General features: G+C 48.5%; 3 protein-coding genes across 3 annotated transcripts; 1 reads left to right on the top strand and 2 right to left on the bottom strand.

Moving 5' to 3' along the window:
• Positions 1 to 5,863: 5,863 nt before the first annotated feature.
• On the top strand, positions 5,864 to 33,732 carry SAMHD1 (SAM and HD domain containing deoxynucleoside triphosphate triphosphohydrolase 1). Its single transcript, XM_027740418.2, has 16 exons — positions 5,864 to 6,150; positions 6,241 to 6,307; positions 11,422 to 11,494; positions 12,765 to 12,925; positions 16,777 to 16,892; positions 18,468 to 18,538; positions 19,462 to 19,617; positions 22,352 to 22,452; positions 22,555 to 22,663; positions 23,193 to 23,284; positions 24,631 to 24,746; positions 27,801 to 27,940; positions 28,764 to 28,853; positions 30,038 to 30,142; positions 30,500 to 30,637; positions 31,740 to 33,732. Exons 1-16 carry the CDS (start codon positions 5,889 to 5,891, stop codon positions 31,860 to 31,862), a joined length of 1,920 nt encoding a protein of 639 aa, XP_027596219.1. The 5' UTR covers positions 5,864 to 5,888; the 3' UTR covers positions 31,863 to 33,732.
• A 3,662-nt stretch (positions 33,733 to 37,394) lies between these two features.
• On the bottom strand, positions 37,395 to 40,376 carry TLDC2 (TBC/LysM-associated domain containing 2). Its single transcript, XM_027740419.1, has 6 exons — positions 40,344 to 40,376; positions 39,400 to 39,582; positions 38,816 to 38,968; positions 38,547 to 38,642; positions 37,888 to 37,961; positions 37,395 to 37,530 (listed from the first exon to the last, which is right to left on the bottom strand). Exons 1-6 carry the CDS (start codon positions 40,374 to 40,376, stop codon positions 37,395 to 37,397), a joined length of 675 nt encoding a protein of 224 aa, XP_027596220.1.
• Positions 40,377 to 41,943: 1,567 nt separating this feature from the next.
• PIGU (phosphatidylinositol glycan anchor biosynthesis class U) lies at positions 41,944 to 63,341 on the bottom strand. Its single transcript, XM_027740460.2, has 12 exons — positions 63,191 to 63,341; positions 61,557 to 61,621; positions 60,218 to 60,277; positions 59,236 to 59,298; positions 57,852 to 57,961; positions 56,107 to 56,207; positions 54,347 to 54,444; positions 52,274 to 52,428; positions 51,669 to 51,812; positions 50,751 to 50,875; positions 48,737 to 48,879; positions 41,944 to 43,612 (listed from the first exon to the last, which is right to left on the bottom strand). The coding sequence occupies exons 1-12, from the start codon at positions 63,318 to 63,320 to the stop codon at positions 43,499 to 43,501; spliced, it is 1,308 nt and encodes a 435-aa protein (XP_027596261.1). The 5' UTR covers positions 63,321 to 63,341; the 3' UTR covers positions 41,944 to 43,498.
• Positions 63,342 to 65,175: the final 1,834 nt, after the last annotated feature.

The following is a 65,175-nucleotide window of genomic DNA, read 5'->3' as shown; positions in this document are numbered from 1 at the left end:
TCCAAGTCATTGATGGAGATGTTGGAGAGCACAGGGCCCAGAAGGAGCCCTGGGGAACCCCAGTAGTGACAGGTCACAGTCTGATGCCACCCCAGTCACTGTCACCCTCTGTGCCCAACCCCAGAGCCAATTGCTCAGCCAGCACAGGATGTGTTTATGCAGCTGTGGGTTGGACAGTTTGTCCAGAAGGATCTGGGGAGAGACAGGATCAAAAGCTTTACAAAATCCAAAAAGATCACATCAACTGGCTTCCCTTGACCAGCCAGGTGGGTCACCTTGTCATAGGAGGAAACCAGGTTGGATAAGCAGGACTTTCCTCTCATGAAGCCGTGCTGGCTGTAACCAATGACTGCGCTGTCTTTCAGGGCGTTTTCAATAACTCCCAGAATAATCTCTATAATTTTACTAGATTGCTGACGTGAGAGTGTAGGCAGGCCTGTAGTTTCATTTCTGGGATCATCCTTCTTGCCTTTCTCAGAAATCGGGACAATGTTTACCGGCTTCCAGTCAGCTGGAACCTCTCTAGATTCCCAAGGGCATTGAGAGGCCTCATGATGACATCACTCAGCAACTTGAGTACTCTTGGATGAGTACTCCCATCAAACTTAGAGGGATCCATCTGGAGCAGCAGATCCCACACAATGTCAGGGTCAACTGGGAGTTGATCATTCTCACAGTCATGGTCCTCCAGCTCAGGGCGCTAGCACCCCCTTAGCCCTTGAAAACCAAAGCAAAGAAAGTGTTAAACACCTCTGCCTTGTGCCTCTCCATCCTCATCAAGTAACAGGCTAATGTTATTTCTGCACTGCCTTTTGCTACTCGTGTATTTTAAAACCCTTTTTATTGTCCCCCACAATACTGCCCAACACCAATACTCCAGTTGAGCTTTGACTGCATGAATTTTCTCCCTACAGTGATAAGCAGCAGCTCTGTGTTCCTCCTACATCACCTAACCTTGCTCCCACTGACCACACACTATCTTTTTTTTGCCTTAGCTCCAGAGGAAGATCCCTGCTCAGCCAAGCTGGCCTTCTGCCTCGCCTGTTTGCCTTCTGATATTTGGGAATTGCCTGCTCCTGTGCCCTTCAGAGGTGGAGCTTAAAAAGTGACCAGAACTGATGGACCTCAGCACCTCCAAAAGCATTTCCCCAGGGAACCTTACTGACTAATTCCTTGAGCAGCTTGAGCTCTGCTCTCCTCATGTCCGAAGTTGAGGTTTTGCTGGCACTTTTCCACCTGTCAACAGAGATTTTAAACTCGATCACTTTGTGATCGCTGTGGCCAAGACAGCCCCAACCGCCACTTCACTCTCGGGACCTATTTCTGTTAACAAGCAACAAATCAAGGAGAGCACCTTTCCCAGTCAGCTCCCTTAGTACCTGTACCATGATGTTATGATCCAAATGTTTTAGCAGTCTTCTGGACCAGTTTGTACCAGCTGTGTGGTATTCCCAGTTAACCTCTGTCAAGCTGAAATCAGATAAAGGTGATTGATTTAGATGTGTTTCTTAGTGTTCCATAGTAGATTCCCACGATGACACTCATTTGTTTGTCCCTTAATATTACCCAAGGAGTAGTTATCAGGCAAGGGGATGTTGAGGGGTGTAGTTGGGAAAACCTAGCTGCTTTTCCCTTTGTGAGTTTGTTTTTGCAGACAAGACTGCCAGTGAGGGAACAGCATGGGGGCAAGCCTGAAGTGAGAAACCAGGCCATTGTACCCCAGACTTGCAAACCATCCTGTCTGCTGGGGCAGAGGTTTTTCACTAATTCTTCAAATGAAAAATATCAGCTCCTTAAAACTCCTTGAAGTAGATTCAAAGCTTCCATGTTTACTACAGCTCAGCTTTCTACAGAGTCAAAGTTAAAAGGTTATTCACACCCCTGGGGAGAATACTATAAATCTGCTAGATCTTTACATATAAGCAGTACGTTAATATTATGTTGCCACATCCTAAATGTTGTACTAAGATGTGGCCTCAAGAAAATTTGTGGTTAGAGTGCAATTAAGCAGCAGGGGGAATCAAAACTGATTTTCTCTTTAGTTTCCTGTTAGGAATTACTCTTCTTGTGTTGCTGTCCTGTGACTCATGAAGAGTTTTTTGTAATTTGATGCCTGAGGAGTGGTGAGAATTGAAATTGGAGACACAATAGAAACTATGAAGTTATAAAGAAACTGTAAGCACGTAAGGAGTGCTGGGATCTCAGATCAAAGAAGTTGAATGTGTCTAAATCTGTCTTAATGCCAAAGTCACTGAGCAAACAAAGATTACTCAGTTTGATTACTTTGATTACTGAAATCAAAATTTACAGTAAGCACATAAATCACTGCCCAAGTAGCAGTTCTTGAAAGACTGGTGTCAGTTGAACACAATGCCAAACTCCTAAAACTTTTCACTTCCTTTAGTGACCAGAAGTGCATTGGAGGGGAAGTGCATCAGAGGTGTGGATGATGCTTGTGGTTCCCAGCCCGGCCACAGCCAGCACTAGCGCTGCCCTGCTCCACCTGAAGGCTGGGCAGAGCTGCTGGGGCACAGGGCTCACACGGTGCCTCGTCCTGAAGGTTTGTACACCTCAGTAATGGGGAACCTTTTGTTCCAGGGAGCCGAGTTTCCCTGCACGTGTACGCCACAGCAGTGCTCCCGTGACCCGGCGCTGCCCCTCAGCTGAGGCACAATGGACTCGAGCTGCAGTAGCTTTACTGCAGCACCTTCTCAGCCTTGTCTTACATGTCATCCATCGTGGGTCCCTGTCACAGCAAAACAGTTTTGCAAGGGCTCAGTCACACAAATTTCAATTAGTCCATGTGTAAATACGGGGCTCAAGCAGATGAGGTTGTGGAACAAACTGGTGCCAAGTCACAGACAGCTTTGTCATGAACTTTCCAGTTCCTTGGTAGCGAGTTTGTGGCATTGCCTCATGGAGTCTATCCAGTGGTGATGCCCCATCCCTGGGAGTGTTCAAGGCTAGGCTGGATGGGGCTTGGAGCAACCTGGGCTAGAGGAAGGTGTCCCTGCCCATGGCAGGGAGGTTGGAACAAGATGAGGTTTAAGGTCCCTTCCAGCCCAAACCATTCTATGAATACCAGAAAAATGCTACAAAAAATACATAAAGTGAAAAAAATAAAGAGCCCCTACAAAGGAATATTTCTCTTCATCCTGACTTTAACCATGTGCCTTGGGTTTTGTTTGCCATTGCAGCGGGACCTACTGGCATAACTTTGGGTTTCTGCACAATGTTTCATGAGTAGAGATAACTGGGTTTCCTGTGTGTGCAGCGGTCGCAGGGGATGGGAGGGCACTCAGGCCACGTCAGTTGCACACAAACAAGTGCAAAATGAACTCTTTTTCTTCCCTTCTCCTTTTTCATGTGCTTTGTTTGGTCACAAGGGACTTCGTGCTGCTCAGAACAACACACTGCCAAGTGCAGTATTTTTTTTCTTCCTGTTACCCAAGAGTGCAACTGGTAATCCCTGTCCTCTTGCTGCACCTCGTGTCCACCTGGTGTTACAAAATCAGCAGCTTTTGCATTGCACCTAAGAAGGATGTCCTGTCCCCTCAGGATATTCTTTCCTTGCTATTTTTAGGCCACAAATGCAATGAGCTCCCTCTTGAAGTTTTAATTTTTTTTTTGGATGAGCACTCCAGATGTACTGGGCCTGGGGATAGGATGCACGTCCATCAACATCTTTCCCTTCCCAGAAAGCTCTTTAAGTAGGGCTATACAGGGCAGTTTTTGACACTGGTAGAGGAATAGACCAGTGTGAATTATTCCTTAAAAGGCCAAGCACCAGTGACATTTGTGTGTCATTTGTGTGGGACAGGGGACATGGAGAAGGTGTGAGTCACACTTCTTTAATGGATGGTCACATTCTTTAATGGATGTGGCCTGTTCTTGCCTCTTCAGGCTTCCTCTGAATGGGTGGGACTCAGCCAGTTTCTTTTCAGATGCTGAGGGCACAGTGATGATGGAAATCTTGGAGAGACCCAGAGGGGATGGAGAGAGACTGAGCCGAATGAAAAACAGACAGCAAGCATTAAGTGTGCTTTCCTAACAAAAGCCAAGAAGTGAGAGAGCAGGATGTTTGCTTACAAAAGCAAATTACTGAAGCATGACAATAGAATATGTGAGCTCTTCCCCTCATAAACAGAGACTTCAAGAAAAACCTAGAAAGGACTTTTTGTTATTTGGGGTTTTTTTTGTTTTGTTTATTTTCTCCTCTCTACACGTGTGAACTGTGGGAGGAAGGAAGTTGTGACAAGAACACAGGAATTCCAAGACATGGGTTGGGTTGGGTTGGGTTGTGGTTGGCTGCCAGGTGCCCACCCTGCCACACTTTCCCTCCCCCTCCTAAGCAGGGTGAGGAGAAAATACCACAAAACAGCTTATGGGACAGGAAGATCACTCACCAGTTACCATCATGGGCCAAAGATGGGAATTGAAGATAAATTAAATTGATTTCCAATTAAAAATAGAGTATGATAATGAGATACAAAACCAAAACTAAAACCACCTTCTACCCGCCCACCCCTTCTGCCTAGGCTCAACTTCATGCTTGACTATCCTACCTCCTCTCTCTGCTAGTGTTGCAGGGGGATGGAGAAGGGGGATGGGGAAGGGGATTGGGGTCAGTTCATGATGCTTTGTCCCTGCTGCCCCTCTGCCTCTGCTCCAGCATGGGATTCCCCCCCATGGCTGAAGTTCCTGCTGGGAACCTGCTCCTGTGTGGGCTCTCCATGGGCTGCAGCTTCCTCAGGGGCATTTCCAATGGCTCTGGCATGGGATCCTCCATGGGCTGCACCATGGGCTGCAAGGGGATCTCTGACGCCCAGACCACCTCCTCCCCCTCCTTCTTCCCGTGGTGCCTGCAGGGCTGTTGCTCTCACATCTTCTCTCTCCTCCCTCCCAGCTGCAGCTGTGCCACAGTGGGTCCATCTTGGAGCCATCTGGAGCTGGTTCTGCCCAACATGGGAGCAGCTTCTGGGCCACCAGTGCCCCCTCACTCCCCGAGCACACCCAACAGGTGTGTGCATCCTGGTGAGACACAACACATTAACCTTCGTCCCGGGAGCCACTGCAGCATCACAGTGAGCACAGCACGTGCTGAGCATCACAGAACTGCTGAGGCACAGAGGGAGCTGGGAGGTGTGCCGGGGTTTGGGTCTCTGGGATGTCCCCGAGGGTGCTGGTGATGGCAGTGGAGCAGCAGGGTGTCCCCAGGGAGCACAGCCTCAGCCCCTGGGGTTGCTGGGAGCAGTGAGCAGGCGAGTGGGCTCCCCCAAAGCTGTGCTGGTGCAGTGTCCTGTCCATGGGGGCACTGGGTGCAGCTGCACGTGTGGTGGGCACAGCTCTGAGAAGGCTGCCAGGGTGGGTTGAGAGGATTTTGCCATCCCTGGTCTGTAGGGTCTGTACTGGGGAGCCAAATCCTCAGGGCCCCTGTGGGGCCTTTGTGGCACTCAGAGGGCTTGGGCAGCAGAGCTGTGTTCATGGATGTTGGGACACTACTTGTGAACAGGACTGGTGAAAACCAGCCCCCGCGTCTGCCTGCGATGGCCGTGCTGTGCATCCCCACGCCTGGGAGCGGCTGGGGGGCAGCTGTTCCTACGGCCACTGATGGCTTGGGAAGGAGATCCTGGGCCAGCTGGGATTTGGGTGTCCTGGGCAGCAGTTTGAGGGCAGCAGCGCTGTGGCATAACTCCTTCTGGAGCAGCTCAGCGGTGGGTAGTGTTTGTGACCGGGTCGGGGCTCGGACCCCGCCGCCCCGCAGGCCGAGGCTGCAGCCCAGGCTGAGGCGGCCACGCCCGGGAGCGCTGAGGGGCAGCGCGGGGCGGTGACGTCACGGCGCGCCGGACCCCCGGGGCCGCGCGGCGCGTGCGCGGTGGCGGCGTGAGATGGGGAGCCCGGCGGGCGCTCCCGCCAAGCGCGCGCGGAGCGACGGGTCCCCCGGCCCCGATTCCCGGCCGTGGGACAGAGACCGCGGGGACCCCCGGCCGTGGGACAGAGACCGCGGGGACCCCCGGCCGTGGGACAGAGACCGCGGGGACCTCCGGGACACCGACCGCGGGGACCCCCGGCTCTGGGACACCGAGCGGCTCTGCCAGCACCTCGCCCGCTGCGGCGTGGGCAACCCCGGCCTGCTGCGCCGCTTCCGAGGTACGGCCCGCCGCTTCCGAGGTACGGCCCGCCGTACGGGGCCGGGGCGGGGGTCGGGGCCGGGGCGCTGACGCTTCTCTTCCCCCGCAGAGAGCGGAGTCACCGGGAGGATGCTGCTGGAGCTGCCGGCCTGCGCCCCCGAGGTCACCCGCGTCTGGTGAGAGCCGCCCGCGTGGGGTGGGCGGTGGCACAGCCCCGGCCCTCGGTCGGGCCCCGCAGCCCCGGCCGCCCGCGGCGAGGCCCTGCCAGGGCCCGGGAGCTGCTGTGGCCGGGCCCTGGCCGAGGGGAGCGGCTGCGGGCACAAACATTTGCCGGCTGCGGCCCGGGGCCGCCCCGAGCGCGGCTGTGCGGGCGGGGGCGGTTAGGGGTTAGGGTTAGGGGTTAGGGGTTAGGGTCAGTGGGGGAAGAGTGGTTGGTGGGGCTGATCCCGGACCCTCCGGAGCAATTCCTGTTTCCTGCTGATCCCAGAACAGCCCCAGCCACGGCGCAGACTCTCACTGCCCAGTAACCATGGGAAACTAAAAACCTGATCGTGTGGAAAGCGTTGTTCCCAGCAGTGAGGGAATGACTGGTCCCAAAACCTTGGTAATCTGTCTGGTGGTGAATATACTTTCTTGCTCTTCTGGAACAGGAGAGGATATGAATGTGTCCTACAGTCCTGTGTGTCAGAAGAGTCCCTCTGCCCCTTCTCTGCCTCACTAGGGTCTCTCTTGCTCCTGTCTCCAGGGATGTGGGTTTGCTTGCTCTCCTCATACCTCCTGGTGCTTTTTAATCTTGAATGTCTTTTCTTTACTCCTTTGCTAAGCTTATTTATACTATTTCCTCCAAATTTGTCTCTAGACCCACCAAAGAGCTCAGGCTTTTTGCTTATGTTGTGGGTTGGTGGCCCTGAAGCAGATTGGGGTGTGTTATCTGGCTGGTGCACGCAAGTGCAGAGCTCTGCTTTCTGCTGGGGGTTTGAGACTTTGGTGTGGAGGTTGGCTCCTTGGCTGAAAACTCATCAGAGCTCACACTGTGCTGGAGATGAGGGGCCCCATCTCTGTTCTCTTGAGACATCCTGGCTGCACTCCCGGTGTGGGAAGGGCGAGTAGGGAGGGCGGGGTGTCTGGGTGTGGATATCTGTAGGGAAGGAAAAGCTGATGTGACCCAAGGGGACAAGGCAGAAGGGCTGTGCCTTGGAGGAGGTAAGACATGTAGGAGTCATTAGGGTATTTGTGGTTTCTCTTTTTTTGGAAGAAAGGTTCTAACTGCAAGTGTTTGAAGTATGCAGATAGACATGGTGTGGTGTCATGGAAGGCAGGTGAAAGCTTTTATTTCTGAAATAGCAGGTAATTGTCTGTCTGAAATGACAAGCAGGTGTCTGATTTCTGTTTAGGACTTACCTGGAGGCTGGTTGCTTCTAGCACCTCACTGGCTGTCTGAGCATCAGGTGCCTGTACGGACACACGGGACATGTGCAGCCGTTCTGGGGCAGTCAGACCCCGTGGGTGGGTCTGTTGGTGCTGAACGTGGGCGGCAGGAGGGGGTAGCCAGGAGTCCCTCAGCGTGGGACACTGGCAGTGGGAGCACATCTCAGTTGATGTAGAGAGTGGAAGGTGCTGGGGTTACAAAATGAGGTGCTTGTGGGTTTTCTTTTATAAGGGGTTTTCTTCTGTGAGATCTGACATGTTGTTTCTCTTGTGCTGAAATTTTTGAGAAGTGGATGAGAAATTGCTCAAGCCTACCAACTTTTGTAAACATCAACTTCATGCTAAAGAATTATCCCTTTGCTCTCCACTGCACACTGTGTCTTGCAGGAACTTTGGTAATTTCTCTGTGACAGGCCAGTAATGAATGCATGTCTTTAGTTTCCTGTGTTCCTGGATGATAAGTGGGGAGAGCTCAGGCTGAAGGCAGCACCTTGGGTTTCCCATGTGCTCCCATGTTCCTGGCAGTGGATGTTTGTGAGGCATGCAGCATGTTGAGTGTGGATGATGAGTGTGGCTGTCTGGCTCACCTCTCTGGAACAGTGAAGTTCCTAGTGGGCTCAGGAAAGGGATTTTCTCGTCCTTGTCAGCTGTGGCATGAGGAAGGAGGAAGGGTGGGGGCAAAGCAGGGAGCAAGGAGGGGAGTGAATGAGGAAGTGTCAGTTCTCCCCATTGCTAAGCAGCCAGCAGTAGTGCCGCTTTGGCTGTTGGAAGAACTCTGCCTGCAGAGCCCTGGAACTCCCCAGTACGAACACAGGATTTGTGTGTTGTGTCTTGGTTGAGGTGGCCTGACTATGTAGATTCCAGGTGATATCCCTGCTCTTGTTTTCCATCTGAAGGAAGATGGAGAAGTCTCTGTGCTGCGACATCCAGGTCATTGTTCACACCGGGACGGCGTTGACAGTGTGCTTTGTCATTGTGAGGCTGAACCGAAACCGAGTTCATGTTCCTGGAGGCAGGGCAGGACAGTAAGACGTGCAAGGCACTGATGTGGGGACTTCCAGCCTCCCTCATCAGGCCTTTTCCTTCTGCTGGTCTCTCAGCCCTTGCAGCTCTGACCCATACTCTTTGTGGACAGTGTAGAGAGGTGGTTGTATATCAGCTGCACTGTCAGTTGTACAGTGTCCTTTCTCTGTTGTTCCTGGACTTGCAGTCAGTGGTAGGTTCTCAATATGAAGGTGCCCACATGCCTTTCTCCTTACATTCCTGGCTATTTTTCAGTTTTCTCCTTGCTCCTGAATTTTTGTGGCATTTAAAAGCATGACCAGGTGCTCCAAGCCCAGAGGCTGTGCCCAGAGTGCAGCAGTGCAGTGCCTTGCTTCATGCCAGGTGCTGCTTTGCACTGCCTCAGCGTCTCAAAACTGTCATCGAGTCCTGTCTGTGTACTTTGTGTGACCCAGAGTATCTTTTTGGGCCATTGTTACCTGTTTGGGTGTTGTTACCACCATGTTTGCTGCTACTGCTGTACTTTTTGCAGCATTACAGCTCATTCAAAAACACTCTTGTGATGTTTGCTCTCCTGTCCTGAATTTAGCTGGGGTAGAGTTAATTTTCTTCCCAGAAGCTGGTCCAGTGCTGTGTTTGGGATTTAGTGTGACATCAGTGTTGGTAACACGCTGATGTTTGAGGTGGTGCTCAGTCAGTTGGTGCTTACTCCCAGTCAAGGACTTTTCAGTGTCCTATGCTCTGCCACTGAGGGGGGAGCATGGCCAGGAGAGCCAACCCGAACTGGCCTGAGGGAAGTTCTGTACCACAAAACCTCCTGCCCAGTGTAGAAACAGAGTGGTAGTGGTGGGGTGTCCGGGAGCCGCTGGTCACTGCTGGGGGACGGGCTGGGCATGGATCAGAGGGGTGGTGAGTGACTGTTGGGCATTACTGGTTTATCTTGGGTTTTGTTTCTCTCTCTCCCCCTTTCATTACTATTAGTAGTAGCACTAATATCAGCTAAACCCCACAGGTTTTAGCTTTTCCTGATTCTCCTCCCCATCCCACTGGGAGCAGCGAGCGGCTGCTTGGGACTCAGTTCCCAGCTGGGATTAAACCATGGCAGTCTTCTTAGTGCCCAACCTGGAGCACAAAGGGTTGAGATAACTGATCTGTCCAGGGCATGTTAAAACAAAGTTTTTACAGTATGTTAGTTTAGTAGTTGCTGGTCACAATGTTGGTTTATTTGCTCTCAGAGTTGTGCTTGTTCTCAGACTCATATCATGGAACACACACTGGTGTGAGCACCACCAATGGTTCTTTTCATCTTAGAATCCTAGAATTGTTTGGGTTGGAAGGGACATTAAGGATCATCTTGTTCCAACTTCCTGCCACGAGCAGGGACACCTTCTACTAGCCCAAGTTGCTCCAAGCCCTGTCCAACCTGGCCTTGAACACTTAATACTTCCAGGGATGGGGCAGCCACAGCTTCTCTGGGCAACCCGTGCCAGGGCCTCACCACCCAGACAGGGAGGAATTTATTCCCAGTATCCCATCTAACCCTGCCCTTTGGCAGTTTAAAACCATTGACCCCTGTCCTGAAACTCTCTGTCCACATAAAAAGTCCCTCTCCCTCCTTTTTATAAGTCCCATTAAGGTATTGGAAGGGCATAATGAGGTCTCCCTGTAGACTTCCCTTCTCCAGGCTGAACAGCCCCAGCTCTCTCAGCCTGTGTCCATAGGAGAGATTCTCCAGCTAAAGGCTTGTGACAGTCTGAGCAGCAGCTGCAGCCTGAGAGCTCCCTGTAGGGAAAGGGACACCAGGTAGTTTAGACAAGCACTGCTCACCAACAAACATCATATGCCTTTAATGTTTTATGTGTTGTGAATTATTGAATTATTTGGATGAGAATATGTAGTGCATCGAGCAGTGTTTTTTGCTATGAGTTGGCATTTTATAGTTTTGCTTTCTGTTAAAGCACTGAAAGACTGATGTCAAACTGATTTCAGGATGGTTAACTGCTGGAAAAAAAGTACAAATTGTATTTTCTCATGATGGTGTTTGCTGTCATACTGAGGCTGTAACCATGTAGCTCAAGAGCAAGGGTTGCAGACAGAGTTACTAAAAGGAGATGTGATAGAGCGTATTAACTCCCTCCAAACTCATCCTGCCTGTGCTCTTAGACTGCTGTGGCTACAGCAGAGTACTTGCACTGGAAGTTTACCTGTGTGTTGTGAAGGAGACCTTTAATAATTTATTAAAAATGACAGCAAAATACCTTTGCAAAATACAAGAATGAGTTCTCAACAAAATGAAAGCATGTTTTAAACTGCAGTGGTTTCGGTGTTGGAGTTGAAATTAATTTGTGTGAAATTCAAGTTAGTTTGGCAGAATTAAACTTTTAATACAGAGTCGACTAACTGAAAGGAATTTTTAAAAAAATCGTTTATTGGGACTACGATATTTTGGCTTAAGGAAATTTTCAACCTTAAAAAATATCAGTTATTCAGGAACTACATGTTGTCATTCCCATAAATTTAAAGGACTTATCTCCACATGTGACTTACACAATTTTTTTCATCAGTTTTTTTAGAGAATTTCATAGCGGTTTTATTTCTCAGTTCTGTATAAGTGGGAGAAGCACTTACACTGCTTTACAGTGACAACTTCTGTAGCTATTTGTTCTCTTCCTTCTATAGTTGACTTTAGAAGGATAAATGCTTTCAGTATTTTTCTGAAAAAGTTAAAGCCTTGACCCATTGGAAGAGTCTGCGAATATCAGAGTAATATGAACTTGCACAAGTAATTCCATATGTACTGCAAACTGTAAAGGGAAATGCGTTGCAAACTTTGTTCTCAGTGTCCTTTTTTTCCTTCTAGCTGCCCAGCTGAGCGCCTGGAAGTGCTGGCCTGCCTGAAGCAGCTGCCTCAGCAGCACGTGGACGTGATGAAGGTACCCCCACGCCGTGGTGGGAGGACACCACGGCCAAGTCCTGCCTCCCCTCCCCTTGGCCGGGTGCTGCCAGCTGGTGCCTTTACTTTGCACAGCAGCAAACTCCAAGCCCTTGATCGTGGTGGTCTGTGAAAAACCACATTAACCGGTAGAATTGTTAAAGTCATCAGCTGGGAGCTTTATGTGGGCACCTGGAGGTTGTGTGGGATTCAGTGAGCAGAAGAGCTGTTTGACATGTTGAGAAGCTCCCCTTTCACATCCCTCTGTGTAGAGTCTCCTCTTGGTTTATTTTATTAGTTTTGCCCCAGGCCTGGGTTAACAGACTCCTCCTCGCTTCCACTGTTTGCCGTGTCCAACTGTTTCTCCCAGTGGTGTGTGTTGGTTTAACTGGGGCCAGGGCTGCACATTCTGTAGTAATCTGCACATCTGCCAGAGCCCTCCCAGCTCAGTGACCGAGGGTAGAGAGCACAGGAAAACCTTATTTGCCGCAGTATTTTACCAGGATAGGTGTGTGATGGAATGGTTTTACCTGCTGGTTGAAGACAAGGATTAAATGTGTTTACCTTCTCCACTGAGTTACTGTAGTTACTGAGATGTCTCTTAAAATGTGTGCTTATCAGGGAGTACTTATTTCATATTTCAGTTATCTTGCATTTTGTTTTATGAAAAAGGTAACATCATCATTTCCACTCAGCAAAATTTCCTTTGATTTTAAAAATCATGAACAATGTCAAGCCAAACACTTTTTACTGGATATCTCAGACATGCATTGCTTTAGTTGGAATAGCAGATTAATAAAGACAGCGTTTTTCACAAGTGTTAAGTTTTGGAATTGCACAGGTATAGATAACATTTTTAGGGATTTTGACTTTAATTCCCTTGCTATGTGAAATAGGCAGCTTTATTTTTTTTGATGTCAAGCTAGGGTAGTTCTCTGAAATAATTGTGTTGTGCAGAGAAGTTGAGGATGCCCTGTGCCTTGAAAAGGCCAGGTTGGATGGGGCTTGGAGCATCCTGGTCTAGTGGAAGGTGTCCCTGCCCGTAAGCAGGGAGTTGGAACGAGATGGTCTTTAAGGTCCCTTTCAACCCTAGCCATTCTATGATTCTGTGATAGATCTTGGTGTGGGGTTGGCAGTATATGGCTGCTTTACAGAAGATGAACAACTCTCCCACCAAATACCTGACCATTCTGGATATCCTTTACCTTGCTGCCTGTTTCTTTTCAAAGTCAAACGTTACATGTTAATTACACTATTTTTGGCTTTCGTAGGTTTTTAATGATCCTATTCATGGGCATATTGAAATACATCCCCTGCTTGTTCGGATCATCGACACTCCTCAGTTCCAGCGCCTCCGGTACATCAAGCAGCTGGGTGGCACTTACTTTGTTTTTCCAGGAGCCTCTCACAACCGCTTTGAACACTCCATTGGGTAAGGAGGTGGTTCTGGCACATGCCTCTCTTGCATCTGGATTTCCCTGAGTTTGGCTCCACTGCTGTAGAGTGCCAACCAAGAGGTGTTGGTGAAAACTGCTGTGGTGGCAGTTTTGGTCTCATGAATGTTCCTGGATATCCCATGTGATTATGGGCTGTTCCCTTGAACTTCCTTTAAAAAAGACAGATAAAGAAACCTACGAGATGGATCAATGTTAGAGTTCCTCCCTATCCTTTCTTATTCTAAGAATAATGTTAATTAATGACTGTGAGTCAAAATTTTAAGTTTTAAAGCATAAACCTAGTAAGGGTACTGGGGCTGCTCTAAATGACTTGCCAGACAGCTGCATTGTCCAGCACAGCTAAAATCCATTTGATCTGTAATGTTTGCCTTTGTAGTTAGGTGTGCCTTATGCAATCGATGGCAGGTTGTCAGGCTGATACTGTAATTCAATTAAGCAGAAACAGATGGTGGACTGTATTAGTTCATTTGAATACATGCCTGGAATAAAGACAAGTACAACAGACATTCAAACACTACAAAATAAAAAATCTTTTATTGCAGTGAGAATAAAAAACTACTAGCAAAGAGAATCAAAAGCTAAAAAAGAATACAAAACCCCTACTTTATCAGTTGGCATTCATACAATACTATGAACAGCTTTTATTACAGTATTAACTAGTAAAAAGGAAATTAAAGGGATACAAAAAAGGATATAAAAGATTTGCTTTCTTGGTTGCTTCCTGTCAATAAACTGTGCTTACCTACACAGACAGACCAGGTGATGCCCAAAAAGGTGCAATGGAACTGTTTAGAGACAATATTTAGCCTTTAAACAGCAAGGTATTTATTTAGGCAACGTTGGAGAGCAAGCCAGGTCGCCCTGGACAAACTTGCTCTGCCTTCTCAGTGAAAAGACGTGATTATATACAATTTCTACGAGGGATTACAACATTTTTATATACATATTCATATAATTGCAACATCTAGTTATAATATTCATAATAGGCGGAGTCTGGGCAGAGTCTGGGGTGGAGTTGTCTTTTTGGGGTGATGTTTGGTGGTCGTTCCTGTTTCTTCAGCCTCACAGGGTCTTATTTTTACTCTTCTTCCTCGGCTGAACTCTTCAACTTTCTTGATTTTTACTGACTCCATGGTGAATTTTGCAAGACTTTGAACTCAAGCCCCTATTTCGCCCCTTGTCTATTTGTATTCTTACCCTATCTTTATTTATGTAGGGGTGTGAGCATTCTTTTGGTGTATGGTACCATCTAATCCCTAAGCTCTGGTTTCTGTTTCTAGGTAAGCATTACATTCTTCTGAGCAGGGGTGTCCCCGGATCAGTATTCAGAGTTAACTCTTTAGGCCCTACCTCCGTTTCACAGGGCTGTCAGGATCTGCAGCAGCTGGTCGGTGTCCGTGCTTAGCGGGTGTCCCCAAGGAGCAACACAGTCTCGGTGGCAGTCCTGACACCCCATTTTATCAGTTCCACATTACACCACGTAGGGCCAGGATGCAGTATAAGGTGATACCTGAGTGGCAGCCAAACCCTGCCTGTTCATCACCTGATAGCAACAGTCTGCGCGTGCCCTGCTGTAGGGCAAGGGGTGAGTTACCCCTGCCCACATCATCTTCCTCTCACCATCATCTTTCTCACCCCTATGTATGACCTCTACCATTGTGTTTCAAGGGTAGATGTATCTATCTTGCAGTATGGAGCCAAGCCAAGGAGGAACTCAGCTCTGATAATAGGGGACATCTAGTCGACTAGCAAGACATAATGGACCTTTCAGTTAACTTGTGCCATGAAGTTACATTGTACCATACTCTGGCTGGTTTCACATCCTTGTATAATTACTTTCTCACGCCTCTATGCTCCATTGGTCATCTAAATCAAAAGTACCCCCTTTACATGGGCACAAGGATTCTGAAACAAGGACTCAAATCCAATAGCAGACTGCCATTGAACCGAACGTTCGGTTATTACAGCGTGCGGAGGCATGACGGAATATTTCGCCATATCGTGCCCACCCAGACACATTATCTCGAGGTTTAAATACATTGTAACATCCGAAGTTCCCACCCAAAGTCCTGCCCAATTCAGATGTAATGATTTCATCTTGCTGTCCTTTCATGAGCAGGACTGCCATCTAGTGTCCTTTGGCCGGCAGGAATTTGAGGAGCGGGCCGTCTGCCTTCCTCCCTGGGGGTCATCACCGAGGTCTTCCTCGTGTCCTTTGGGTAACCCAGTCCACGTTGGCAAATTCCCGATCACGTGTGATTAATTTCTGCTGACCTCTGGTCTTCTATCTGATCGTTCTGAGCCCTTACTAAAACATTTCATTTATTTATCATTGGTTAAAGATAATCTAAGACTCCTCTTTAATTAGGCAATTCTTTATTGAATTTGCTTCTCTAGCAAAACAATTTCTTATTGAGCTTTCTGAAGTGTGGAGGCCTCCTAAACTATTTCCTCTAGGTGCAGATTCAGCTGTTTTCTAATTTTCTCAAGTTTTCATCTTCATTTCTCTAAACTAAACGTACATTTAAGCAAAAACAACTTAAAATTACAGAGTCCAAGGGAATACAAATTCCTTAGTTATTTAGGGCACAGCTCTTTACAAAGGCCAGGAGATAGGAAAAAATCCTAAGCTAACTGAGGTAGAGGTATAGCTTTCCTTCAATTCCTAGAGTATTGCTAGGTCATTCACACTCCACTGAGAAGCTGATTAATGACAAATTTAAACTTGTATTAAGGGTATATACCAAGGTGCAGATAAATTAAGCTAGTCAATAGTTTGTATTCAGGTGATCTGGCCAGCCTAAAGTTGATTTTGTTAGTGCTGAAATATGGCGGATAAGTGTGGCTTACTTATAACAAGATGTAAATGGCTGTTGCAAAAGAGTCAAATCAATGAAGCAGGCTGGATTGATTGCATCTGGTACACCTGAAAAGACAGAAATACGGTTGAAAATAAACAGTTTCCACAACAGAAGTCTAAAAATTACAGTCATATCAGCAACCTTTTCTTTTGAACAGTTCTTTTGACCTATAGAGTTAAATTTAGGACATTTGTTCTCAATTTGTGTGTAATTTCAAAGGTTTCTACGGTGTCAAAGTAGAAGAAATGAGCTTTATGTGCTTATTGGTCTAGTAAAAGAACACCAAACAGTAAAATTTCATCTAATAAAAGTTATTACTTTGTTGTAGGAAACCTTGTCTTGCTTTAAACTGTTCTTCAAGGGGGACTCCTGGGACAAGTAGAAAAGAAAGTTTGTGTAGAGCTCGTAAACAGTTTATGGGAGTATGTGCCATGTGTTTGTTCCTGCATGTTTTGTGTCATAAGAAAAGAGGGTCTCACTGAATGAAATCAAATGTCAAATCTAAAATGAATGAAAGGAAGAGAAATAATTATCATGAACTACTGTTAAAGCAGCAATTTGAAAGAAGAATCAAATGCTTTGGTGACTGTTGTGGACCTTTGCAGTTGCCCTGACTGGAATTCAAGGATTCCTGTAAGTTGAGGTGTTTCAAGATTCACACTGTCAGTGATGCACTGCTGTTCCTTTACACAGCTATCTGGGGTTGTGTGTTGTGAAATACTGTAGGATGCTGTTGTCTCTTGGGCCTGGTGTCCCATGCTTTTTTGCTTTCGGATGTGTTACTGATGACTAAAACTCTACTACAGGAAATAGTTTGTTTCTGTGATTCAGATCAGGTTTTGGGTATTTGTTGTTTGGTGCCTCTCAGATAAGGGCTTAATTGATCAAAATAGAATAGGGGAACTGCTCTTTTTCTGTTCAGCCTAAACCACTGCTCTCTTCCCTTTTTTTTTCTCCTGCAACAGGGTTGGTTACCTAGCAGGATGTCTGGTTCGTACACTGAAGGAGAGACAACCAGAACTGGATATAACCCAGCGAGATATCCTCTGTGTAGAAATTGCTGGGCTTTGTCACGATTTGGGTAAGGAACACCTGAGATGACTTGTTGCTCTTTGAAAGCTAACCAGGATGAAAAGCTGGCTGTGAGATCAGAACTGTGAGCTGTTTTGGGCTGCTCAGTGCATGGCCATATTCCAAGACAGGTTTTATCTGTTCTGTTTGGTTTGGAGTACTTCTGTGGAGACAATTCCACTTGGTGAATCTGTAGCCACTTAGCTAGTGTTTTGTCTTGTTTCCAAATAGTGTTAGAGTTCTGCCCTCAGTGGCTGAAGTGTCCACTTCCTTCTGTGATTTACTCAGGTCTCTTAAAACCTCTCAGAATAAAAATTAGTGGCCCTTTCAAAAACTGTTACGATTATTTTATAACTACCTATTTTCTTCAGAGCTGACACAGAGTTCTCAGTGTTGCTGCAGTACTTGCCTGTGGTGTAGGTGCCACAACTGGTTTTGAGTGCTGTAGTACTTAAGGTGCCTTAGGAAAGTGCACTTGCTACAACTGAATCTTCCTCACAGATGATGGGTAAGGAGTTGTCTTGCTCGGAGAGTTGTGGTCAAGGGCTCAATGTCCAGGTGGAGCTCAGTGGCAAGTGGTGTCCTCAGGAGTCAGTGTTGGCACTGGTGCTGTTTGATTCTCTGTCGGTGACACGGGCAGTGGGATCGATGCGCCCTTGGCCAGTTTGCCGATGACACGGAGCTGTGGGGGCGGTCACGGGCTGGAGGGAAGGCACCTGGGCAGGCCAACAGGTTCAACAAGGCCAAGGGCAAGCTCCTGCGTTGGGGCAATCCCAAGCACAAATACAGGCTGGGAGGAGAGTGGATTGAGGGCAGCCCTGAGGAGATGGACTTGGGGGGGCTGATGGATGAGAGGCTGGACAGGACCACTGGCATGTGCACTGGCATTCAGAAACCCCCTGTGTCCTGGGCTCATCCCAGCAGCATGGGCAGCAGGACAAGGAAGAGGATTGTGCCCCTCTGCTCTGCTCAGGTGAGACCCCACCTACAGTGCTGCCTCCAGCTCTGGGTCTCCCAACGTCAGGAGGATGTGGAACTGCTGGAGCAAGTCCAGAGGAGGCTGTGGAGATGCTCTGAGGGCTGGAGCCCCTCTGCTCTGGAGACAGGCTGGGAGAGCTGTGGTTGTTCACCTGGTGAAGAGAAGGCTCTGGAGAGGCCTTGGAGCACCTAAAAGGGTCTCCAAGAGAGTTGGAGAGGGACTTTGGACAAGGGCCTGAGTGATAGAACAGGAGAGAAAGGCTTCACACTTCTAGAGGGCAGGGTGAGATGGGATATTGGGAAGACATTGTTCCCTGAGAGGGTGGTGAGGCCCTGGCACAGGTGAAGCTGCGACTGCCCCATCCCTGGAAGTGTTCAAGGCCAGGTTGGATTGGGCTTGGAGCAACATGGTCAAGTGGCAGGTATTCCTGCCCATGGCAGGGGGTGAAACTAGATTTTTTAAGGTCCCTTCCAACCCAAATCAGTCTAGGGTTCTAGGATATGTCAAGATCAAGTCAAATACAAGAGAATTCAGATCCTTCGCTTGCTCAAAAAATTTTTGCTCCCAACCATATCAGATTAAACCTGTGTAATATTTATTTTTAAGGTCATGGGCCATTTTCACACATGTTTGATGGAAGATTTATTCCAATGACTCGTCCAGATTTGAAGTGGAAGGTAGGCTTTTCACTATTGAAGTAAAAATACAAACCTGAGAGTTTTGGAGGCAAAATAATTAATCTTTAAAGAGTGCCATTGCTTGTGAGACTATGGTGATCACTTGGCTTTACTTTATTGCATCATTTTGTTGGCTTAATTGAAAACCAGAGTGTTGTCTCTCAGTCTTGGGATGACTTCCTTGTTGTCTTCAGCTGTATGTCTGGGGAACGTCAGCTCCCTCAGCACAGCCAGATGGAGCCTTACTGGCAGTGCAGAAAAAGTGAGAAGTGAGGATGGATGTGTCACCCCCATCTCTTCCCTAAAAGTGCACATGCTCTTGGACTGCTGTGTACTTCTGTGAGATCTGTGTGGATGCATGGATTTCTCTTCTGCTGATGTCACCTGGGTGACACAGAAATGAGTTGTCTCAGTCTTGTCGGTTCCTGTAGTGTGACTCTGAAGAGGCAGAATTTGTTAGGACTGCAATGATAATTTTTAGCCAGCATTGTGCCTTAAAATGCATATTGAGAGCTTTCTGCAGAATATATTTTACAGATGCAAAAGACCAGCTGGCAGCCTCCTTCTGGTTTAATATTTTAGCTCAAGACTATTCAATACAGTGCTTAGAATTCAAACTTCCAGAAATTTTGAACAGAATTCAAAACAGCAGAATTATTTTGTCTTTTATCGTTGTAACTGCCTTACTGCTGTTTGTGAAAATTCAAAATTAACAGCTCTCTGCTGAAGAGTGTGTTTCTGGACTCTGTAGGCTGGGTGATTTCCTGTTTTGTTTAATGCAAGATAAATAGAAAATCACCCAGGTGCTGCACTTTCACACCAGCCTGCCCATGTGCAGTGCTGCTGCTTGGGAGGAGGCTGTGACACTGCAGGAAAGATGCTTAAACCATGTAATACAACATTTGGATGTTTTTTTTTCACAGCATGAAACTGCTTCTGTTAAAATGTTTGAGCACCTGATAACTTCCAATAAACTAGAAGAAGTCATGAAGTCATATGGTCTTGTCCTGGAAGAAGATATGTTGTTTATCAAGGAACAAATAGGAGGGCCTATAGATGAAACTGCTTGTGAGAAATCGGTGAGTCAGTGTACTGCTCCTGTGGTTATCCCAATAAATGTCTTAATTTTGCTGAAAGTAGATAATTTTGGCTTCTGCTATATGTTATTTTTAGCCCCATGAAATTCTGAGAATCCTGTCACAACTGGTGCCAGAGAAGTGTAGTGTTTATTTCTTACAGTGCTGGCAGGAGGTAGTAGCTTCACTGTGTTCTTACATCTCCCTGAGAATTCTGAACCAAAAGTTTTCAGATTAGAGGAAAGCTCTGGAATGTTATTTGTATTTAGTGAACCTAACTGGTGATTGGGATCCACTCAAGGGTATGGAAGGAGCTGGCAGAAGTGCTCACCAGGGCACTTTCCATCATTTACCAGTAGTCCCGGGTAGTCCCAATTGACTGGAAGTTGGCAAATGTGACCCATCTACAAGAAGAAGGGTCAGAAGGATGATCCAGGGAACTACAGGCCTGTCAGCCTGACCTTGGTGCTGGGGAAGGTCATGGAGCAGATGATGTTGAGTGCCATCATGCAGCACATACAGGACAACCAGGGAATCAGGCTCAGCCAGCCTGGGTTTAGGAGAGGCAGGTCCTGCTCTACTGAAGGCTAGGAAGGCTCTACAGAGGGATCTGGACGTGCTGAATTGATGAACCTCATACAATTGGCCTTGGCCCAACAAGCCAAGTGTTGGGTCCCGCACTCGGGTCACAGTAATCCCATGGAATGCTACAGGCTTGGGAAAGTGGCTGGGCAGAAAATGACCTGAGGGTGCTGGTCCACGTGAGCCGTCAGTGTGCTTGGGTGGCCAAGAAGTCTAGTGGCATCCTGGCTTGTGTTAGCCATAGTGCGGCCAGCAGGACCAGGGGCAGTGACCATCCCCCTGTGCTGGGCACTGCTGAGGCCACAACTCAAATTCTGTGTTCAATTCTGGGCCCTTCACTTTAAGAAAGACATTGAGGGGCTGGAGTGTGTCCAGAGAAGGGCAATGGAGCTGGGGAAGGGTCTGAAGCACAAGTCTGATGAGGAGCAGCCGAGGGAGCTGGAGGGGCTCAGCCCAGAGAAAAGGAGGCACTCAGGCTCCCTCAGTCTGGATAACAAAACTGAGCACTGGCAGAGACGAGGCAGTGAGCAATCAGAAGCATGGCCCAAGTGCCAGAGCCCACATCAGCTTTGGTGACAGCAGCAAAATGCTTGAATTAATTGCAGTACATAGAGGCAGGAATAAGACTCGAAGAAATGAGTCGCCTGAAGAGACAAGGAAGAAGAGATGGTGATTGTTAATCATTGCAACTCTGTGAAAGACTTAAGTCCTCTCTCCTTGCTTTATACTTTACAACTGTTGTCATCTCTTCAAGGACACCCATTCAGTTGCCACTAGAATTAAGAGCTGGTGGCAGCTGAAGTCAGTGGGAGATCTGTCAGGACAGTCTGGTACTAATCAGAATTTGTATGTTGTACCAAACAAGTAACCCGCAAATGTTCACACTTGCCTGTTATTTTCTGCTGCAGTAGTGGGTAGTTCTGCCATGTCTACTCCAGCAATCTGATGGCAAACATAGGGAACTTGGCATAATGAAATTCAGTCTGAGATCTTATAGGAAGAGGATGTTCATTTACAAAAGCTGTAGGTTGGTTTTTACCCCCTTGGGGTAAATCCTACTACCTCCCACAACCACTGATCTTGTGCCAGGTTCTTACCCCATGTCTGGTTTTCCTTGTTTGGATTCTATGCCTGTTTTCCAGCAGGATACCAGGAAAAGGAGTGTCATACATGATCTGTGGCAGCACCCTCCTGGTGTTAGGCACAGGGCCTGGCCTGGCAGGCACTGTCCTGTGGTGCCCTAGAGAGCACAGGCTGCTGCACTGGCACAGTGTCTGGCAGTGGGGCTGTTGTGCTGCAGGAGTCTGTCCTGCCATGAACAACAGGTGTTTGTGCACTAAACACAGTGTTCTCAACATGGCCCAGGAACAGAGCTCTTTGTTATCATGGTATTTTTTTCTGTGATGTGCTTCCTTCCTGCTGCTTACAGTTCCTGCTGCATTTCCGTTCCGAGTCACATCAGTTTTAGTGTTTCTGTCGTGCTGATCACATTAAAACCACGTTTGCATACAATGTTTTCCACCTTCAGGATTTCAAGGCCACTTTATGGCATTTTTTGTTTAGCTGAAGAATCTTTAAATTTTCAAGAAAATGTGCAACCTGTATCTTATTATTTTGGTGTTGATTTCCTGTTTGCCTCATGGCTGAATTGTCCCTTGTGGGATAGGAGTTTAAATAGCTGCCTGTTCAAACAATTTTTGTTTACAATGTCTAAATAAGTGTTTTAAAACTCTGTTCTATAAAGTTGTATAGTTGATTGCAGAAGACTGCAAGACAGTGACATGTTTGTAGGTTTAACTAATTCCCTGAATATTAAATGATTCCAACCTTTTCCCCTCTTTGTTGCTATGTTGTGCTTTTTTGGGCATTTCAAAGCTGCAGGCTTTGTTTTAGTAGAATAGGCAATTAAATACTTGTGTTCATGGGTTTTATTCTTCCTGAGATCCTGAGAAGACAGCTGCTTAAGCCCTAGTTCTGGATTTCTAATGCCTAACAGCTTCTGGGAGCTCTTTTCTTATCTTTGTGTTCTTTGCTACCTCAGTGTTGGGTGCTTATCACAGGCTAAGTCAAAGTGTATTCCTGCTGTCTTAAAAAAACTGATTTGACATTGTTTGCACACTTTAATTTCTTATTTTCTTGCTGGCTCCCCTGTTAGTGGCCCTACCGTGGTCGACCAAAGGAGAAAAGTTTCCTCTATGAGATAGTAGCTAACAAAAAGAATGGCATTGACGTTGACAAGTGGGATTATTTTGCAAGGTACAAATCTTACAGTTTTTATTATGAATTCCTACTGTAAAAATGCTACTGCGTGTACAAATAGGACCATGTAGTTAAACACTCTCTGTGGAATGTTTTTAGGGATTGCCATCACCTGGGAATCCCGAATAATTTTGATTATAAGCGATTGCTTGTCTTCACTCGGGTCTGTGAAGTAAAAAACCAGAAGCATATCTGTACCCGTGACAAGGTAAGGGGTGTGTGGGAACCGAGGGACGCTCAGGAGCACTGAGAGCACACGGGGACGTGGGGGAGCTGCACCCAGTGGCTGAGGGGCCTGGGGGCTGCCCAGAGCTTCTTCAGCCCAAGAGAGGAAGAGGTTGCTGCTCTGAAAGCTTTTCTCCGAAGCTGGTGGTTGGAGGGAGGGAGGGACAGAGAAGCCACTGTTTGTGGCAGGTCCTTTCAGGGGAGACTCCACAGACCTGTCAGCTCTGCATGATTCTACTCCAGGTCTTCTGAGCAAGAGCTGAGTGTGGCTTTGGTGAGGGGCTGCTGAAGGAGCGAGAGGGCCTCTTCTCTGCCTGGGCTCCCTGGGGTCGCTGCCAGCGCTCTGCTCTCCCATGCTGGCCTGAGTTCTTCTCCAAAATTTGTAAATTGTGAATAATAATTATCCTGCTCTATGCTGCAAATGGAAGGAGACAACTCATTTGATTGATTGATTTAGTTTTGCAAGTAAGACAGTGTCAAAAGTAAAAGCGGATTGGGTTTTTTTGATTCAGGAAGTTGGAAATTTGTATGAAATGTTCCACACCCGGAATTGCCTGCACCGGAGAGCATACCAGCATAAGACTGGCAACATCATTGAACTAATGCAAGTATATTTTCCTTTTTTTGCATTCCATTTATTTTTAAATTCTCGAAACAATCCATATCCATTTGGAATATTAAGATAATCAATAAGATGTGACATAGAATAAAAGCAAATTCTTGTGGAAAGACTTAGTGCTTAGAGTATCATAGAGTCTGTGATTAACAAAGCAAACAAAAAAAAAAGAAGAGAGGAGGACAAAAACATCCTTCCACAGGAAATTAAATTAGAGGAAAATTACTAAAGCTCTGAAGAAACACCAGACCAGGGTGTGTTTAAGCCATTTTAACTGCTGACAACTGAGGTCAAATCTTTATCTGCAAGTTAGAGACCACTTAGCTCAAACTGGATCAAACTGGAGCAAGGTTACTTGCAGAGTAAAGTAATAACCAAGCTTATGTAGCTCAACTGAGGCCTGACTTTTTGTTTATGTAATGCATGAATTGTTCAGGACTAACTCAGCTGGCTGCCTGCTATTGTACCTATCTTGTTGATGTCTATAGAATTTTCCCTGTAACATTATTCTCTTTACTTTTCTTGAAAATCAGAAATACTCGTATCCCAAAATATATTTTCATTAGGATCTTGTCTGCCAGGTTACCATCTGCTGATTTTGGAAAAAAGGAACGTTAAGAATTACACAGTACAAGAGTGATTTGGACTGTTTCATTTTTTAAACTTCAGCTTCTGGTTTAAGGATCTTTTAAAACTCAGACTAAAAATGCTCAGGTTTGACAGTAACTAAATATGATGAGTAAAACATATTTTTTAGTTTAGAAATTTAGTCCTTGGCTTCCCATAATTATAACGACCTTTCCAAAAGAATGTCCATGCTGGAAATGGCAGTGAGGCACAGGGAACTCTGGAAGAACTTGATCTTTAGAACATAACTTTTTCCCACCTGAAAACACCATGTGTGTGATGCTTTCCCTTTACAGTGCTTTGTATCCTCTCAGCTAGCTCTTGGAGCAAGGTGTCTGTATGAGGATATGGTTGTGTTGAGGCAACCTCGCTGCAGCTGAGTGGCCATGTCACTGTCTTGCAGGGTTCTGCAATTGTCTCAGCTGTGTTAAACTCAGTCTGAAGCAGAACAGAGTGAACTTGATCATTCTTCTAAAGGTTATGGTCTGCTCTCAGCCTGTTCCCAGTAAATCTCTGTTGAAATGTGCGATGACAGCACAGAAACAGGAGATGTTGCTGTGTGATCAGCATCTACTGTGTGCTGGGGATGCAGGTTTTGTCTGTTGTCTTCTGTTTATAACATACTAATTTGTTTCTCTTTTGACTCTTGAGCAAGGAGGTGTTTCAAAACAATGTTATCCTAAAGTCTTAATTTTGTCTCAAACTAGGATTACAGAAGCCTTTCAAAAAGCAGACAAATATTTTGAAATAAGAGGCTCTGGAGGAAAAATGTATCGGATTTCTACAGCAATGGAGGACATGGAAGCCTACACTAAGCTAACTGGTATGAGATCTCAAACATTTTTTTTTTAAAGTAAAAGAAAATGAGTACCTGTTAAAATGCTGTTTTTACAGCTTTTTTGCACAGAAGGTGGGGCAGGCCTGGACCATCCAGTGCCTGTGCTCTCATATCTTGCTGGGAGAGCAAGACCTTCTAGTTTAAATTAGTTCCATGTTGAGAGAGAAGCAGCAACTTTATGTTCTGCATATGTTCAAATTCAGCAGTGTTGTCAGAAGGTCCTGCCTGTGCCCTGAGTTTGTTGCACTTGTCACAGGTGGGATATAAGTCAGCTCTAAGTGATACAACATCCAGCTCTGTCAGGTGGAGTGGTACTGGATGTGTGTTGTGGCGTGAAGCTGTTCCCAAGGGCACCCATGGGGTCTGATTTGATTTGCTTGAGACATTGCTACCCTGCTTGCCTGCCCCACCTGGTGTGTGCTGTGAGGCCACCAGTGCTGCTCTGGTTGGTGTTGGGAGCTGCAACAGGGGGTGGAGGCCGGCGTGGGCAGGCAGACCCTGCTGCACGGGGTGTGGGGGTGGCTGCAGGGCAGAGGATGCTGCAGGCCCTGCTCAGGAGTGCTCTGAGTAGTGGCAGCTCTTGCAGCACGTGTCAAGCTACAGCTCATGAGGACTCCCAAGACATCTTTCCTGAGTGGCAAGGCAGCTTTTCTGAGGTTCCATCACCAAACCTTGGCTGGCCAACAGGGAGACTCAAGAACTTCTGTCTTTGGTCCATGGACAAGGTGACAGAGCCTGATATAGGAGGCTAGGCCCCAAAGAGTTAACTAAGAGATTTGGGTCTGCAAACAAGTTGATTTGGGCCTGCAAACAAGTTACCAATATTCAAAACGATCTGTACCCGTTCTGTTCTACTTACTGGACCAAAGCTTAAGAGAATAGTACAAGAACATGTAATAGACTTAGAAGCAATAAATTAGAAGTATAACAGGATCAGGTAGACATTTGAATAGGAGAAATAGGCCTGGAGCCAGGGCCTTTTCCAAGCTTCAGTGAACAATGGAAAGGAAGAAGGGTCAAGCTGAGGAAGATGAGTTAGAGACCCCTGCCCTATGGATGAGGATCGGAACTACCCCTCGAAATGGGGTGCCAAGAGAAGCACCGCCCTGAGCTCCGCCTATACTCCGCCTATTTTTAATATGTATTGATAGATGTTGTAATTGTTTGAATATGCATTTAATCACATCTGAAAATTGTATAAAAGTGCTGATTTTCTGAGGAGCCGGCGAGCAAGTTTTTCCAGCAATAGCTGGCTTGCTCCCAGCGCTGCTAATAAATACCTTTGCTGCTCAAAAGATCAAAAGTCTCTGGGCAGTTTGTCAAACCGGTTTTTCGGATTCAGCCTGAAGGCACTGTTGCAAAGGATCCTGTGTGTCTTAGCCTTTGTCATACTAAAGGCCTTCTGCTGACAGTCCTTCATCTACCACAGCCATCTGCAGCCTGACCACAGCGCTGCTTAGTTGTACTGAGGTGAGGAGCTGCATATCCCCTCTGTCACTGCATACCTCTGCTCAGAGCAGGAGAAGGGGCTGGCTTTAAGGGGCAGTAGCTATTGGAAAGCATGAATTGTAGTGCTGGGCTGTGGAAGGCTGGGCAGAAAGGAAAGAACTGAAATGAAGTTCTTCATGACTGGTCTGTAAGATCAGCTGTGCTGGCAGGTCAGCACCAGGGTCCTGCTGTAACTGCCTGCTTACCTGCAGTACCTGGTGAGGGGCACAGTTCAGGGCAAGGAGACCAGGACTATGTCCTGTCTGCCACAGCAAGGAACTGCTTGCTGGGACTGTCCTGTTCAACCAGGAGGGTTGAACAGCAAGGAGAGTGATGTGAGGAATGTGCCAACACCAGATGTAACAGTGACCATGAAGGACGAGTCTATTCTCCTCCTCTTAAACTAAGGCACTTTCTTTCCTGCTTCTAGTGGTTGCAACCTGTGGCCTCCTGAGAGGCTTGTTTCAGCAGTCCATGGTGAGTGATGCTCCTGTGAAACTGTCCACTTACCTTGTGGACCTTTGCAAATAATGAACCTCTATCAGGTTCTGCAGCAAAAAGCTCCCTAGCTTTCTTCCATGGTGGGTGAAGAACCACTGTTGGTTTTTAATGTGCTGGCTCCTGATTTGTCAGTAGATCATAGTTCTAGTAAAGGCTGAGGCAGCAAATTGTCACTACTGCTTCTGCGCAGGAGAGGTGTTCATGGGCCTCTTATTTCTCCTGCATTATCTATCCTCTGTCTGAAGAGACCTGGTCTGTGGTTCCTCGTGGAGAAGTTCCTGACTTTGGTTGACCTTGCCCATGAAAACAATCCTCATGGTGTTTTGGTGCATGGCTCATAGATTGCTTCTCTTGGGAGCTCCCTAGGCCAGTTTCAGCTCTAGGTGGGTGTTGCTGGGCTGTGCTTGCAGCATGTGTCGAGGCTGCCCAGATGTTCCTGGCCAGGGAATGTGAACAGCCACAGAGCAGTGTGGTGGTTGTGACAAGCAAGCAGCATCCTGGCAGCAGCAGTCTCTGGGACAGCCAGAAATAACCTCTCTGCTCAGAAGCCACATCAAAAGAAACCTCTGTCTTGGTGCTCGGATTGATGGTGGGAAACTCAGTGTGCATGTCACTGTCATGTGGAGACAGGAGGGGAGACTTCGATGCTGGCATCCAAAGTCTGAGAAACTCTGAAACTTTAATGACAGTTCTTTATTTTTTTACAAGACAGAGTATCCGTGTCCTGAGCCACTTAGTGCTTGGGCTTAGGATATTCTGCTGAACAAGACTGGCTCAATAAAAAGAGAAATTAACTTCTAGTGAAGTAACAAAATATATTGCAAGGGTGAGAATTGAGCTAGTTTTTCCACCAACAACCATTGTGAATCTGATGATAATTAAGATGATATTGTGGCTTTTCATTGTCTGACTTAGTTCAGTTATTCCCTGAAAATGTCTTTCCTGAACCAGCAGGAGCAGTTTTTTGTGTTGCCTTAACCTTTGTCCCTGCATTTTGCTGTGACACTGCATTGTAAACATACTTAACAAAAATCAATGCAACTTTGGCAGACAGTATCTACCTGGAAATTCTGCACTCAAGTCACCCAGAACTGGAGGAGGCACGAGAAATTTTGCGTAAAATAGAACGACGTGAATTATACAAGTTTTTAGGAGAGACTCGACCTGAAACAAAGAAGGAAATTGTAGAGGTAATGTCCTTTGGTGGAAAGTTCTGAATTCTGTCCCTGTAAAAATGTTCTCAGAATTGCTGACCATCCATTTTTCTCTGTCTCCGTCACACGGTGCTCCTCTGCTTGGCCCAGGTGTCATCAGGGAGTATTCCTTTGTGTCCAAAACCAAACAAACCCCCCTTTGTGAGCTTCAGCTTTTGGAGTAGATCATCATCCCCTCCAAAGTTTGCATAGGAGCTCACTGCTTCTGGTCTTTTTGTGGGTTTTTTTGTGTTGGGTTTTTGGTTTTTTTATAGTGAACAATGACCTTACTGATCGTGTCTGTCTCTTGGGTTTTTCTATATATTTCACTCTATAGATATAGCAGCTTTATTAGAGAGTGAGATCCTGCCACCCTTCATTAAAAAAAAAAAAAAAAAGTTCAGTAAAAACATTTAGTATTCAGCTTTGGATAACTTAATTGCAAAAATTTTGCATTGGTGAAACAGTTGGTTGAAGGTATATATCTTCTGCTTTCACACTTCAGCATCCTGGACGTCTTCAGTCTTGCTCTCCCCCTGCCCCATCAGCAGGTGTTAAACTCTTCCTCCACAGGCTGGCAGAATTTGTGTCTTCTCAATTGTATAAACTTTGTTTGTTTCTAAAAACTGGTACAAAACTTATGGTTAAGGTATACAGGGATTCGAACAACCAGATAGCTGCAAGAACAGTCTGTCAAGCTGTGAGGAATTAAAAGATTTAGTTTAGTGATATGTTGTGTCATGTGTTTTGTTGCCTTTATCTAGACCTGAGAGTGCATAAATGTAATCTGAGCTCATCTTTTGGTTTTTGTTTCTTGCAGAATAATAGCCTGGCAGAAAGTATTGCAAATTCTAAGCCGGAGAAGGATCCTCCAGATGTGGAGCTAAAGGCTGAGAATTTCATAGTTGATGTAAATACCTCTCAGAGTGGGTTCAAGTAAAAACTTCTCATTCACAGAGGGCCTTGTGTACCCAGTGAAGACTGGAGACACATTTCAGTGCCTTTGTAGTGAAAGAACAAACCCACAGGGTGCCTTGTAGCTGCTGTCCTGGTTCAGCTTAAGGATCTGAGTGCAACAAGCTTCTCCAGGGGAGGTTTGCTGTGGTGGGAGGGCCTGAGGCAGAGGCAGTGGGCAGCCTCACCTCACTGGGCTATCATCTGGGGACTGCTCCCGGTGACAGATTTGTTCTCCTGTGACTGTCCTTGCTCCGCAAAGGAGCAGTGAGGAATCCAGAGGGGTTTGGCACGGGGGTGTCCATGGCAGCAGCCCAGGGACCACTGCTGTTGGCCACCAGGGCAAGTCACCTGCTGGCCTCAGTGGGAGGAAAACAGGCACAGTGACTCCAGGCTTCTGGTATTGCAGCCTGCAGGGCAGGCACTGCTGGGGTTTGCTGCAGGAAGCACCCTGCTGCCACAACTCAGTCTGCAGCCAGCCCTGGGGGGAAGCAGAGAGCCTGAGACACAGGAGAGAGCTGTGTAGCGAGCTGCAAGTATCACTAACTTAATCCCTGCTCTTGGTTAATTCTGGGAAGGGCTGGCAAATGTTTTTCCATAGAGTGCAGGACGAGTCGCTCCTAAAGCTCCCTTGCATTGAAGGTTCCCTTCACCGGATAAAATTGTCGCACTTTATGGAGCTTTAAAGTATTTGCCTGGGCTTTCCTTGTCCCACAGACTGAAGTTGTGGAGAAGTGGGCACCTCCCTGCCGACCACTGAACCGTTGGTATACCAGGCAGATGTAAATAATAATAATGTCTGAACCTCATGTTTATAGTGGTGAGCTCTGCTGCTTCCTCTGGAGGTTGTGTGTTCTGGGCTGGCAAGGGACTGGTCCGGTGTTGGGAACTGGAATGTTTCAGAGAGCAGCTGGGAACTCTAAGTGTGAATATTCACCTGGCAGCTTCAGAGCAAGAGGTGGTGGAAGTAAAGATACAAAATACAAATATGAGATTGTTTTATTAAGTAATAATTTGTTAATTACTGTTCTATTTGATTGCTGTCATTTTCAGGCATATATAGTGCAGCCTTTTGTATTTATTGTGAGAAAACTGAAGACAAACATTAACAAATGCTGTTTTCTTTGTTTTACACACAAGGTTATCAACATGGATTATGGAATGAAAGAACAGAATCCCATTGATAAGGTTCACTTCTATTGCAAGGCTGATCCTTCCAAGGCAGTCAATATCAGTAAAGAACAGGTAGTCTTTTATTTTTCTCAGCTGGCTTCTGAAAAACATCTTCACAGATTGTGAGGGAAGTGGTTACAGTCCTGTGTGGTTGTTCTTGCACGGATTGTGAAGAGGTGGTGGAATCCATGGCCTTGCAGGTCATGTGTTGTACGATGACAGTCTGGAATCCTGACAGCCTTTGCATATGAACAGTACTTAATTGGAATAGACTGGGAGTTAGAAAAACACCATTGTTTTGGATGAAGCTCATGGATTGTAGAGGGATGTTTCTTACTGCTTTCCTTTTGTATTCAGATGAAAAAACTGAAGTTCAGTGGACTCTCAATTCCAAGAAATACTAAAGCTTATTTCTGTTTTATTCCAAAGGTTTCCAAGTTTTTACCCATAACATTTACGGAGCAGGTTATCCGGGTTTATTACAAAAGTCAGGATCCACATATTATTTCAGCTGCAAAACAGTACTTTATTCAGTGGTGTATGCAGAATGATTTCACCAAACCACAGGTAACATTCACTTCTTATTTTACTTGTTTAGAGCTCTTCATCTTTGTCCATAATCTTGCTTTTTCATTAGTAACTTTGGCATTCAGGCCTTGCCTTTGTGGCACTGACCTAACTCCTGGTTTTATCATGGCTCCCATCTGAAGGTTCTTTGGTTTCACTGAAGCAGTGCTAGAGACACCTGCAAGTGTCATAGAATCATGGAAGGGTTTGGGTTGGAGGGAGACCTTGAAGATCATCTAGTTCCAACCCCCGTGCTGTGGGCAGGGACACCTTCCACTAGACCAGGTTGCTCAGAGCTCCTTCCAACCTGGCCTTGCCTGTGGGTGTCCTTTGGGGAAAGAGCTGCATCCTCTGACATGAGACCCCCCAGAGGATGAGTGTTCTTACGTGCTGGAGCCCCAGCTCCAGGCATGGATAACTCTGTTTAAGGCTCATTCTTACGTCATTCTACTGGCATCTGTCTTTTCAGAGCAGCTAATTTCAGAAGAGCTTTTTACAAATGAATCAAGCAACAAACTTTTTCTCGTTGTAGAGTGTGGGTGTGTCCTCTAAGCATATTCTTCTAGTTCAGTTCATCCATTTTGTAGGCCCTGTCATGTTGCAGAGCATAGCAAAGAGCTTCTTACCAACTTATTTCTGAGCTTAGAGGGCTGATTGTGTTGGCAGTGCCTGACCACAGATTAACGTCTGTATCTGACAAAGATGAGCCCTCCTGCCTCAGACCTGCTGTACCAACCTTGCCTGCTTTAGACAGTGCAAGGCAGATCCCAGCACCCAGGGTGGGTCGATTGCAACAGTCTAAATGAGGTGCTGTGGTAAAGTCAGAGGAGACACTTAAACTAATGATTGTTTGCCCAGGATACAACCTGTTGGTCTGCCAGGTTTGCTGCTAATAATTTAGGAAGAGCTGGACTGCCAATGGTGGTGGCTTCTCAGATGGGCCACTGCTGACTACAGCATTTTCTGTCGCTGGGACACACAGTGTTTGTTGCTTCTGGGACCTTGTATTGATTTTTTCTATTAGGCCTGAGACTGAGCTGCTTTTCCTCTGCTTTAGAATGGAAAGCAAACATCATTAATGTTTCCTGACTTTTATTACTAGGATGGTGATGTTGTTGCCCCACATCTAACTCCAATGAAGAAAACCTGGAATAATGTGAGAGATGATGAACACAGGAGAGCCTCAGAACCCAGCTGCAAACAAAGGCTTCCTTTTAATGAGTAACATGTTTCTTTTTGGCACTCTTCAGTCTACTTCCTCAGAAGATGAGCAAACCTGAGCAGCAATTCTTCTAAAAGCCATTTGGATGGACTGGAAGGATTCATGGAACAATGCAGAAATGCATTTTACAATACAGTATGTTTTAATGTACATACTTAAACAAAGTGCATATTCCAAATAGACTTTTAAAAAACAACTTATTACAACTGAGTAAACTCAATTCTCATTTATTTTTGAATGTACTGGCACTGTGTAGGAAGAGTAACTTTAAAAATTGCAATTCATTGTTACCACAAGATTTTACTGTTCCATCTAGTCCTGATCCCTTCTTTAGCTGACTGTGCTATTGCATGAGCTAGCAGAAAAAATCCCAGCTCAGATTTGATGGGGTTTTTTTGGGGATTGGGGTTTTATTGGAACCTGGGGAAGAGAGGGATAAGTAAGCTTCTGAAAACATAGTGAGGTAGAGAAGAAATAACTGAGCATGGCATCTTCAAGAATAGTAAAATAAATTTCCTTTAAAAAAAAAAAGACGGGAGAGGGGATGTTTTTTGATAATCCAAGATTATTTTTCTGATATTCAAAAAGCTGATGGAGATGCAGGACTTTTGCTGTAAGAGTGACCACAGTTTTTATTGAAGTAACAATGCATTGCAGTGCCATGCAGTCTTTTATAGTTTTATTGTGTACTTTTGATACACTGAATGTTATATTTTTACTGTCAGAACTGCAAAGCCTGCTCAAAACGTCCATGGTGTGAGTGGTTGCAGGAGTGCTGAGCTGTCCAGGTGAGCACAGGTGGGCAGTGCCAGCCGGAGGCTGCGCCAGCTCTGCCATCCTGCACCAAAGGCACCTTGTTTGGGATTACACTGTACTAGGCAGACAGGCTCTTCAGGAATCCCTCCATTCCTGTGTCCCTGCCTTGTTCTCCTGAATGGCTGTCCCTGTGTCATTTTTTCCCCCTTGTAGACCTGTGAGGGTTCTGACAGTTTTTCTGTACTGGCATCACTGGTGTGAATGTTGCTGAATATCTGTCCCGTTGAACAAGTGACCGAGGAAGACCTTTTTCCTCTCATCTTTTACTCAGGTCTAAAGGAAGGCTGCTTTCATTAAATGAAACCTAAAAGCTCAAAAAAGTGTGCCCTCAAAAAATAAAAACATGAAGAAAGGTTCAGTAATGCTCAGAAATTAGAACAAGCTGTGGAGTTGTTGTCTGGAATGGGGAGAAAAGCGTTGATTGTTCAGTTTGGGCAGTCAGAGGTGGGTGGCCAGGGTAGGTTCTGAAAACTAACCCAGTGGGAAGGTGCTACGAGTGACCTGCAGAACTCTAGTCATGTCTCCTTTGCCCTTTTTATCTGGGGAACTGATGCCATTAGGCAGAGGGAAGTAGAATCAGCATCCATGTACTTACTCAGATTTTGTTTGTTGAAATAACCAGAAGTTGTTGTGCACTCTGCTGCTTTCTTACGTGCCTGTGCTCATATGTATAGTCTGCTGTTCCTGTCTCTAACAGTATTTCAGATCTGCAGGTGAACCAGGTAATTGTTACAAGGGCTTGTGGTCTCTTTAAAAGCTTTTAAAGAGCTTATTATGCTTCAAACAACAATATCATAGAGTGAAGGCATTTATGCCCTTTGTCTGCATAAAATCAAATATTGTCCAGAATAATATAATTTTGTTATTGTTGCTTGGGTTTGTTTTGAATCTGTTTCAAAAGGTGCACTTTATACTTGGGAAATATCTTTTGTTTATGTTAAACCGAAAATTTATACCTAATGTTAAGTTCTGAGAGCTTTTCTTTTCCCAGCATGTTCAACTGAGCCTCTCTGAAGAATAAATTTATAAACGATGGTTTTACTATTCTTTTAAAGAATTGCAGTGTGTGAACTTTATTAAAAATGGTCTTACCTGTGCCGTTATAAAGAGCCAGAAGTATTCCTGTGGAAGACCCTCCCTCTTGAAGAGGTGGGTTCTTGGTTCCTGTCTCCTCCCAGTGCAGCAGGGCTGGGAGGGGCTGTGGGGAGGATCCCACCTCTCCTTGTGCAGCCACACGGCCGTGCCCACAGCTGGGAGAGCAGGCCAGTCTCTGGCCTCAGCATCCTTCCAGGGGTCAGGGAAGCTTTTTAGACACTTCTCCAGCTGTTGTGTGGGAGAAGATGAAGTCGTGCTTGACCAACCTGGTCACCTGTGCTGAAATGGCTGGGCTGGAGGCTGAGGGGACAGCAGTGGGTGCTGTGTCAGCCCCAGCAAGCTGCTGAAGGGGTGTTTGGGTGAGGGGGGTGAACTGAAACCTGCCTGCAGGGCTGGGCTCAGAGGGTGGGCTCAGTGGCACAGGTCTGGTTGGAGGCCAGTAACAGTGGGGTACCCTAGGGGTTGGTGCTGGGCCCAGGCCCAGAGCTCCCATTGCTGAGGGACAGGGTCCACCCTCAGTGAATTTGCGGGTGACACCAGATGGGGAGGAATGGCTGGTGCACCAGAGGGATGTGCTGCATCCAGAGGGATCTCAGCAGGCTGGAGAAGGGGGCTGACAGGAACCTCGTGACGATCACCAAGGGGACGTGCAAAGTCCTGAACGTGGGGAGAGTCACCCTCCTTCACCAGGATGTGCCGAGGGCGCCCACCTGTGAGGCAGCCTGGAGGAAAGGACCACGAGCCAACAAATGTGCAACAACTTTGCTCTTGCAGCCAAGTGTTCCAGTGGTGTCGTGGGCTGCCTTAGGCTGAGTATTGGCAGCAGGTAGAGAACCCTTCCCCTCTGCTCTGCACTGCTGAGGCCACCCCTGGAGTGCTGGGCCCAGAGCTGGGCTGCCCAGTACAAGAGACTGGGACAGACTGGAGAGAGTCCAGCACAGGGCCATGAAGGTGATGGAGGGACTGGAGCATCTCTGCCATGAGGAGAGGCTGAGAGAGCTGGGACTGCCCAGCCCGGAGCAGAGCAGGCTCAGGGGATCTCATCTGTGTGGATAAATACCTGGAGGGAGGGTGCAGAACGGACGGGGCCAGGCTCTGCTCAGCAGTGCCCAGGAACAGACCCAGGGGCCATGGGCACGAACTGACACACAGGAGGGGCCCTCTGAGCATCAGGACACACTTTTCCACTGTGAGGGTGGCTGAGCACTGGTGCAGGTGCTCAGGGAGGTGGTGGAGTCTTCATCTGTGGAGAGACTCGAAAGCTGCCTGGGCACATCCTGGGCAGCTGGCTCTGGGTGGCCCTGAGGGAGCAGGGACTGGGCAGGGTGACCTCCAGAAGTGCCTCCAACCTCACCCAGCCTGTGATCCTCCCCAGCGCTATTGGCAGAAATGTGAAATGGGCGTGAAGTCAGGGGCTATGTGTTGGTGAGGGGTTAGGCAGTGCTGAGAGGCCTGGAATGGGAATAGGTCCTGGTGTCTTCCTGGGTGGGCAAGGTAATTTATTGGAGCCTTTCTCCAGTCTGTTTGGTGATGGCTTGCACCTTTGGTGCCTTCTCTGCTGCCACCACCATTTGCCACAGCAGCAGCAGCTTCTACAGGGCAGAGAAGATGTTCCTTCTCTTCTCTCTGGGCTGAAGATGGAGGCCACAGCCCTGGGGTGTGGGAGGCATTTGTGAGTCCGTGTCTGTGCTGTGTGCCCCAGCCGTGCTCGCGGGCCGTCGGCAGCAGCAGACGTGGCACCTCAAGGGGTGAGGAGGACACGTGTGTGAGGTCCGGGCGGATGGTGCTGGGCAGTGTTGGGTGGCACCAGGGCAACCCAGCTGGGTGCCCTGAAGGGCTGCAGTGGCCTCCAGGCACATCCACTTGGAGTGTCGAGGCCATTCGGGGAGCACGGGGGCGCAGGGTCTGCTCCCCTAAGGGCACCTGGTCAGAGCAGCTGTGAACAACAAGCCAACCCTTGTGGTCATGGGGTAAGGGAGGTGATGAGGTTGGACCTGACCAGTGGCACAGTGCCTTGGGAATAGTGTGGGCAGCAGGAGAACCATTCTTTTTTTTTTTATCTGTGAGGATTCAGAAAGGGAGGAAGGCAAACCTTGCTCCAACTGTCTGGTGGGCTCTCAAGAGACTAAAGGCAACTGGAACTTCGCCACAGGTCAGACTGTAATCCTGGGGATGGTGGAGGGGGTCGGTGGGATTCTGAAAGTGGAGGAGGAGGGAGGAACAAAGGAGTAGGCAGAAAGGGGGTATGAAAGGGTTATGTTTAAAACAGGACTGGTTGATGCATTGTCTGCCTGTGTCCTGCACTGGCTTCATCTTCTGTCTGTCCTGTCCTTGGCTTAAATCCATTCTTACCTGTTTCTCCTTCAATCTCCCACAGCCTGTGTGGATGTGTGCTGCAAGAAGTAGGTGCCAGCTGCTGGAGAGGTGGCATGGGTGGGCTGTGGGAGATGGAATCAGCAGGGAAATGCCTGGTGAGGTTCAACGCAGGTACAAGTGGGGTAGGGAGGGTGGGGGAATGTGTAAAGTGCTTCAGCCTGGGGCTCAATGGGATCCAGGCTTCACAAAATTGCGGGTTTATGGGCAGGAGCTGAGGTGAGATCATGGGATCATCAGGTGAGGTCATGGGGTGATACTTCAGCTCAGCATCCAGTTGTGCTCCTACAATAAATACATCAAATGTGGTCAAACCAGGCAGGCCCTTGCCCTGCCATAGCCCCATGAACCACCCCTGCCTGGAATCCCGTGGGGCTGGTCCTGCTGCTGAGACAGGGATGGTGGAGGAGAGCTCGCCCAGCATCCAGGAGTGAGAAGCTAAACCCTGTCAGCCAGGCAAGAGGCAACAGGTCATGGAGCTCTGGGTGGGAAGGGGTCCAGAAGGGCTCTTGTCACCCTTCCCTGGTCGGAGCAGGTCAGGCTGGGATGCCCAGCATAGCCTGGAAACCCTCGTCCTCATGGGATGATGGGGTGGATGGAGACAGTAGACTCTGCCAGAGGGGGGATGGATCCCTGCACCCCCCTGAAGCAGTGCCTCAGGCTGACCCCCTGTTTGCTGTGGCCTGGGCTGGGACAGGGTACAGCTGGTGCTGTCACAGCTCAGGCCTGCTCCCCACCAGGGGCTCTGCACACCTTCATGGTGCCATTCGTTGTTTCCAGGGCAAGGACGAGGCTGTGGGCGCAGCTCTGCCTGTTTATTGAGGAGTGGTGACTGTGCTGCCTGCCAGCCCTGCCAGCTCCTGGGCGTGCCTGGTCCTGCCGCAATCGTGCCACTCTCGAAGGTTGCTCCTTCATCTTCTGCCCTACGGTGCCCGGTGCCACCGTGTGCCCCCATCCCAGCCAGGCAGCTCTGTGGGGCCGTGGTGGGGCCACTCCTGCAGCCACCCTGGGCAGCCCGGCACGGTGGCAGCAGCACTGCAGGGCTGAGACCCCACTGCAGCCCGTCCCCATCATGCTGCCTGCACCGGCTGCTGGCACATGACATGGGGATGTTGGGGGGAGGGAGGCAGGGGCGAGGCTGGCACCGTCCCACAGGCTCGGCGGGTCCTGGCAGGGAACAGCTGTGCACGAGACGTCGGTGTCAAAGCATCCCCTCGGTGCCACCTTTGTCCCCAGGTGTGGTTGGTGGGGTCAGGCCAGACCCCACAGTTCCAGGTCCTGGACGCAGAACTCCTCCCGGGACGAGAGGGTCTCGTTGTGGAAGGTCTCACAGCGGCAGCTGCCCCCGCGGTGCAGGTCCCCGTCCAGCCACAGCCCAAACCTGCCGCTGGGAATGTGCCAACGGCACAGTTGGCTGAGAGTCCCCACTCCTGCCTCCTCCATGCCTGGAGACGTCCCAGGCCACCTCCTGGGGGATCAGCCACCTCCTGTCCCCATCCCCTGTCCCCCAAAATGGGCATGAGACAGGACAAGCAGCCGCACCAGGAATGCCATCGTGCCCGCAGGCAGGGAGTGGGCAGGGAGCAAAGCCAGGCAATGAGATGGCCAGTGCCGCTGGACAATCTGTGCCAGCGTTTTGGGGTTCAAACCACCACCACGTGCCTGGACTCAGCTCCACAGGGCTCTTGTGGCCATCAGGGCTGGTGGCCCTGTGGGTGGCTGAAGTTGCCAGTGCAGCTCCTACCTGCCCCCACCGACCATCAGCAGGTCCACATCCCCTTTCACGAAGAAGTCGTTCCTGCCTGTCCACCTGAACACCTGCATGGGCACAGCAGTGGGGATCGTGGGCTGGGGCACAGTGTCCCCATTCCTGTCCCTGTCCCGTGAGGAACAGCTGGGGGTTGTTGAGCCAAACTGGCTCTGCCCAGCATGGCCGTGTCCCACTTCTGCAGAGGAAGACCTGGCCGAGCCTATCGGCATTGTCCTGCTGCTGGTCCGTCCCTCCCAGCAGCCCCGGGGGCCCCATCAGGGGACAGCTGCCACCACTGATGCCCCATCACACACACAGAGTCCCACCAGAGCAGGCAGATGTGGGTGAGCTGCCTCCACATCCTGCCAACTCAGTGCTGGGCTGTGACTGTCCTGCTATGCAAAGGGTCCCGCAAAGGGTCCCTGGTGACCCCCAGCTGGGCAGAGCCCCTTTCCCTGAGCCCCCCCTGCTCACTGCCTGGGATTTGCCTTCTACCCCCAGCCCCGGAAAAACTGAGGGGACCAAGCACAGCCATGCCACCCCACAGACCCCTCCCCAGCACCGTCGGGTCCCCCAGGCGTGGCTGAGTCCCAGGGGCATCGCCAGCCCTCCCACCCTGGGGTGGCCCACAGCTGGTGGCCCACAGCTCCCACCTTCAGCTCCGGGGAGAAGGAGAAGAGGAAGGTCTCCCCTGACCCGTAGAAGCCACTGCTGCAGCGAATGGCGCTGGAGGAGAAGGCACCGAAGGCCTGGGGGGAGCAGAAGGGGAGGCTCATGGCACAGTGCTCGGTGGGGCTCCCCAGTGCCACGACGTGTCCCCCATCCTGCCTCCAGCAGCGAGGATGTGGCCAGGTCCCGGATGCCGCCAGGTTTGCTGCCCCCAGTGCCGTGGGGCAGCTGGGAGGGAAGGGCCCGGCTGTACCTGTGCCTCCGTGTCCCTGATGAGCAGCAGGGCCGGGGACCCCGGCTGGCCCCCGCGCCGGTACAGCGTCCTCAGGCTGAAGCCATCCCGCCTGGTGGAATACTGCAGGCGCCAGGGCTGCTGTGTCAGCCGGGAGGGCAGGTGGGGGCCCAGCTGAGGCAGAGTGGGCTCAGTCGGGGCTGACAGGCTGCTGCTGAGCATCCTCCCCCTGCCCTGAGTATCCTCTTGAGAGAGCTCATCAAGCATCCAAACATCCTGCAAGGGGTGTCCCCAAGCACCCTCCTCCTAAACATGCTCCCAAAGGGTCTCCTCAAGCTCCCAAACTACCCAGCAGGCTCCTAGCATGTTTCCCCAAGCATCCTCACCCTGAAAACCCTTCTGAAATGGCTCCCCAGGCATCCTTCTCCCCACCCCCAAGAGGTGATGTTGAGGTGCTGTTAAGATGACTGTTCCCAAAGGGCAGGGGGATTATCACCCATCTGGCCTCACACTGGACCAGTTCCTGGCAGGAGAGTGGCCATGGCTGTGTGACACAGGGGAGATGAATGTGACGGTGGGTGCCCATGCTGGCAAGCGTCCCTCACCTCATGGATCTCCCTGTCCTGCAGGATGTTGCTCGGTGTGCTCAGCACCAGCCTGCATGGCTCCTCCAGGGCTGGGGCCGCTGCTGGGGCTCCCTCCCAGCCCAGCTGCCCCTCTCTGGCTGGCTCCTCACATCCCACAGGTGGCTCCTCACATCCCAGGGGCAGCTCCTCGTCCTGGTCGGGCTGAGGGCAGGTGGAGATGAATGTCCCTGTGGGCCCAAAGGAGCAGCATCTCCCGACCCTGCACTGCTTGGGGTGTCTCCCATCCTCTGTCCAGGGGCTGGGCGAAGGGGTCCAGAGTCCACTAGGCTGAACCTCCTGCCCCTGGCAGCCTCTGCTCCCCACAGCCCTGCTGTGCCATGCCGGGCCATGCCTGGCACTCTGCCAGGCGGTGCCACTGCTGCACACGGAAGTTCAAGGGCGTGTGGCCACCCGAGGAGGGAAGAGGAAGGGAAGGCAGGGGAGGCTTCAACAACTTCAGTCCCACTTCAGCAGAAGGGGCAAAGCATGACCTTTTCCCTCCTTGCCCACTGCTAGGCTGACCCTAAGGTGTGGATGGGTTCAGGGATGTGCCTTGGTCTTGGTGGCAGCTGGTGACAAGTGTCTCTCCCAGCCACATGCTCAGTTTGACTGTGGGTGCAGTCCATGCCCAAGGGTGAGTGGGCAGCAATTCCCTGCTGGTCGCCCTGAGGGGGACGAGGGATGAGCGAGGGCAACACTGGGTGGCAGAGGATCTCCTGCCCCCAGGGTGCCTGGATCCTAGGGGGGCAGAGTGGCTACAGGGGCAGGTCCCATGTGTGCCCATCACCCACTGCACCTCCCCAGGGCAGCCCCTGTCCATCTGTCCAGCCATGTGTCCAGTCTAGCTGGTGCTTCCCAGCACTGCCCCCAGCTCATTGCCAGCTCCTACATTGCCGTGTGGGACCCCATCATGATGGACTTACCAGGAGGTGGTAGCGGACTTGGAGCCCCCTCATTGCAGGTGCTGCCAGGGTGCTGGAACTGCTCTGCTGAGGAGCCCCAGACACCGCCCTGGGGTTAATGTTCACTGCGCCGGCCCCTCCCCGGCCATCTGTGCCTGACACAGATGGGTGCGGATCCCAGCAGCCTGTCCTGGCTCATGGGGGTCCAGGAGCTGACCCCTGCAGAGTCAGGTCCTGTGTGGTGCTGGGATAGGTGGGCAGGCGTCCCCCTCCAGCCAAGTGCTCGGTGGCTGGTGGCCATCACCTCCTTTGTGCCCCCACTGTCACCTGGAGCCAAGCAGGGAGCCCCGAGGCCACACGGGAGCCCTTGTTTTGGCATCAACAGGAAGGTGGTGCATGTGTTGCTCTTTGCAACACGACTGTTGCAATGGTTGTAGCAACTGCCAACACCTGCTTGGAGGCCATGGTGGCACAAGGAGATCCAGTCTGTGCTGACATCCTACGGAGCCAGAGCCCTGGGAAGAGCCAGGACTCAGCAGATGAGGGAGGGAACCCCTGGCTGAGGCACCCTCCTACCTCAGGTGCTGCTGAAGAAGCTCCTGCAGACCAGGGAGGAGGTGCAGCGCCCCGGTGCAGTCCCTTCCCACTGATGCCACCCCCCAGAACAGTCAATACAGCTGTGAGCCTGTGGGTACAACCAAAACAGTACTCCAGTGAAGGATTTTCTGTGTGCCCTGCATGGTGGCATGATGACTGCAATGCCAGGCCCAGGCCCTGGGCCCACTGCAGGCAATTTGGGGTTGCTCCTCATCTCCACGGCAGGGCCCATTGCACTCCTGTCAGTCCTGGGTGTCAGCTCTGTTGTCCCCATCAGGCTTTGACGGCAGCCTTGCCTTTTACCCTGCTCCTGCCACATCCCTCTGCCCCTGTCCCCATGTTTCCAAACCCCTGCCCCTGATTCTGTCCCTGTCCTTGACTACTGCCCTGCCCATTCCCCCTCCTGCCCTTTCCTTTTCCCTATCCTTGACCATGCTCCTGGCCTATTGCCCTTCCTTCTATTCCCCTGCTCTGTCCCTGCTCATGCCAATGTCATGCCTCTGCCCCTTGCTCCTCCCCTGCCCCAGAACTCACCCCATCACCTTCCTCAGGAGCACTTCTGAGTCCAGCTTTGGGGCTTGCTTCCCGGGGAGACCCAGATAGACCCAGCCCAGGGGACTGGTGGGACCAGGAATGGGGCTGCAGAGGATGGAGGTGCTGCCTGCAGGCCTCGGGTCAGTCCTGCTGCCTCCCAGCATCGTCCCCCTCCTGATGGTGAATTATTTTTGGCTTTGTGGGAAGAGGGGGCTGTAAAATAGGCACCCTCCCATAGCTCCAGCTAAGTCACTCTCTCCTTTTCTCTTACACTGCTGTTAGGTCACCTGTATATATCTGGCCTTCCCTAAAGCTGGCAGGGTTTCAGCCTGGCCTAGAGACCTCTGTGTGCTTTTTGGTCACTTGTTTTCCCTCCCAAGTCCTGTATTTGCTTTCAAGTCCCCTCCTGACCCCTCCACGTACCTCTCAGTGCCTCCCAGAGCCCCCACCCACCCTCCAGCTCCCCCCTATAACCACAGAGCACACAAGGTGTTCAAAACTTGCACAGTTTATTATGCTCCTTGCCATGCCCTGCTGGCAGCTCAGCAGTCCAGGCTCCCTTTGCCCCTCCCTGTGCCCTCAGGCTGCTGCTGGGGCTGCCCCACCTGGGGCTGAGCTCGGGGCCTGAGCTGAGCTTGGGGGCTGAGCTGGGCTTGGCTCCACCCCCCCAAAGCGCTGACAGCAGTGCAGTAAGGCAAAAGTGTTAATTGTCCAGAAAGAAAGATGTTTACACACCTGCCTGGGCACATCCATCTCAGCTGCTTGGTACCAGCTGTGGTTTCCATGTCACATTCCCAACCCTTCAGATGTCCCTTGGGATCAGTGGGACACTGCAGGTGGCTGTCACACTGCGGTCACATCCCGGTGCCACCATAGCCAGCAGAGCCTGGCAGCTGCACCCCAGAGGGCCACATTCAGGGGTGAGCAGCAGCAGCTCCAAGGTGAGCAGGTCTGAGCACAGAGAGGGGAGCAGGGGGGACCAAGGGAGGCTGATTTCAGGGAGCCTCCACACACAGCCATGAGCCCATGGCAAGGGGGGACAAGAGAAGGGCACATCCACTAGTGTTAAGCAGCTGTGGAACATGAGGAGCCCAACAATAACAGCAGTGACTGAGGCTCCTCCTGCATTTGGTCTGAGGCCTTACAGGGAGATTGTGATCCCCACTGGTCCCTAATCCAGGCTGCTGCCCCGAGCAACCACAGCAGCACAGTGTGAGCCTGGTACTGCCAGGCTTTGTCACCCGACAGAAACTGGGAGCAGTGGGAGTCCATCTCCTCAGCAGTATTTCTTCTGAGACCTGCAATGCCTCTGTGCATGGTCCTAACATGGAAATGTCTGTGTTGCTCCAATGGGATAGAGCAGTTACCCAGCACCCTCCCCCCGGCTTCTGCTTCCACCCCAACTCCAGTTCTCACTAGTGTTTGAGTGCCAAGGTTACCACCTGTGGCAGCAGCTCCATCTGTCCTCCTTCCAACAGGTCATCATCTTCGGTCACCCATCTCTTTCACAGCACCCACTGTGCCTGAGCATGTGGGATTTTTCCAGATCCCACAGCAGTGGGACCACCAAGAAATGGCTTCTGCAGCCAGGGCTCAGGCACGAGGTACCTAGAGATTGCCTCGTGCCAAGCAGAGTTTTACTAGTCAAAGCAGTGAAGGGGAAGGTTCCAGGAGAAGCAAACATCTCCAAGAAGCAGTGATGGAAAAGTAAACAGTTCACAGTCTGAGCTCCTCCTGGACCCTCGTGAGTTTAGCTCAGACACTCCAGTTCCTGCTGGGCTGCCCAGAGCTAATGGCTGAGGTCGCAGTGGAAAGCACAGCTGAGGGGAGGGAGATGCTCCAACGGAGGCACTGCAGCTCTTACAGTCTCTGTGCTGAGCCCACAGCTCAGCAGGACATTCCCAGAACCTCAGCCCTTTCTTTCAGTAGGTATCATCCCCAAAGTCAGACCTCATTCAGGGAACCTTCCCCACCCACCCCACATACCCCAAGCTTTGCATGTTCCTCATAGTAGTCCATGTCCCAGGGAAAGGTGGGCACAATCCTTATTTCAAAACCAGCATGGCCTCTGTCCCATCCTGCCTTGTCAAGTGCAGTCCATGAGTGAGGTAGTATTCACGCCGGAGGAAGGCATAGAAATAATCTGAGATGAGCAGGATCTGTGGAGTGAGATGTTCAAACACATCAGTGGTGCTTCAGACCAAGAATAAAGAGGGACACATGTTGGTGACAGACCCTGTAAGTGGTGTAAGCAGTTCCTAGGCTGTCCAGCAAGCTCCACCAGAGGAGCAACTGCAACCCTGGGAACACCATGTCCACCCCTCACAGTGTTAAGCCAAGGGAGACTCACACTAATTGTTTGCTATTGGTGTGCTCTCACAGACATTTCTGCTAAGGAGACAGCAGCTTCATAATCTGGCCAAAATATACAACAATGGCAGGTCCAGCTGTGCCACAATTGCACAGGTCATCTCACTGTACTCACAGGACTCCTTCCATACATCCTTCCATGCTGTCACAGAATCAGTAAGGTTGGAAAAGACCTCTGAGATCATTAAGTCCACCCTGTGCCCGACGCCCACCTTGTCACCCAGCCCAGAGCACTGAGTGCCACGTCCAGTCATTCCTTGGACACCTCCAGGGGCAGGGACTCCACCACCTCCCTGGGCAGCCCCTTCCAATGCCTTAACATCCTTTCCATGAAGAAATTCCTTCTGATGTCCAACCTGAACTCCCCTGACACAACTGCGTCCCCTTGTCCTGTCCCTTGTTCCCCAGGAGCAGAGCCTGACCCTGCCCCGGCTTCCCCCTCCTGTCAGGGAGTCATAGGGAGTGATAAGGTCCCCCCTGAGCCTCCTTTTCTCCAGGCTAAACAACCTCAGCTCCCTCAGCCACTCCTGGTGCTCCAGCCCCTTCCCCAGCTCTGTTCCTTTCTCTGGACTTCCATGTCCTTCTGAACTGAGGGGCCCAGAACTGGACACAGCACTCGAGGAACCTCAGCAGTGCCCAGCACAGGGGGACAATCACTGCCCTGCTCCTGTGGCCACACTATGGCTGGTACAGGCCACATGCCCTTGGCCTTCTTGGCCATCTGGGCTCATGTGCAGCTGCTGTCAATCAGCACCTCCAAGTCCTTTCCCAATGGGCACTTTCCAGCCACTCTTCCCCAGCCTGGAGCACTGCAGGGGGTTGTTGTGACCCAAGAGCAGGACCTGGCACTTGGCCTTGTTGACCCCCACACTGCTGGTCTTGGCCCATTGATCCAGCCTGTTCAGATGCCTCTGCAGCCTTCCTGCCCTCCAGCAGATCGACATTCCAACCCAACTGGTGTCATCCACGAATTTACTGAAGTTGCCCTTGATTCCCTCATCCAGATGGTCAATAAAGATATTAAACAGGACTGGACCCAATTCTGAGCCCTGGGGAACACCACTAGTGACTGGATGTTGACTTGATGCAGCACCATTCCCCACCACACTCTGGGCCTGGCCGTAAGCCAGTTCTTAACCCAGCACAGAGTGCCCCTGTCCAAGTCCTAGGTTGCAGCTTCTCCAGGAGAATGCTGTGGGAGACAGTATCAAAAGCTTTGCTAAGTCCAGGCAGACACATCCACAGCCTTTCCCTCATCCACTAGATGGATGACCTGGTCATAAAAGGAGATCAGGTTGGTCAGGCAGGACCTGTCCTTCCTAAACCCGTGCTGGCTGTCTGATCCCTTGGTTGTCCTGTATGTGCTGTGTGATCACACTTGAGATCATCTGTTCCACAACCTTCCTGGTTGAACTGTTGTGCAGTTCAACCCAAATGCTGAGTCTTCTGCTGCTGCTGGTTATCAAAACTTCTCAATTATGACTGTTTACCATAGAATCCACAGATGGTTTGGGTTGGAAGAGACCTCAAGGATCATGAGCCTGAGACTTGCTCAGCTGGTTAGAGCAGGGTGCTAATAACGCAAAGGCTGAGGTCAAGGTCGATCCCCATATGGGCCATTCACTTAAGAGCTGGACTCGATCATCCTTGTGGGTCCCTTTCAACTCAGAATACTCTGTAACTCCTGTCTGCTGAGCTGTGTTTGGACAATATGAGGACTTAATGCTATTATTAGCACAAATGCATTCATTAGCACAATGACAGATGCAATTTCTTTCCTCCCCATGCCATAGGCAGGGACACTTTCCACTAGACCAGGTTGCTCCAAGCTCTGTCCAACCTGACCTTGGACACTTCCAGGGATGGGGCAGCCACAGCTTCTCTGGGTAACCTGTACCAGGGCCTCACCACCCTCACAGAGAAGAATTTCTTCCAAGTATGCCATCTAACCCTGTCCTTTTGTAGTGAGAAGCCATCCCCCCTTGTCCTGTCCCTCCTGTCCCTTGTTTAAAGTCCCTCTCCAGCACTCTTGGAGCCCCTTTAGGCCCTGAAAGGGCCTCTAAGATCTCCCTGAAGCCTTCTCTTATCCAGGCTGGACAGCTACCATTTCTACTCTGAAAGGGTAGGAAGTGTGCAGGCAGCAGAAGGAATTCCACAGCTCCCTAGGTCAGCCTTAGCCAACAGGAGTTTTAACAGTTTAACAAATAAAACCTACCAGGCCAAGGGGTGAAGAGCAGAGCTGAAATTCAAGGCTGTGGTTTCACAGTACAAAATCCAGGAGCACCACCAGGTCAAAGCCCTTCTTCCACCCCCATCACTGCTGCATCTCCTCCCTGTCCCTCTGCTCTCAAGCCCTCTCTGTGGGGCAGCTGACCCTGTGTTTGTTTGCACACTGCCTCCCTTTGAGTGCTGAACAGAGCTGACTGTCCCCTGGATTCTCCTGATCCAGGTCTGAGCCTGCTGCCACACACAGAGATGTTGGCACATCCCAGGAGGAGGGTGCACCTCAGGCTGGCATTGCCACCGGCTGCACTGTAGTGTGAAATCACAACTGAGGTGCCAGAGAACCACACTGAACATGGAAATCTGACATGGAAATCACATGGGTCCTCCTCCCCTGCTCAGCCCCACTTTCACAGAATCATAGAATCACTAAGGTTGGAAAAGACCTCCAAGATCATCGAGTCCAAATGCTAAACCAGCACTGCCAGGTTCACCACTAACCCATGTCCCCAAGTGCCATACCCACATGGCTTCTGAATGCTTCCAGGGATGGTGACTGCATCTCTGCCCTGGGCAGCCTGTTCCAGTGCCAGACCACAGTTTCAGTGAAGAATTTTTTCCTAATATCCAATCTAAACCCCTCCTGCTGCAACTTGAGGCTGTTTCCTCTTGTCCTGTCACTTGTCCCCTGGGAGAAGAGCCCCCCCACCTGGCTACAACCTCCTGTCAGGAGGGGCCCAGCACTGAGGCCAGCATTTGTGATGCCTCACCTGTGCCCAGCACAGGGGGATAATCACTACCCTGGTCCTGCTGGCCACACTATGGCTGGTGCAGGCCACGTGCCATTGGTATTCTTGCCCACTGGGCTCATGTGCAGCTGCTGTTGATCAGCACCCCCAGGTCCTTTTCCAGCTGCTCTGGCCCAAGCCAGTACAGCTTTGGTTGTACTGAAGCCCAGTGTGGGTCTGCTGCCTTGCCTGGGAGCCCTGGGATTACAGGAGTGGGTGTCAGTGGTTTCTCTAAAGCAGTCACTTCTGCTGTGGCAGGCTGGGCTGGGCAGGGACCTGGCTCAGTAGTGCCATTTGTCACTGCCTCTTGCAGTGTGACCCTTCCCTAGGACTACTGCCCTCTTCCATTTGGACACAGGAGCACATAACTAGAGTGGAAAACCTCTTCAGTGCCAGCCTGAGCTGGCAGTCATTGTCCTAGTGTCCAGATGCCACTTAAAGCATTGCTGTGGCACTATGTCACCTGAAGTATGAGGCAGTGTTCAGGGCATGGAGGGAGGGACAGGCAGAGCCTGCCTGGGTTACTGTGCAGTACAGCACAGAAAAACAGCAGCTGCTGCAGAGGCTCAATGGCAGGACAGGAGGGGACGGAGGACCAGGCGGAGACTGAGGGAAAGAGAAACAGGGCTGCAGACTGCTGAGGTCAGGGGAGAAAGTGTGAAGGAGAACAGACAGAGCAGGGCAGAGGTGCCCAGGGAGAGGGAAACAGCCATACCCTGCTTGCTTTGCTGAACTGCTGACAGGCTCTGTCAGTGCAGGTGATTTTACTTTTAACTAAACGTCTCTGCAGATGGCTGAATGGGAAAAAAAAGAGCTGAGGTTGGTGGGGATGAGGGATAGGTCTTTCTCACCAGGAAATCAGAAAAGATATTTTTGCTAAGTTTGCATTTACACAGAGCAGAAGACGTTGCAGGATCTGCTATGACTTCCTCAGGGAGGAAATAAAATCCACTTAGAATATTGACACCCGGCATCTCTAATTAAAGTTTTACTATTCCTTTCATTCCATAGCAAGACGTAGTTAGGAGTTAATGAACCACTCCCGATTTCCTATCAGCCCCTCTCAGCATTATCTCTATTCTCCTTCTCACCCCTTGGAGTCTCTTTTGGCTTTTACCAAATGGGTGTTTTCTCCATTTATCAAGGGGTTGGGATGTACAAGTAGGTGATTTTCAGCCCCTGGCCAAACTGCTCCCCTGGCTTTAAGAGAAGCAGACAAGCATAAATGGCTGAGGCACATTCAAAATAAAGGCAACTTTAACATGAAATGAACATTCTGCTCACCCATATGTGAAACTGTCCCAGGGCTCAGGGACATGGCAAACAGTATAGAGGAAGGACTTACAAAAGGTTGTAGCACCTGTGTACACTCAATTCCATCCTTCAACGGTGCCTAAGGCCAGTGGCAGTCATGTATTCAGCACGGCCTCGAGAAAGGCAGGGAGGGCAAGCCCTGGCATCACTGTGACCCTACACATGCCCCTAAGCCCACAGCTGGTGCCACGCCCCTGTGCATGGGCTGCTCTCATTTGCCTGTTTTCTGGCCCCACTGCTGCTGCCCCGAGACTTTTCCATTTCCCCTCTTACTCCCCTTCTCCATTCACGTGTGCTGTGTTCTGCCATACTGAGATGCTCTTCATCTGCTATCAGCAACAGAGCATGGAACCTGCAGCACAGTCTGGGTGGATTGTTAAACTGTAGTTCATATACCACCAGAACTCTTTCCCATTAGTGTGCCAGAGGGTGAGGAGCAGGCAAATTCCAGGAGGAGAGCCAGGAAGCTGCTATGCAGGACCACAGAGAGAGGCAGCCACTGCATCCTGCAGAATGCACTGTTGCTGACAGGCCACCCCATCCAGCGCCCTGCCCGCAGTGCAGCCTCGACTGCCTCGCTCTACTGACCTGCCCTATGTTGAAAGTCAACGTGATGGCATAATAAAAATTGGAGTTGGCACTTCCTGCATAAATCCACAGATGCCACAGAACGGGGAACAGGAAGGAGCAGAAAATGAGCACACATGACAGGATGAAGATGTTCCGGAGAACTGCAAAAGAAAACCAAGCTGTTAAAATGATGTATTATTGATCAGCCATGTTCACGCAAACAGCAGTGGTAGAGTGTGTGCAAGGGGTGAGAGGCGCTTGTCAACACATACTTCTCTCCAGTAATCTTTCACAGTTTGCTTTAATAACTTCCTAGCTACCTTTTATAAGAAATCCACTATATTTCTCTTTAAAATAAATACTTCTGCCTTTGCTTCAGTATGAAATCCTCCCTTGTAGCTCTCTCCTTCTAGGTCCTGCTTTCAAACACTCTTCCTTGGATATTTTGGCTTTTTGGTGTCTACACTGCAGTAACCAGCAGAATGGAGAGAGGCCTTTCCAGCAGCATCACACTTCGGAGAGCAGAGCATGTCAATCCCCAGCCTCATCAAGCTGATGACAAAGATAAAAAATGAACCCGTGGGCCATAGGAAAAGAGAGATTTCCTTGGGACTTGGCAAGGAAACGAAAGCTCCATAAAAGGAGGAAACTCCTAAAGGCCAAATGTGTTGACAAGCACGACCTCGGGAGGTGCAAGTGCGGCCAGAATCCATCAGTCTGCCCGAGTACGTCAGATGGACAAAAACCAAGCGCGACTTTGTCTAAAAGAGCTGGGAACTACTAGGCCAGAAGAGATTTTGTTTTCTGTGAACTGCTTATGCCTATCCTTTGGCAGCAGTGTTGTAATCCATCCTGGCACTTGTGCTGCTGGTGCTTGGCTACAGCTCAGTCAATGCCCCTGAAGGAGACTGAAGACTCCCCATCACTCTGCAGCTGAAGGCCGCTGATGTTTTTAAGAGCATTGTCACATCCAAACATGTTCACACCTCTTTTAAACTTCTTGATCAGTAGGTCTGTTCACACTCTCTGGGGTGGAAGCATGTGACAGATGACTGCCTCTCTCACCGGATGCTTGGAATGTGCAACTGAAGTACATTGAGTGAGGACTTCTCAAAAGTACATCACCTGCTACAACTGCAACGTGTTCAGGGGCAGTCTGGGGCTTCCTGCCCTGTCTAATCACAGCTCCTTTGGCCTCAGCTCTCCTAAATCTGAAACCTACAGAGCAGAAGATCTCCAAAGTCTCCTGACTCCTGATTATATCTCCTACAACAGGCAGGTGAGCCGTCCATGAACACACTTGGCCTGGCTTGGAGAAGGCTGCAGTAAAAGGCCTGGACAACCTGACAGGGTCGGTCAAAGCAGTTGGTTTAAGCATGAAACACCAGGAAAAACACAGCATTTCCAAATCTCTCCAGGGTAGCAGGTTCTATAGACTGAGCCTGAAAATCCTCAGGAAGCTCTCTGGTGATTTCAAGAGTTAAAAAGGGTCTTTAAGCAGCATTTAAGAAAAACTGGACAACTGCTTGGAATAGTTCAGTTACTTTCACTCCAAGCAAAAAAGCAGATGCAAGGTGCAGCATTTTAAGGCTGGGGGACTCACCAATTGCAGGAGCACTGTTCAAATCACACAGCCTTAAGTGGGAGTGAAACATGTGGATGATGGATGCACTTCAAATAAGCCATGTCCATTGTACAGGATTGTGAAAGGCTCTTATAAAAAAGTTAATCTTCAGAGCAACTTGGAGAGAGGGGGAAAATAAGGTACTCATAAGGCACCCCTTAGCAGAAGTAAGGAGTACTCCTTACTACCCTTAGAAGATAAGGTACTCCTTGACCAATTTCAACCCTAGTCCTAAAGACACGTTAGGGACTGTATCACCTGAAAAAAAAAAAATCAAGCCTCCTTCCAGACATCCCAAGGAGGCCATGAGAGCCTGTGGGCAAGGGCCTGGTTTGGTTTAGTGGTGACAATTATTTTGCAGGCCCTTTCCCATTCCAGATAAGGAATAACCAAGCACAAAGGACTTACATCTGTAAAGGTGGCTCCAGACTGGAAGGAAGGCCATGTACAGTGCAACGTCTCCCACAGTGGGATAGGACTTGAAGATAGAAATGATGGCAATCTGGACAAACATGAAGAACACAGGGTGTTCCCTGGAAGGGAAAAGAAACGAAGGGTAAGAGGCTGCAGTAGGTCTCTGGAAACTGGAAATAAGTACGAGCAAGGGCACAGATGTGCTGTGGGAGCACACCTCCCATAGAAGAGACTGTGGTTCTTGCATCCCTGTTCTCTCCAGACAAGACTCGAGTGCTGAGTGGGGCAGATGGAGCTGCTCTGCAGAGCAGCAGTGTCAGGCCCACTGCCCACTGCCCTCACCCAGAAACCGTGGGCCTCACCCAACACACATTTATACTATCAGTCACCTGCACTGCTTCTCCCCAGCTCTGTCTTATTCATCAAACGCAATCAGCACTTCCCCTCTGACGGTGATTTGCAGAATCCCAGAGTTATCTTGCTGGTACACCATCATGTCGTTCACTGAAAGTCCAGGTGTGTTAATGGCTGTTTTTAGCAGAAAGAAGGCTAACGTTGTCAGTGCAGTCAGCTAGGAGAGTCCCCAAATTTTCACTTTTTTCTGACAATAAAGAACTTAAGGTTCCAGTCAGGAGTTCTTGCTTTCTGACTACACTGGTTTATGCTGGCAAGGAGCAGGCACCTCTACAGCCTCTATTTCTGCTTTCTCTTTTGATGCTTGCAACATTTTGGCATTGCAGAGCCCAAGTCTATTTAAGAGGAACAGAAACTGAAACTATGGGAAATGAGGAGGGCAGACCCTGTTAAAAATCTTTCAGGTTCGTAGATAGAGACATCTGATTCCAGCATTATAAGGTTCCACTGGACAACTTAAGAGTAATAAAAGTAGCAGAGAAATGCACTCATACTTACTTTAGCTTTATTGCCAAGGGAATGGTGTAGAAGAACACATTGATTTGAAACACACATACGAAGAAAAGACTGAAGTGTTCAAACATCTCTGCAAAGAAGTACCAGAAAAGGCCAATATTGGGTGTCAGATCTGGAACAGAAAGGCTGAAAAGAAAAGTCAAAGTAAATTTTTAAATGGTTGTTTTCCACTGCCCTGCTTCTGTTACATTAATTAATCATTTTATGCTACTGGATGAAGGACCTAAATTGTAAACCTATGGAAGAGAAAACAAAGGGGTGACAAAATGTGGAGAGTAGGTTTAAATCCTACTGGTGAATTCTTCCCAATGCCCCAGCAGGATTTAAAGCATCCCAAAACAGACATTTCTCCAGAGACGAAAATTTCACAGCCACGGTAGCTCAACAGTGAAACCCATTTCCAATCAACTCAGTGGAAAACACCTCCTGTCTTTAATTTTTGCTGTTAATTAACAGAAGTTGGCTGCTCTCCTTCATATATTCTTTCTTTTCTTGCACTGCCAGTAAATCACAGATCCCACACTTCTTGGGTCAGGCATGTGTGATGGACAAGAAACAACACTACCAGTAAGAATCCTTATACTCACATAAACCCGTAAACAGATGGGATAAAGTCCCAGGAGTTGAGGAGGAAGAAGGAGAGGCAGATGATCACTACAAGGCTGCACAGGTAGAGGGATGCATACTGCATGGTGTAGAGCCAGAAGCTTTTGCTTTTCAGTTTGATGGGTATGAACTGACGCTGGAAGTGAAACAGAAGCATCTTGTCAGGTGGAGAGTCACAAGAAAGCCTGAGCGTTCAGCACATCATCTTAAACCGATGACAGAAAGCATCAAACACTGGCACTATGGCACTGGAAGGAGCAGCTCTCAAGCATAATTTGCTTGATGTTCTTCACTCTGGCTAATTAACTCATTCACACTGCACGTGTTTCCAGAACTGTGCTTGAAAATACAGCAGCAAAGCTGGTCATTTCTCCTTGCAGTCATGTCTCATGCACCCTGTGTACAATTTACACACAGCTCCTCAGAGCTACACTTGTATCTGACATGTCTGCAATACTGCACTGCTGCCTGTCTTCTACTGCATGAGCCCACTCAACGGGCTGACTGAAAGCCCTGCTCCATGACCCACCATCCTGTGGTGCCAGGTCTCCACCACCCTGCTCTGCTAACATCAGGGAAAGAGGACATCCAGTAGGTTCCTATGCACCAAGGAGCCCCTCTGAAAGGTTGCTTCCTCAAAGACAACTGCTGCAGTCCTGCCACTGCCACATGTCCTCATCACAAGTCAACCACAAGCCCTTGTCACATAACATGACATACGGGTACCTCATTCCAACTGCTCCCCTGAACACATTTGCACAGAAATACAGAGGGGCAAACACCTTTGGGAATCACTCAGAGTTCTGCAGCTCCGGGCAGTGATGTGGCTTTTCCACTGGGTACTGGGGTTTGCAATGGCAGGAGATGTGCAGAGAGCCTGTCCTAACTGCTGTGGGCTCTGTGCAAAGCACGCTCTGCTTTCTCAGTCACAGCGTGTCTAACATCACTTGTTGGAACAATGCAAGCAAGTTTACCAACAATTTTTGGCAGGACAGATTGGAAAGTGCTGGAGAAAAGTGATTTAGTTCTGCACAAAGAATGCAGGAAAGTTCATTTACAAATTTGGATAAAAGGCATGATTGCCTTTAAAAGTTGCAAATTAGGCAATCACATATCAAAGCACTTGTTACTTGTGAATGTGATGTATAATGCTTGTACTTTACTCCCAATTTACTTTGAATAAAGTTAAAAGAGAACAAATGAGACCAAAATGTAAAATACATAAAGCAAATTCTCTTAAAAATTACCAAACTAAAATAGCAACACTGACTCGGCAGAAGTTCCTGTCTTGCAAAGAGTAATAATAACAAAATTTCTGAAAAAAAGTAAGAGACATTCATGTCAGCTAGTCAGAGAAAGTAAATGAACTAGAACTGGCTCTCATTCTGTTTGGAAGCTCAGAGATTTAAGAATATGCTGTAATGAACCCGTAGTTAAGATGAGCTATAAAAATCATCATCAAAAGCAACCAAGAAAGACTGGTGAAGCACACAACAGCAGGATTTCAGAAGGGTAAAAATAATAAAAATGATCTCAAAGTGACTTGTGAAGTGGGCTGAGTCTCTGCTGGTGGTCACAGCCTCACCTGCTCCCACAGCAGAATAAAATTAGCAAGGTCGGCCCTGCTGGAATTCAGGGGTCCTGTTAATGGAGAGGGAGAAAGAACAACCAGTCCCTTTCACAAGCACATGCCTTTTACCACTAAACCCCAAATCAGCATTTCTGAGTTTGAGTAATTCAAACACACAGTTCCTCACACTAACACAGCTCAGTAATCCATGTCAGTGCAAGGGAACTTCTCCAGCACTAAAACCCTCATTGCTATTCACATGACACAAAGAACAGGACTTATTTTGGGCAAGTTCTGTAGATGGCTTACTGCTCCCTTCTCTCCACTCACAGGCATTCCCATTAAGGTTTCCAACTTGCCGTGGCTTGAGGATAGTCACTTTTTCTGAAACTCTGCATGTGCCTGACTCCCCTCTCAGTAGCCAAGGACTGTCCCTGAACAGCTACAAGAAGACAATGGGTACTAGCAGTTAGAAATCATCTACCTGCAGAAGGTAAAGAAGGGCTGGAGCAAACAGTGTGAGAGGGTAGAGTGACTGGTATGTTGCTAAGGCCAGGAACACAGCACTGAGGAAGGCACTACCTGCAAAGACAAAAAATGTTCATTTGTAAGGAAATTCTACTATTAACAGCCATACAGACAGGAAGTCCAAATGGGAAGAAATACATAACCCTCTACAGGGGATTCACAAATATCAGGACACTACTTAAAGGAGTTTTTAGCAGAATGTATCCTGGAGAGTGTCCTCTTGTTAACTACATTTTGAATGGAGAATGACTGATTCCATATGAAGGAACCACTGACTGGTTTGTATCTCCTGGCATTCACATACAGAAAGAGATTAACGTAACTCAGTCTATATAGAGACCATGTTGGCTGCTGTTAATGTCATCTCTGCATGTAAGAGCTGTTACAGTGGGCGTGCTGGATAACCCCAACACCAGAATGTGTCAGGGCCTCAGCAAAGCTCTGAGCCAGGGAGCAAGTGAACGTCTGCAGCTGAAGGAATGAAGTGGCATTAGCCAAAACTGAGGCATAGAAAGGATTAGCACAGCTTTTCCAAGTGGTCTCAAAAATATGAATGCCTTTACTGAAGCAGCTTTATTTGAGGTGTCTCTGAGCTCAGTGCTGAGTACTTACATTTCCCACCTGCCAACATCAGAAATCAAGTCCAAAAGGTCTCAGGTTAAACAACAAAAATACAAGCCCGGTTATAGCTATAGACTAGATGGAAGGCCTCTGTAACAATGCAGCTTAGACAGCAAGAACCCTGACTCAGTGCACTGGCCCAACTGCCAGCCTGACATCACACACTCGGAGAGCTTCTCTCTGTTTCACCTTTGAAAGAGAAAACAGAGGGTTATCTGGTGATGAGCCTTCTCTACTCTGCAACTACACTCTCCTGACAGAAACCTCCCCATCCTCTACTTTATTGAGTGTTCAATTCTGCACAGATCTATAGAATTGATTCCCAGAAATCAGTCATAACCTGATATTCTCTTTGTCCACTTTAAAGCCCAGGTGGCCACATTCGCAGTCAGGGAGAAACCACAAGAGACAGTTACTACAGTTTTGTCTATGACCAAAGTATTGGTCTTAGGGTATCAGTGAACAGTTAAAAAATCAGTTTAACTTAACAGACCCCACTTGTTTGCTATTGTAAATACTTTAAAAATGGAAGTCCCTCCTGACTCAACTACCCAATAATTACAGGAAAACTTCCTTTTGGAAACACTAATAAAAACCATCTATAGCAGCTTTTTTTTCTCAGTGGTTGGGTCTGGGCCCTGCTGGAGATGAGATCAGAGTGACCTTTCCTCTGATCCAGCAGAGAACTCTCAAAATTAGGTGACTAGTACAAATCACATATGCTAAAAGATTTTAGCACTGGAGAGTCATAAAAGAAACAGAAAGCTGGCATTATGCACGAGACGAATGAAACAGTTATTCTGACATAATCTATTCAGCTGTGCTGGTATGGGCCTTTGGTTACTCTTCTGTTTCCCCAAAGCTCAATTAGTTCATTTCAAACCATATTTACAACTGTGAGTGAAAGCCAAATAACAGTCTCTTAATCTCAGGATTCAGGTGGAACTTTGACTTTGCTCCAGTCCTGTTTCTGCTGTGTTTTACTGAGATCCTTGTAGCAATCTTATCTGTAAAGTTCCATCTGGATTTCATTTTTGCTACATTTATAATCTTCCTAGAAAGTCATAAAGAACCCTCTTTTATGCATTGTGTTACCTTTTATTGTAGCTAAAATGAAGAATGCAATGACAGAGTTGTTGATGGCGCAGGTGGACTTTGCCACACAAGACATCACAGAGAAGGGGTTTAACAGGTAGCTGAAAAAGAGCAAAGCTCAGGTTACATGCAAAGGAGACAGCATCTAATTAAAGAGATGTTCAAAGAAAAAACAGATGCATTTTATTTACAGTTGATGGGATCCTCTCATCAGCAAATTAACTCAGCTGAACAGGTTCCTCGATCTGGAGGAAAAAACAGACCTTTGGATTGCAGCCCTGGACACAGTGGCCACAGGGAGCCTACTGCAGAAAGGAGAGTTGGGAAGATCTCCAAAATGCAAGTTCCAGCCTAGAAAACAACTACCAAAAGTGTTTTTTTGCTTTCCAGAAACACTGTACATTTAGTCATCCAGATCTAGGATTACTGGGTCCAAAGCAAAGTTTTCATGCTACTCACATCTACTCTGCAGAAGTATAAGAAGGTAAGACGGAAACAAATTCTGAGACACGAGCAGAGTTTCCCCCAACCCAAGCGCACCAGTCTCCTGCTGTGGCAGAGCAATCATTTATATTCACCGTGGCCTGATGTGAGCACAAAACCCGCCAGCTATGCAAGTTTAGCACATTTCAACTGGAATTATAGAAAGACAGCAAACTCTGAATACCTTTACCCTCCAGAATGCAGCCACACTTCAGTTGGCAAGGATGCCAGCTCCCTTTGGAAATGAGAATTACAGTAATTTCATTTAACTAGGTTCAGAGCACAGAAAAAGGTTTGGAAGGACTACCAATACAATAAGCTAATACAATAACCCTAATGTACCCATCAGCTTTGCTAATAACTAAATTAATCATCAGAGTGAGTAGACAGGGCTGATGATTTCCTAATTATCTCTTTGTATTTTCCTACTTCTCTGAGCTTCAGTCTGTCTTTTTCAGTGTTTTTACAGGGCCAGCCTACAGCAGGACAGGTACAATTTAATGCCAGCTTTGCGGTGGTAATGAGCAAAACAGGCTGCAATTTACCCACTCTACCCTTCTTGCCATGGGGAATTTGACATTTAAAAAATTCATAAGGAAATGAGAAAAAATAAAAACTTATCTAATGGAGAACTCTCTCTGACACAGAATAATTCAGATAATTTCTCTGTGTCAAAATACCAATTAAAAATTCTTTAACAGTAGGTATCTTGCTTGTATATGATTTATTTCAGTTGAAGTCTTCTGAAATAAAAAAATGTTTAGTATACAGAGAAACACCAAGACATGAAATTAATAAGATGACGACCTGAAAATATCTTTGAACTGTAATAAGGAATTTGGGATATTCAGGTTGTGATATTCAGCATGCATTTTGTCCAACTGCTCAAAAATTCTCCTAATTTTTCTGAAAAGACACCATTTGGAAGGCACAGAATCAATTTTGATAACATTAGTATACACGTAAAATAAGGGGGGATGTGATCTGCGAAGATACAACATTCTTGCTACCAAATTAATGACCTTATGCTGCTCAGCCTGTCTTAGAGGGCCTGAGTAAATTTACTTGCTGGCAACAAACGTGCTAATGCATCTGCTTTTTACTTTCTAACTGAGTATTCAGGGCCAATAGGAAATTCAGAATTTCTGGGGAAAAAAAAAACAACCTTCAACTAATGTTGAAGCCCCAAATGAGAAAAATAAAACCCAAAGGGAGCTGAGGAACCAAAGCAGCCCCCTGCAGCCTACAAGAGCAATACTTACAATAGTGCTACCTTGAGGGGGATGTAGTGCATCTCCATGGGTGTCTGGACGAGCTCCGCCACATCTGGTGCATATTTATCCAGCTCTATTAGGAGCTTCTGCTTTTTGAACTGAACAAGGGAGAATGATCAAAGACTGTCAGGAGAGGAAAACCACGGTTTCATATTACTTGTGTAATTCTATCTCATATTACTCAGCCAATTACATGGGGTTTCTATTACTGTAGAGCATATCTGAGCCCCAGCTGTGAGCCAAAACTCTAGTTATGTGAGGAGTTGTACAAACAGAGCAAAACACCCTCTCCTTTCCCAAATACTTAACGACTGAAATGAGACTCAAGAGAAAGCAGATAATGTCTACTTATTTGAACTTCCTTAATTACCTGTGTCAGCGGACAATGAATTCACCACATCAGAGTTGAACACTCTCAATCTTCCTAATGCCAGTCTGGATCTCTAATGAAAAGCTGACTTTTTAAATTCGTAGTTCAACACACAAGCCACTGAAAACCCAAGATTCAGAAGTATGCAGTCTTTATTATTTTGAAGATGGATATCTCTAGACTAAATCTCTCTTTCATTTATCTTGTTCTCTGAGGCTCTCCATGGAGACAAAAGAGAAATCTGAAATATGAACCTACGGAACTATGTCATGGTGAGACAGAAAGACAGAGATGCTGGCAATAAATCTCAACAAGCAAAGTAACTCACGTGAGATTTTTACATGTCTGCAGTTCTATTGTGAGTTATTTCTTCAACCTCAATGTCAGAGGACAAGGAACAAGCACATAGCTGGATGGGAGACCACACAGATGCTGTAGAAAATGTAGCCTCCCTGTTGATGCTGATAGTGAATCCCTGCCCCTCTGGAATTGCAGAGAGCACAGCATTGCTTACACAAAATGTTCTTTGAGCTACATATGAGAGAGAGCTGGGAGTAATCACTCCCCTCCAAATACACGTACTTGTAATTTGAAGGGAACGAGTAATACTTGATGTTAGACTCTCACCATGCTCATTAGAATGATCCTTGGACGCAGCCTTGGACGTTTTTATTTCTTCCTTTACACATTTCTAGTCTGTGTATTACCTCATGCTCTGTGCAAAGAGACCCTCTCCAAGGTAAAACATTCAGGCTGTAGAAGATTGTACACTACTGTGATCATCATTCACATGCAGTGTGATTCCATACTGTAATAGTGCCACAACAAAACTTAAAATACCTCAGTTGTTTACCACACTGAGTCCTCATGTTTGTTTATCATTAAAATATGACCAGATTTACTGCAACAAGGAATTGATACTGCATCCTCTGGCATGTGTTTTCTTTGGTACAAGGTATTTGCTGGGAGAAGAGGACCAGCAACACTGGGAAGTCAGCTTACCACAACTTTGTTGAAGTCCTGGATGGCCAAGTAAAGGGCAACAGCAGTTAGCACATCAGTTACCTAAAAAAGCAAGGGATAGACAGACTGATTGTAAGCAAAATAAACAAATAGAGAAAAAGGAAGCTAATCTGACTCAGCTCATGGGAAGAAAACACAAGCTTTAAAAACACTGGATTGCTGATTTGTACAGTGCCCTCACACACCACAGGTTCACCTTGCAGGCATGAACTGTAACAAATATTTACAAAACAAGAGAATGGGGAATTAAGAGGAAAGAAATTGAAGCAAGTGAGGGTAATAGAGAGAATCACTGGTCTAGTTAGAGCACAGGCAACGCTGGGGCAGTGCCCAGCTGGTTAAACCCCTCTGGTCATTAATCCAGCAGCACCTTGAACTGTCCTAAACTTCCGAGGCAGCAGCGCAGTCATCTGAACAACCAGCACTAGCCCAGGGCAGAAGGCTGTTATCTCTGCACGAGCCCTGCCTGGCAGGGACCTGGGGACAGAGGCTCCACTGGGTGCCATTGCAGCCAGCTATAGGATTTCTGTCCTGAATTATGCAGAACTAGGAGAACAATTTACAAGAGACATTTGGAGGATGAACCCATCTGTGCTCTTTGCAGGCCTGGGATTTGGCAGTGGGTTTAGTCAGAAGCAGCAGTGTAAGGATTAGGCTGGGGGGACAAAGTATTTTGTTACCTGTAAGAGGTAACCTTTGAAATCTGAAATGACACCTTCCTATCCCTCTGTGGGGATACTTATCTAAGCAAGAACTCACAAAAAAGAAGGAATATGTACAAGAAGTGAAAAGCCTGAAAAGTGGGTTTGTACAGGCAAAGCTGCCTTTCTAATTAAATGCGAGCTCAGCAGGAATATGAGCTACAGAGAGGCTGAAGGTCCCCGATTCCTGCAGGACTGAAATCACACTCAGCATTTCCCTGAAAGGGGCCTTTCAAGAGGAGCTTTCCAGGAACACTTACCATGAACACCAGTTCAGCATATTCAATCAGGAAGTGAAAGAGATAGATTATCAGAGGGGTCTAAAAGAGAACAGAAGGGAAATCCATGTCAAATACTGTCCAGATAAAATACACCATTAATTTGATGAGAAACACTTAGTACTGCAAGACACTGCCAAAAGTAATTTTCTTTGGCCTCTTCTCCAGCATTGGTACTTCAGAGCTAAGTGATTAATCAAAGCACATTTACTGGCCTTATTCCTTGCAGAGTCTTCAATACACTTTATTAAAGACACCATCAACTTTGAAAATTGTACTCTATTCCAACTTTTCAATTCTGCTACTAGTGATAGACTTACAATAGAAAGCATACAAAAACCAGCTTTAGAAAGTGGCTTTTTTCCTATAGAATCTATTTTTTTTCAGGATGTCTGCAGGTACTTTTGAAAGACTTCCTACATAGCTGGTTTCACTGTTGAGCCTGTTGTTTAGATTAGTGTTTTATAATGCAAAAATAAGAAAGATGTTGAAAACATAAAGCAGTAGGATTACAGTCCTATCATCCTCTTGCTCCCACAGCTTTTCCCTTCTAGGGTAAGAGGAAAAGCATGTTTCTGAATTATTCCTATTGCACAAAAGCTTAATCTGGAAGTACTGTATTTACATGCTGTAAATTCAGTCTTCACTGTGAGACAATAGATTTCTTTTAAAATACTTTATAAATAATGTCTAAATAAGCATGGGAAAGTATTTCACAGTCTGGGAGAAAACCGTATCTAGAGAAGGAGAATTTACTGAAAAGAAACCAGTTTTCAGAGGGATACAAAGTACCTGCCTCACCCTAGGTGACACTACGTGTGAGTGTACCTTCATATCAATAAGATCACTTGAGCGCACAAAGCCCCACGGGTGCTTAAGTTAAAATGCCTCATTCCTCATTAGGAATGAGGCACTTTCAAGATGAGGAATAAATACACTGCATGCTTGTGCTAGTCTTAATATTTCTGCAAATGCAGAAACTCCAGCTACTGTTACCCAGTACCCAGTATCACACTCACAGTGACAATGTCTCCCTGCTCTGGCTTCTGCCGACAGAAACATCTGGATGTGAACAGAATATTTCACTTATTACAGAGCTCCCCTGCCTCAGACTTTCTATATGCAGTAACAAATATTGTGATATCTATCACCTGCAGTCTGTGATTAACTGTATTTCCTCATGCTGGTCATTACAACTATTGCACAACAACTACATGAGCTGAGGTTCTCTAAAGCCTCTGGGACAAGACAGGCTGCAAGCTGCAATACTAAGACACGTGACACTTGAACATTGCATTTAAAACAAAGCGTGCAAACCAACCTCATGAAAAATAGCTCCAGAATACGGCGAGACCCCTAAATCCAGCAGAGCCAATCCTTCGACCACTGAAACACAGACAAAATACCTGCATTAGAACCCCGTAATGTGGGAAGGGACAGATCTCATGATGGTAAAACCTTAGCTTTTAAAACACCCACACTTGTAAGAATCTCACATTGAATGGATGACACTAAACCTCACAGAGCCAACAGCTAACTAGAACTGATTCTCTCCCATGCACATTCCTGCATGGGCACTCATAACCTATTTATTTGTTTCAGCTAAAAATGTTGTAGGTGAAATCTTTTACACTGAACTCTATATAAATCCCCTGTATGATATTGCCTGATTTTAAGTCACCTATTTGGTGACACATGGCATCTATGATGGAAATGGACTTAATTCTAAGAGAACAAACCACAACATAATATAGAATTTGAACAGTTCTGCCTAATTAGATGGAGAGAGGCCTAAAATGTCCAAAATTACAATGGAAGAACAGAAGTGAACACATATCATCACACAATGCTGAAAGGTTTATCTGTTATTGAAAATTCCTTGTTGAAAATACAGTTTACAGCCTTAATTTGGCTTCTTCAAGATCATGGAATTACAGCTTGCCCTGCAATGCATTTGCATGCTTTTCCATAGGATCTTCACCTTCCTGAGCACAAAGGTTTCCTGGGGCTGAGCAGTGTATGCAATGAAAGGAGCCAAAGAAAATGGGTTCATTTGCTCAGAGGGAAAAGGCAGGAGACTGCAGGAAGCAATAAAAGGCCTCAGTTCAGTGAAACACTGGACAAGTAGATCCTGGCTGCCACAAACTCCCCGTGTGGTGATAGCCCAAACTTTGAAGTGACCTTAAGTGTTCTCCTTACTACCTAGATGGTCTAAGGCAAGATTAAAAAATTTGATTGTGTGATGTGCTTCATACAGAGGAGCAGAGGCCTCAGGTCATCAAATGTATTTGTACTTTTGACCTTTATTACTCTGGGCCACTCTTTTCCACCCCAGAACTGCAAATACTTTTACCTATATAATAGCTGGGTACTATTTTCTCAAAGGGCTGTCTTTTAAATGAATTTAGGTTCCCAATGGGCTCAGATGCTACAGACACGAATGTCGCTGAAGAGCCCCAACTGCACTGTACCTCAGCCTTCAGAAGAGATTTTGAATTGTGTTGGTAACAACGTGCGGGGCCACAAACTGAACCCGGAAAACGACAGTAGCCCTGCGCGAACCGGGAGCCGTGCAGTGGCATTCACACCGCGAGATAATGTTTGTGCAGACACAGCCCAACCACACGGGCTCGGCCGAGGCTGCTGGAACCACACGCTCAGTGCCGGGTTCATCTCGCCTCCCTTTGTGTACACGCGTGACACAACCGCTGTGTCCACGTGTGCCCAGCGCAGCCCCGGCGCGCCGCAGGCCCCGCGCCCCTCCCGCCCCTCGCACCGGCTATTCCCGGGCACGACTGCCCGGGGCCATTCCCTGCAGCTCCGGTTCGGGCCCGGACGCGCGGGGCCCGGCGCTGTCCCCGCGGAGCCGCTCCCAGCGCGGCGCCCGGCCGGGGCCAGGCCCTGCCCTCCCGGCGCGGGGGTCTGGCCCCTCCGCGGGGGCTGGCCGGGGCTCACCTCGCTTCCAGGCGTTTAGCGGGGACGCCACCTCGACGCGCTCGGCGATGAAGGCGGCGAGGCTGGAGCGGAAGAGCGCGGCGCGGACCGTCACGGCCGCCAGCACCACCAGCACCAAGGGGGCCGCCATCCCTGCGCGCGCCCCGCCGCTCCCGCCGCCTGTAGTTCCCGGGCGGTGCCGGGGAACGCGCCGCCAATGCACCGGCCCGCCCGGCAGACTACATGTCCCGGCAGCCCTCGCGCCGCCAATCTCCCGGCACCACTCGGGGCTACGGCGGCTGCGGGGGGATCAACTTAGCCGGAGCGCGAAGGCCGCGGTCAGTGGGCCAGGCTGGGCGGGGGGTCTCGGTCCCGCCAGCCTTGCCCAGCGCTGCCGCACGGGACCGCCGCTCCTCAGCCGCAGCACAGTCGTGTGTCTGTCCTCGAGTGCCATCAGGCTCCTCCCGGCACGTTCCTCCCGCCCGTGGGTCCGAGGTGCCTCTGGGTGGCGGCGCTGCCCCCCGTGAACCCCTCGCTCGTGTTGCTCCCCAGCCTGCCCAGCTGGGCGGGGGCTGCGGACTGGGCCGGGCTCGGACGGGGAGGTTCGGTGGCTTCTGAGCTGTATGAAAAGCCCCCCGTACTGTTCTTCATTTCCCCGGGTGTTTCACAGGGTCGTGGCCTGTGCCCGCCGTAGCTGCCCCGCTCCTCGGCCGTGTCGGCCCCGGGTGGTTGTGAGGCAGCGGGTGCTGCGCCGTGCGGGGTTTCAGCGGGCTCTTGGCACACTGAGACTCTCAGTCCTGTGGTTTCAACAGCTCCAGAGCTCTGCGCAGACTTTCACACACTACCTTCCCAGCTGCGCTTTCCTGCTGTTCTCCAACAACTGCTTTTCCCTCCTCATCCCTGGGTATGTACAACCCGTTCACACAAACTTGCACAGAATAGCCTTCACAACTCTTCATCTGGGTGGAGACAAATGGAAGGAAGATGTGATAGTCTCTTAAAAAATTGAGGGACAGAATGAAAACACATTTCATATGGTATGTGAAGATAACAATTTTTCATGTATTTAAAAATAGGATTTGCTGAGTGTACTGGAGTTGCCATTGAAAAGAGCTTGATAATGTCCAAGTCACAACATTTGCATTGGATTTATGCAGCTTCAGAGCTGTAGTGTAGAGTTGTACCCACCTGCAGAAATGGAGAAAGGCTGAATGCCTCTGTGATATGGTCCCTAAAGGTCTGGGTGACCCAGCACATAGGGACTGGAGAGACTGGTGGGTTTAGGTGGTAAGTCACACGCACTTTCTGGGCTAAGGTCATGGCTGCTTAGAACGGCATGAATCCCTTCATGATACAAAACCAGCTTCAGATGGTCCAAGCAGTGTCTCCTACTGTGCTCACTCCCTTGCTGGGGTTCAGCTGCTGCCTTTGCAGGGCTTTCCTCAAGTGAGGTCCCATCCACTGCCACAGGACAACAGCTCTGGTCCTGAAGCCATAAGGGGAACTTCAGTGTTCATTCTGTCATGGGGCAACTCCTTTGCTCCTAGGCTGCTGCACGAAGGCATGGGTTGTGCTGGTAAAACTGATTTCCTGTGGGCATGCCACTGGCTGGCCCTGGGACCTGATGGCTGCAGGGCTAACCAGGCTTGGAACATCCTTTCATAAATCAGGGTGTATTCATTCAAGTTAATTTATCTGTGGAGGCACCTCTAAATAGAAAGCCAGAAATGCTGATTCTTTTTCTTTGCAGCTGTTAACAATGTTCTCTTGAGTTTTCTGGTCAGAAATGCTTTTTTTTTTCCAACGCTGATTGCTCTCCTAGTGACAGTTCTTATCCAAAGGAATTGACAGCTGTTGCCTGCTTTGTTGAATAATTGACATACAGTTCTGTGGCAAAAGCTGCACTGCTCTGAGATGCTGATTTTGCCAGTCTGGGCTATGCCGTGTGCTTTCCAGCACCATCTGATGCAGCCCTGGGAAGATTGAGATAATCTCCAACAGCAGCA

This window comes from Pipra filicauda, unplaced genomic scaffold, assembly GCF_003945595.2.
Source record: "Pipra filicauda isolate LSUMZ 115617 unplaced genomic scaffold, ASM394559v2 scaffold327_size997775_pilon, whole genome shotgun sequence".
Taxonomy (NCBI): Eukaryota; Metazoa; Chordata; class Aves; order Passeriformes; family Pipridae; genus Pipra; species Pipra filicauda.
The sequence above is the reverse complement of the archived record's forward strand: the minus strand, read 5'-3'. Positions and strand labels throughout refer to the sequence as shown.

Bases quoted from the DNA above. Each gene is read 5' to 3' on its own strand.
- PIGU (XM_027740460.2), bottom strand. From the start codon at position 63,320: ATGGCGGCCCCCTTGGTGCTGGTGGTGCTGGCGGCCGTGACGGTCCGC. The intron at 52,429-54,346 runs GTAGATGATTTC...TTTCACTTCCAG, and splicing joins CCCTTCTTTACCTTCTGCAG to CGTCAGTTCATACCCATCAA. The intron at 50,876-51,668 runs GTAAGTATGAGT...TTTCCCTTCCAG, and splicing joins CCCTTGGCAATAAAGCTAAA to GGAACACCCTGTGTTCTTCA.
- TLDC2 (XM_027740419.1), bottom strand. From the start codon at position 40,376: ATGAGGGGGCTCCAAGTCCGCTACCACCTCCTG. The intron at 39,583-40,343 runs GTAAGTCCATCA...ACCTGCCCTCAG, and splicing joins AAGTCCGCTACCACCTCCTG to CCCGACCAGGACGAGGAGCT. The intron at 38,643-38,815 runs GTACAGCCGGGC...TGCTCCCCCCAG, and splicing joins TCAGGGACACGGAGGCACAG to GCCTTCGGTGCCTTCTCCTC.
- SAMHD1 (XM_027740418.2), top strand. From the start codon at position 5,889: ATGGGGAGCCCGGCGGGCGCTCCCGCCAAGCGCGCGCGGAGCGACGGG. The intron at 19,618-22,351 runs GTGAGTCAGTGT...CTCCCCTGTTAG, and splicing joins AAACTGCTTGTGAGAAATCG to TGGCCCTACCGTGGTCGACC. The intron at 24,747-27,800 runs GTATGAGATCTC...CAACTTTGGCAG, and splicing joins AGCCTACACTAAGCTAACTG to ACAGTATCTACCTGGAAATT.